Raw genomic sequence first — 72,089 nt, 5'->3', positions numbered from 1 at the left:
AAGACCAGAAATAGCACAGGGCCCAGAACACTACCTTGGGGAACTCCAGCCAGAACAGGCAAGGGAGATGAAAGAAATCCATTCAGGGCCACACGTTGACTACGACCAGAGAGGAAGTCCACAAGCCATGCGAGGAGATTTCCATGGATACCATAGGAGGGGAGTTTGGTGAGCAGAGCTGGGTGCCAGACCGTATCGAAGGCACGTGATATGTCAAGGGAGACAGCTCTGATTTCCTGTTTGGCATTGAGGACCTCCATCCATTGTTGAGACAGCAGATGCAACATGTCCAGAGTAGAATGACCTGGTCTGAATCCAAATTGATGATCGGAGATCAAGCCATTGGAGAAGAGGAAGGATTTGATATCTGAAGCAATGGTGGATTCCATGACTTTGCTGATAATTGGGAGCAGGCTGATTGGTCTGGAGATGCAAGGATCTGTTTTTGCATTTTGATTGATTGCTTTTTGCTGTTTGATTGCTTTTTGTGGAAAGCGGTAATGTTTGCTGATTTCCAAGATGCTGGCAGATGACCTTGAGCAAAAGAGGGGGTGAAAAGAACAGAGAGAGGGTGAGACAGAGCGGAGGAGCAGAATTTTAGGACCTGTGGGCTCATGCCGTCTGGTCCAGTTGCAGAATCATAGTCGAGGTTTGACAAAAACTTCTCCACCTTGTCAGGAGAGAAGGACACAGAGTCCAGGAGCAGTTGGGTTCGACTGGGTAAGGTGGGAACAGAGATGGGTTTGGGACACAAGATTTTGAAGCAAACACAGAGTTGAGGCATTCGGCTTTGTCACGTGTGGTGTCAACTGTGTAGCCATTTGAGGTATGGGAGGGGGTGGAAGGGCAACAAACACCAGAAACGGATTTGACCAGGCGCCACCAGGATTTGGAGGAAGGAGACAGGTTTGAGAGTTCATTCTTGAGTGTGGAGAGATAGTGCTTCCTGGCACTCCTGAAGGTAGACACAGAAAGTTACATGTTGAGTTACATGTCACATGTAATTACATTACATTACATTGCAGTTACATGCTACATGTTCAGTTGCATGTTGATTTGAAGCCAAGCCCAGTCCAGAGTTTTGTGTTGATTTGAAGCCAAGCCAGGTGCAGAGTTACGTGTTGATTTGAAGCCAAGCCAGGCCCAGAGTTACGTGTTGATTTTAAGCCAAGATCAAGCCACGCCCAGGGAGTGACATGTTGATTTGAAGCCAAGCCAGACCCAGGGAGTGACATGTTGATTTGAAGCCAGGCCAGGCACAGTGAGTGACATGTTGATTTGAAGCCAAGCCAGACCCAGGGAGTTACATGTTGATTTGAAACCAAGCCAGGCCCAGAGAGTTACATGTTGATTTGAAGCCGAGCCAAGCCCAGTGAGTTGCATGTTGATTTGAACCCAAGCCAGGCCCAGGGAGTTACATGTTGATACATGAGTTACATGTTGAAAAAACATCAGCAATGCAAACCTGATCAATTAACATCTGTTGCCATGGGGATGAAGGGATGACAGAATGAAACATAAATCGGAATGAAATTTTTTGCCTCATTCGTTCAATTGAAGGATATTTCTGAAAATTAAAACACTGAAATTAAAATTACTGTTTAAAAATAAAAGTGTTCATCTCGTAAATGTTAATTGTTTTAATTGCGAGTTATCTTATTTTAATGTTTCTAGTTATTTGTAATTAAACTGTACCGATCGAGTTATCCGTTGTCCTCTCTGTCTCTATGGTTACAATTGTTCTCAGTGTCATAATTGAACCCACAATTGCTGTTCCTTCCATTGTTCGTGAGAAGTGAAACATGAAGGTTGTGTCTTGTCTCATCGCGCTGTTTTTGCTCGTTCTCTTATCAATTACCATCTTTCACCCCATTTACCACCATGTACGGGGTGACATCTTCAAAGAGGTGAGTTTTAAAGGGACGGTTTCTTCATGTAATTTTCCCGATATTTATCCACCGAGTTCTCCGTCCAATGGTGAATATTAAATTGATGTGGTGTTGACATGACATAGACTTGATGGGACAAATGACCTTCTCCTGTGTAAAAGTTCCTCTCTTGTCCTTCATGTGTTCAAGTACCGAGAGGTTCCGTCGTTCGACTGGTTCTTTTTCCTTTTCCATTAAAACTAAACTCTCACCAAAATGTCCACTTTGTGCGATGGTCGTTGCGCGTTTCCGGGAGGTCTTCGGTGTCCGCATTTGGGACGTGTCGACGTCATGGCGTCATGCCAGAACGCATTCAAACTTGACGACCTAATCCCCCAAGCCCGATCTTGCACATCAGTCAATTGCACTTTGCTTGTTACTTCTTTAAGTGAGATCGTTAATTTACCCCATTGGTCACGTTAATTGCGTGTTCGTTACGCCCTGCTCTTAAATATCCTCCAACTTTAAACCTCCGCAGACTCGAATGGAAAGTTGTAATTGTGCGGTAATTTAGCAAAGTCGTTATCTCAAGCCCAATGTCCCTGCTCATCGCATTCATTCACCGTCGCCATTGCACGTCCATGCACAATCGCTTCACGTACTTAACAATGGCTCCCTGATTACCAGGTATCAATCATCCGGCTTCAACCGCGGCTTATCTTCAGGTGGATTTTCGCGGCTTATCCGCTTGCTCATCAGGTGGATTTTCACTTCTCCGATTTGATTTTCAATTCCTGCTTCGTGCAGGAATCCAAACTCGAGGCACGAATTTTCAATTTGGCCATGATTCCGGAGATAGTTCGCCTGTTATTCGGGAGATTCCAATGATTCTGAAAGCTTTGGTTCCAACAGCGTGAAGCCGAGCCAGGTGTGAGGCAGGAGCACCGGCCCAGAGGGGGGAACAGTATTCCATTGAGCTGCGGATGAAAGCCTTGTATGTGGTGAGGAGCTCAGGTGTGCCAAGGAAGGACTTCGCACGACGGAGGATGCCCAGTTGGCGACTGGCTTTGGAGGCCAGCTTGGAAATGTGGTTTTCCCAAGAAAGATCATGGCAGATAGTGAGACCCAAAAGCTTGAGCGACAGAACTTCTTGGAGAGGATTGTTGAGGAAGTGGCTGGGAGGGTTTTCCAGTCGGACTTTTCGGAGAGACATAGTAAGAGTGTGAGATTTGTCAGGATTGAAAGAAATGTTCCACTTGTTTGACCAGACTGTGATTTTGTCCAGGTCTGCAGAGAGTGAGGAGGCTGCAGACTGCCGATCTGAGGGATGAGGTATGGAGCGGCAGAGAGTGGAGTCATCAGCAAAGAGATAGAGAGGATTTTCCAGAGAGTCGGAGAGATCATTGATGAAGACCAGAAATAGCACAGGGCCCAGAACACTACCTTGGGGAACTCCAGCCAGAACAGGCAGGGGAGATGAAAGAAATCCATTCAGGGCCACACGTTGACTACGACCAGAGAGGAAGTCCACAAGCCATGCGAGGAGATTTCCATGGATACCATAGGAGGGGAGTTTGGTGAGCAGAGCTGGGTGCCAGACCGTATCGAAGGCACGTGATATGTCAAGGGAGACAGCTCTGATTTCCTGTTTGGCATTGAGGACCTCCCTCCATTGTTGAGACAGCAGATGCAACATGTCCAGAGTAGAATGACCTGGTCTGAATCCAAATTGATGATCGGAGATCAAGCCATTGGAGAAGAGGAAGGATTTGATATCTGAAGCAATGATGGATTCCATGACTTTGCTGATAATTGGGAGCAGGCTGATTGGTGTGGAGTTGCAAGGATCTGTTTTTGCACCTTTTTTGTGGAAAGCGGTAATGTTTGCTGATTTGCAAGATGCAGACAGATGACCTTGAGCAAAAGAGGGGGTGAAAAGAACAGAGAGAGGGTGAGACAGAGCGTAAGAGCAGAATTTTAGGACCTGTGGGCTGATGCCGTCTGGTCCAGTTGCAGAATCATAGTCGAGGTTTGACAAAAACTTCTCCACCTTGTCAGGAGAGAAGGCCACAGAGTCCAGGAGCAGTTGGGTTCGACTGGGAAGGTGGGAACAGAGATGGGTTTGGGACACAAGATTTTGAAGCAAACACAGAGTTGAGGCATTCAGCTTTGTCACGTGTGGTGTCAACTGTGTAGCCATTTGAGGTATGGGAGGGGATGGAAGGGCAACAAACACCAGAAACGGATTTGACCAGGCACCACCAGGATTTGGAGGAAGGAGACAGGTTTGAGAGTTCATTCTTGAGTGTGGAGAGATAGTGCTTCCTGGCACTCCTGAGGGTCGACACAGAAAGTTACATGTTGAGTTACATGTCACATGTAATTACATTACATTACATTGCAGTTACATGTTACATGTTCAGTTACATGTTGATTTGAAGCCAAGCCCAGCCCAGAGTTATGTGTTGATTTGAAGCCAAGCCAGGTGCAGAGTTACGTGTTGATTTGAAGCCAAGCCAGGCCCAGAGTTACGTGTTGATTTTAAGCCAGGATCAAGCCACGCCCAGAGAGTGACATGTTGATTTGAAGCCAAGCCAGGCCCAGATGATAGTGACATGTTGATTTGAAGCAAAAAACCCAGGGTGTTGCATGTTGATTTGAAGCCAAGCCACGCCCAGAGAGTGACATGTTGATTTGAAGCCAAGTCACGCCCAGAGAGTGACATGTTGATTTGAAGCCAAGCCAGACCCAGGGAGTTACATGTTGATTTGAAGCCAAGCCACGCCCAGAGAGTGACATGTTGATTTGAAGCCAAGCCAGGCCCAGGGAGTTACATGTTGATTTGAAGCCAAGCCACGCCCAGAGAGTGACATGTTGATTTGAAGCCAAGCCAGGCCCAGGGAGTTACAACTTGATTTGAAGCCAAGCCATGCCCAGAGAGTGACATGTTGATTTGAAGCCAAGCCAGACCCAGGGAGTTACATGTTGATTTGAAACCAAGCCAGGCCCAGGGAGTTACAACTTGATTTGAAGCCAAGCCATGCCCAGAGAGTGACATGTTGATTTGAAGCCAAGCCAGACCCAGGGAGTTACATATTGATTTGAAACCAAGCCAGGCCCAGTGAGTGACATGTTGATTTGAAGCCAAGCCAGGCCCAGGGAGTTACAACTTGATTTGAAGCCAAGCCATGCCCAGAGAGTGACATGTTGATTTGAAGCCAAGCCAGACCCAGGGAGTTACATATTGATTTGAAACCAAGCCAGGCCCAGAGAGTGACATGTTGATTTGAAGCCAAGTCACGCCCAGAGAGTGACATGTTGATTTGAAGCCAAGCCAGACCCAGGGAGTTACATGTTGATTTGAAGCCAAGCCACGCCCAGAGAGTGACATGTTGATTTGAAGCCAAGCCAGGCCCAGGGAGTTACATGTTGATTTGAAGCCAAGCCACGCCCAGAGAGTGACATGTTGATTTGAAGCCAAGCCAGGCCCAGGGAGTTACAACTTGATTTGAAGCCAAGCCATGCCCAGTGAGTGACATGTTGATTTGAAGCCGAGCCAGACCCAGGGAGTTACATGTTGATTTGAAGCCAAGCCAGACCCAGGGAGTTACATGTTGATTTGAAACCAAGCCAGGCCCAGTGAGTGACATGTTGATTTGAAGCCAAGCCACACCCAGGGAGTTACATGTTGATTTGAAACCAAGTCAGACCCAGGGAGTTACATGTTGATTTGAAGCCAAGCCAGACCCAGGGAGTTACATGTTGATTTGAAACCAAGCCAGGCCCAGTGAGTGACATGTTGATTTGAAGCCAAGCCACGCCCAGGGAGTTACATGTTGATTTGAAACCAAGTCAGACCCAGGGAGTTACATGTTGATTTGAAGCCAGGCCAGAACCAGTGAGTGACATGTTGATTTGAAGCCAGGCCAGGCCCAGGGAGTTACATGTTGATTTGAAACCAAGCCAGGCCCAGGGAGTTCCATGTTGATTTGAAGCCAGGCCAGAACCAGTGAGTGACATGTTGATTTGAGGCCAGGCCAGACCCAGGGAGTTACATGTTGATTTGAAACCAAGCCAGGCCCAGGGAGTTCCATGTTGATTTGAAGCCGAGCCAGGCCCAGTGAGTTGCATGTTGATTTGAAGCCAAGCCAGGCCCAGGGAGTTACATGTTGATACATGAGTTACATGTTGAAAAAACATCAGCAATGCAAACCTGATCAATTGACATCTGTTGCCATGGTGATGAAGGGATGACAGAATGAAACATAAATCGGAATGAAATTTTTTGCCTCATTCGTTCAATTGAAGGATATTTCTGAAAATTAAAACACTGAAATTAAAATTACTGTTTAAAAATAAAAGTGTTCATCTCGTAAATGTTAATTGTTTTAATTGCGAGTTATCTTATTTTAATGTTTCTAATTATTTGTAATTAAACTTCTGATTGAGTTATCCGTTGTCCTCTCTGTCTCTATGGTTACAATTGTTCTCAGCGTCATAATTGAACCCACAATTGCTGTTCCTTCCATTGTTCGTGAGAAGTGAAACATGAAGGTTGTGTCTTGTCTCATCGCGCTGTTTTTGCTCGTTCTCTTATCAATTACCATCTTTCACCCCATTTACCACCATGTACGGGGTGACATCTTCAAAGAGGTGAGTTTTAAAGGGACGGTTTCTTCATGTAATTTTCCCGATATTTATCCACCAAGTTCTCCGTCCAATGGTGAATATTAAATTGATGTGGTGTTGACATGACATAGACTTGATGGGACAAATGACCTTCTCCTGTGTAAAAGTTCCTCTCTTGTCCTTCATGTGTTCAAGTACCGAGAGGTTCCGTCGTTCGACTGGTTCTTTTTCCTTTTCCATTAAAACTAAACTCTCACCAAAATGTCCACTTTGTGCGATGGTCGTTGCGCGTTTCCGGGAGGTCTTCGGTGTCCGCATTTGGGACGTGTCGACGTCATGGCGTCATGCCAGAACGCATTCAAACTTGACGACCTAATCCCCCAAGCCCGATCTTGCACATCAGTCAATTGCACTTTGCTTGTTACTTCTTTAAGTGAGATCGTTAATTTACCCCATTGGTCACGTTAATTGCGTGTTCGTTACGCCCTGCTCTTAAATATCCTCCAACTTTAAACCTCCGCAGACTCGAATGGAAAGTTGTAATTGTGCGGTAATTTAGCAAAGTCGTTATCTCAAGCCCAATGTCCCTGCTCATCGCATTCATTCACCGTCGCCATTGCACGTCCATGCACAATCGCTTCACGTACTTAACAATGGCTCCCTGATTACCAGGTATCAATCATCCGGCTTCAACCGCGGCTTATCTTCAGGTGGATTTTCGCGGCTTATCCGCTTGCTCATCAGGTGGATTTTCACTTCTCCGATTTGATTTTCAATTCCTGCTTCGTGCAGGAATCCAAACTCGAGGCACGAATTTTCAATTTGGCCATGATTCCGGAGATAGTTCGCCTGTTATTCGGGAGATTCCAATGATTCTGAAAGCTTTGGTTCCAACAGCGTGAAGCCGAGCCAGGTGTGAGGCAGGAGCACCGGCCCAGAGGGGGGAACAGTATTCCATTGAGCTGCGGATGAAAGCCTTGTATGTGGTGAGGAGCTCAGGTGTGCCAAGGAAGGACTTCGCACGACGGAGGATGCCCAGTTGGCGACTGGCTTTGGAGGCCAGCTTGGAAATGTGGTTTTCCCAAGAAAGATCATGGCAGATAGTGAGACCCAAAAGCTTGAGCGACAGAACTTCTTGGAGAGGATTGTTGAGGAAGTGGCTGGGAGGGTTTTCCAGTCGGACTTTTCGGAGAGACATAGTAAGAGTGTGAGATTTGTCAGGATTGAAAGAAATGTTCCACTTGTTTGACCAGACTGTGATTTTGTCCAGGTCTGCAGAGAGTGAGGAGGCTGCAGACTGCCGATCTGAGGGATGAGGTATGGAGCGGCAGAGAGTGGAGTCATCAGCAAAGAGATAGAGAGGATTTTCCAGAGAGTCGGAGAGATCATTGATGAAGACCAGAAATAGCACAGGGCCCAGAACACTACCTTGGGGAACTCCAGCCAGAACAGGCAGGGGAGATGAAAGAAATCCATTCAGGGCCACACGTTGACTACGACCAGAGAGGAAGTCCACAAGCCATGCGAGGAGATTTCCATGGATACCATAGGAGGGGAGTTTGGTGAGCAGAGCTGGGTGCCAGACCGTATCGAAGGCACGTGATATGTCAAGGGAGACAGCTCTGATTTCCTGTTTGGCATTGAGGACCTCCCTCCATTGTTGAGACAGCAGATGCAACATGTCCAGAGTAGAATGACCTGGTCTGAATTCAAATTGATGATCGGAGATCAAGCCATTGGAGAAGAGGAAGGATTTGATATCTGAAGCAATGATGGATTCCATGACTTTGCTGATAATTGGGAGCAGGCTGATTGGTGTGGAGTTGCAAGGATCTGTTTTTGCACCTTTTTTTGTGGAAAGCGGTAATGTTTGCTGATTTGCAAGATGCAGACAGATGACCTTGAGCAAAAGAGGGGGTGAAAAGAACAGAGAGAGGGTGAGACAGAGCGTAAGAGCAGAATTTTAGGACCTGTGGGCTGATGCCGTCTGGTCCAGTTGCAGAATCATAGTCGAGGTTTGACAAAAACTTCTCCACCTTGTCAGGAGAGAAGGCCACAGAGTCCAGGAGCAGTTGGGTTCGACTGGGAAGGTGGGAACAGAGATGGGTTTGGGACACAAGATTTTGAAGCAAACACAGAGTTGAGGCATTCAGCTTTGTCACGTGTGGTGTCAACTGTGTAGCCATTTGAGGTATGGGAGGGGATGGAAGGGCAACAAACACCAGAAACGGATTTGACCAGGCACCACCAGGATTTGGAGGAAGGAGACAGGTTTGAGAGTTCATTCTTGAGTGTGGAGAGATAGTGCTTCCTGGCACTCCTGAGGGTCGACACAGAAAGTTACATGTTGAGTTACATGTCACATGTAATTACATTACATTACATTGCAGTTACATGTTACATGTTCAGTTACATGTTGATTTGAAGCCAAGCCCAGCCCAGAGTTATGTGTTGATTTAAAGCCAAGCCAGGTGCAGAGTTACGTGTTGATTTGAAGCCAAGCCAGGCCCAGAGTTACGTGTTGATTTTAAGCCAGGATCAAGCCACGCCCAGAGAGTGACATGTTGATTTGAAGCCAAGCCAGGCCCAGATGATAGTGACATGTTGATTTGAAGCAAAAAACCCAGGGTGTTGCATGTTGATTTGAAGCCACGCCACGCCCAGAGAGTGACATGTTGATTTGAAGCCAAGTCACGCCCAGAGAGTGACATGTTGATTTGAAGCCAAGCCAGACCCAGGGAGTTACATGTTGATTTGAAGCCAAGCCACGCCCAGAGAGTGACATGTTGATTTGAAGCCAAGCCAGGCCCAGGGAGTTACATGTTGATTTGAAGCCAAGCCACGCCCAGAGAGTGACATGTTGATTTGAAGCCAAGCCAGGCCCAGGGAGTTACAACTTGATTTGAAGCCAAGCCATGCCCAGAGAGTTACATGTTGATTTGAAGCCGAGCCAAGCCCAGTGAGTTGCATGTTGATTTGAACCCAAGCCAGGCCCAGGGAGTGACATGTTGATTTGAAGCCAGGCCAGGCACAGTGAGTGACATGTTGATTTGAAGCCAAGCCAGACCCAGGGAGTTACATGTTGATTTGAAACCAAGCCAGGCCCAGAGAGTTACATGTTGATTTGAAGCCGAGCCAAGCCCAGTGAGTTGCATGTTGATTTGAACCCAAGCCAGGCCCAGGGAGTTACATGTTGATACATGAGTTACATGTTGAAAAAACATCAGCAATGCAAACCTGATCAATTAACATCTGTTGCCATGGGGATGAAGGGATGACAGAATGAAACATAAATCGGAATGAAATTTTTTGCCTCATTCGTTCAATTGAAGGATATTTCTGAAAATTAAAACACTGAAATTAAAATTACTGTTTAAAAATAAAAGTGTTCATCTCGTAAATGTTAATTGTTTTAATTGCGAGTTATCTTATTTTAATGTTTCTAGTTATTTGTAATTAAACTGTACCGATCGAGTTATCCGTTGTCCTCTCTGTCTCTATGGTTACAATTGTTCTCAGTGTCATAATTGAACCCACAATTGCTGTTCCTTCCATTGTTCGTGAGAAGTGAAACATGAAGGTTGTGTCTTGTCTCATCGCGCTGTTTTTGCTCGTTCTCTTATCAATTACCATCTTTCACCCCATTTACCACCATGTACGGGGTGACATCTTCAAAGAGGTGAGTTTTAAAGGGACGGTTTCTTCATGTAATTTTCCCGATATTTATCCACCGAGTTCTCCGTCCAATGGTGAATATTAAATTGATGTGGTGTTGACATGACATAGACTTGATGGGACAAATGACCTTCTCCTGTGTAAAAGTTCCTCTCTTGTCCTTCATGTGTTCAAGTACCGAGAGGTTCCGTCGTTCGACTGGTTCTTTTTCCTTTTCCATTAAAACTAAACTCTCACCAAAATGTCCACTTTGTGCGATGGTCGTTGCGCGTTTCCGGGAGGTCTTCGGTGTCCGCATTTGGGACGTGTCGACGTCATGGCGTCATGCCAGAACGCATTCAAACTTGACGACCTAATCCCCCAAGCCCGATCTTGCACATCAGTCAATTGCACTTTGCTTGTTACTTCTTTAAGTGAGATCGTTAATTTACCCCATTGGTCACGTTAATTGCGTGTTCGTTACGCCCTGCTCTTAAATATCCTCCAACTTTAAACCTCCGCAGACTCGAATGGAAAGTTGTAATTGTGCGGTAATTTAGCAAAGTCGTTATCTCAAGCCCAATGTCCCTGCTCATCGCATTCATTCACCGTCGCCATTGCACGTCCATGCACAATCGCTTCACGTACTTAACAATGGCTCCCTGATTACCAGGTATCAATCATCCGGCTTCAACCGCGGCTTATCTTCAGGTGGATTTTCGCGGCTTATCCGCTTGCTCATCAGGTGGATTTTCACTTCTCCGATTTGATTTTCAATTCCTGCTTCGTGCAGGAATCCAAACTCGAGGCACGAATTTTCAATTTGGCCATGATTCCGGAGATAGTTCGCCTGTTATTCGGGAGATTCCAATGATTCTGAAAGCTTTGGTTCCAACAGCGTGAAGCCGAGCCAGGTGTGAGGCAGGAGCACCGGCCCAGAGGGGGGAACAGTATTCCATTGAGCTGCGGATGAAAGCCTTGTATGTGGTGAGGAGCTCAGGTGTGCCAAGGAAGGACTTCGCACGACGGAGGATGCCCAGTTGGCGACTGGCTTTGGAGGCCAGCTTGGAAATGTGGTTTTCCCAAGAAAGATCATGGCAGATAGTGAGACCCAAAAGCTTGAGCGACAGAACTTCTTGGAGAGGATTGTTGAGGAAGTGGCTGGGAGGGTTTTCCAGTCGGACTTTTCGGAGAGACATAGTAAGAGTGTGAGATTTGTCAGGATTGAAAGAAATGTTCCACTTGTTTGACCAGACTGTGATTTTGTCCAGGTCTGCAGAGAGTGAGGAGGCTGCAGACTGCCGATCTGAGGGATGAGGTATGGAGCGGCAGAGAGTGGAGTCATCAGCAAAGAGATAGAGAGGATTTTCCAGAGAGTCGGAGAGATCATTGATGAAGACCAGAAATAGCACAGGGCCCAGAACACTACCTTGGGGAACTCCAGCCAGAACAGGCAGGGGAGATGAAAGAAATCCATTCAGGGCCACACGTTGACTACGACCAGAGAGGAAGTCCACAAGCCATGCGAGGAGATTTCCATGGATACCATAGGAGGGGAGTTTGGTGAGCAGAGCTGGGTGCCAGACCGTATCGAAGGCACGTGATATGTCAAGGGAGACAGCTCTGATTTCCTGTTTGGCATTGAGGACCTCCCTCCATTGTTGAGACAGCAGATGCAACATGTCCAGAGTAGAATGACCTGGTCTGAATCCAAATTGATGATCGGAGATCAAGCCATTGGAGAAGAGGAAGGATTTGATATCTGAAGCAATGATGGATTCCATGACTTTGCTGATAATTGGGAGCAGGCTGATTGGTGTGGAGTTGCAAGGATCTGTTTTTGCACCTTTTTTGTGGAAAGCGGTAATGTTTGCTGATTTGCAAGATGCAGACAGATGACCTTGAGCAAAAGAGGGGGTGAAAAGAACAGAGAGAGGGTGAGACAGAGCGTAAGAGCAGAATTTTAGGACCTGTGGGCTGATGCCGTCTGGTCCAGTTGCAGAATCATAGTCGAGGTTTGACAAAAACTTCTCCACCTTGTCAGGAGAGAAGGCCACAGAGTCCAGGAGCAGTTGGGTTCGACTGGGAAGGTGGGAACAGAGATGGGTTTGGGACACAAGATTTTGAAGCAAACACAGAGTTGAGGCATTCAGCTTTGTCACGTGTGGTGTCAACTGTGTAGCCATTTGAGGTATGGGAGGGGATGGAAGGGCAACAAACACCAGAAACGGATTTGACCAGGCACCACCAGGATTTGGAGGAAGGAGACAGGTTTGAGAGTTCATTCTTGAGTGTGGAGAGATAGTGCTTCCTGGCACTCCTGAGGGTCGACACAGAAAGTTACATGTTGAGTTACATGTCACATGTAATTACATTACATTACATTGCAGTTACATGTTACATGTTCAGTTACATGTTGATTTGAAGCCAAGCCCAGCCCAGAGTTATGTGTTGATTTGAAGCCAAGCCAGGTGCAGAGTTACGTGTTGATTTGAAGCCAAGCCAGGCCCAGAGTTACGTGTTGATTTTAAGCCAGGATCAAGCCACGCCCAGAGAGTGACATGTTGATTTGAAGCCAAGCCAGGCCCAGATGATAGTGACATGTTGATTTGAAGCAAAAAACCCAGGGTGTTGCATGTTGATTTGAAGCCAAGCCACGCCCAGAGAGTGACATGTTGATTTGAAGCCAAGTCACGCCCAGAGAGTGACATGTTGATTTGAAGCCAAGCCAGACCCAGGGAGTTACATGTTGATTTGAAGCCAAGCCACGCCCAGAGAGTGACATGTTGATTTGAAGCCAAGCCAGGCCCAGGGAGTTACATGTTGATTTGAAGCCAAGCCACGCCCAGAGAGTGACATGTTGATTTGAAGCCAAGCCAGGCCCAGGGAGTTACAACTTGATTTGAAGCCAAGCCATGCCCAGAGAGTGACATGTTGATTTGAAGCCAAGCCAGACCCAGGGAGTTACATGTTGATTTGAAACCAAGCCAGGCCCAGGGAGTTACAACTTGATTTGAAGCCAAGCCATGCCCAGAGAGTGACATGTTGATTTGAAGCCAAGCCAGACCCAGGGAGTTACATATTGATTTGAAACCAAGCCAGGCCCAGTGAGTGACATGTTGATTTGAAGCCAAGCCAGGCCCAGGGAGTTACAACTTGATTTGAAGCCAAGCCATGCCCAGAGAGTGACATGTTGATTTGAAGCCAAGCCAGACCCAGGGAGTTACATATTGATTTGAAACCAAGCCAGGCCCAGAGAGTGACATGTTGATTTGAAGCCAAGTCACGCCCAGAGAGTGACATGTTGATTTGAAGCCAAGCCAGACCCAGGGAGTTACATGTTGATTTGAAGCCAAGCCACGCCCAGAGAGTGACATGTTGATTTGAAGCCAAGCCAGGCCCAGGGAGTTACATGTTGATTTGAAGCCAAGCCACGCCCAGAGAGTGACATGTTGATTTGAAGCCAAGCCAGGCCCAGGGAGTTACAACTTGATTTGAAGCCAAGCCATGCCCAGTGAGTGACATGTTGATTTGAAGCCGAGCCAGACCCAGGGAGTTACATGTTGATTTGAAGCCAAGCCAGACCCAGGGAGTTACATGTTGATTTGAAACCAAGCCAGGCCCAGTGAGTGACATGTTGATTTGAAGCCAAGCCACACCCAGGGAGTTACATGTTGATTTGAAACCAAGTCAGACCCAGGGAGTTACATGTTGATTTGAAGCCAAGCCAGACCCAGGGAGTTACATGTTGATTTGAAACCAAGCCAGGCCCAGTGAGTGACATGTTGATTTGAAGCCAAGCCACGCCCAGGGAGTTACATGTTGATTTGAAACCAAGTCAGACCCAGGGAGTTACATGTTGATTTGAAGCCAGGCCAGAACCAGTGAGTGACATGTTGATTTGAAGCCAGGCCAGGCCCAGGGAGTTACATGTTGATTTGAAACCAAGCCAGGCCCAGGGAGTTCCATGTTGATTTGAAGCCAGGCCAGAACCAGTGAGTGACATGTTGATTTGAGGCCAGGCCAGACCCAGGGAGTTACATGTTGATTTGAAACCAAGCCAGGCCCAGGGAGTTCCATGTTGATTTGAAGCCGAGCCAGGCCCAGTGAGTTGCATGTTGATTTGAAGCCAAGCCAGGCCCAGGGAGTTACATGTTGATACATGAGTTACATGTTGAAAAAACATCAGCAATGCAAACCTGATCAATTGACATCTGTTGCCATGGTGATGAAGGGATGACAGAATGAAACATAAATCGGAATGAAATTTTTTGCCTCATTCGTTCAATTGAAGGATATTTCTGAAAATTAAAACACTGAAATTAAAATTACTGTTTAAAAATAAAAGTGTTCATCTCGTAAATGTTAATTGTTTTAATTGCGAGTTATCTTATTTTAATGTTTCTAATTATTTGTAATTAAACTTCTGATTGAGTTATCCGTTGTCCTCTCTGTCTCTATGGTTACAATTGTTCTCAGCGTCATAATTGAACCCACAATTGCTGTTCCTTCCATTGTTCGTGAGAAGTGAAACATGAAGGTTGTGTCTTGTCTCATCGCGCTGTTTTTGCTCGTTCTCTTATCAATTACCATCTTTCACCCCATTTACCACCATGTACGGGGTGACATCTTCAAAGAGGTGAGTTTTAAAGGGACGGTTTCTTCATGTAATTTTCCCGATATTTATCCACCAAGTTCTCCGTCCAATGGTGAATATTAAATTGATGTGGTGTTGACATGACATAGACTTGATGGGACAAATGACCTTCTCCTGTGTAAAAGTTCCTCTCTTGTCCTTCATGTGTTCAAGTACCGAGAGGTTCCGTCGTTCGACTGGTTCTTTTTCCTTTTCCATTAAAACTAAACTCTCACCAAAATGTCCACTTTGTGCGATGGTCGTTGCGCGTTTCCGGGAGGTCTTCGGTGTCCGCATTTGGGACGTGTCGACGTCATGGCGTCATGCCAGAACGCATTCAAACTTGACGACCTAATCCCCCAAGCCCGATCTTGCACATCAGTCAATTGCACTTTGCTTGTTACTTCTTTAAGTGAGATCGTTAATTTACCCCATTGGTCACGTTAATTGCGTGTTCGTTACGCCCTGCTCTTAAATATCCTCCAACTTTAAACCTCCGCAGACTCGAATGGAAAGTTGTAATTGTGCGGTAATTTAGCAAAGTCGTTATCTCAAGCCCAATGTCCCTGCTCATCGCATTCATTCACCGTCGCCATTGCACGTCCATGCACAATCGCTTCACGTACTTAACAATGGCTCCCTGATTACCAGGTATCAATCATCCGGCTTCAACCGCGGCTTATCTTCAGGTGGATTTTCGCGGCTTATCCGCTTGCTCATCAGGTGGATTTTCACTTCTCCGATTTGATTTTCAATTCCTGCTTCGTGCAGGAATCCAAACTCGAGGCACGAATTTTCAATTTGGCCATGATTCCGGAGATAGTTCGCCTGTTATTCGGGAGATTCCAATGATTCTGAAAGCTTTGGTTCCAACAGCGTGAAGCCGAGCCAGGTGTGAGGCAGGAGCACCGGCCCAGAGGGGGGAACAGTATTCCATTGAGCTGCGGATGAAAGCCTTGTATGTGGTGAGGAGCTCAGGTGTGCCAAGGAAGGACTTCGCACGACGGAGGATGCCCAGTTGGCGACTGGCTTTGGAGGCCAGCTTGGAAATGTGGTTTTCCCAAGAAAGATCATGGCAGATAGTGAGACCCAAAAGCTTGAGCGACAGAACTTCTTGGAGAGGATTGTTGAGGAAGTGGCTGGGAGGGTTTTCCAGTCGGACTTTTCGGAGAGACATAGTAAGAGTGTGAGATTTGTCAGGATTGAAAGAAATGTTCCACTTGTTTGACCAGACTGTGATTTTGTCCAGGTCTGCAGAGAGTGAGGAGGCTGCAGACTGCCGATCTGAGGGATGAGGTATGGAGCGGCAGAGAGTGGAGTCATCAGCAAAGAGATAGAGAGGATTTTCCAGAGAGTCGGAGAGATCATTGATGAAGACCAGAAATAGCACAGGGCCCAGAACACTACCTTGGGGAACTCCAGCCAGAACAGGCAGGGGAGATGAAAGAAATCCATTCAGGGCCACACGTTGACTACGACCAGAGAGGAAGTCCACAAGCCATGCGAGGAGATTTCCATGGATACCATAGGAGGGGAGTTTGGTGAGCAGAGCTGGGTGCCAGACCGTATCGAAGGCACGTGATATGTCAAGGGAGACAGCTCTGATTTCCTGTTTGGCATTGAGGACCTCCCTCCATTGTTGAGACAGCAGATGCAACATGTCCAGAGTAGAATGACCTGGTCTGAATTCAAATTGATGATCGGAGATCAAGCCATTGGAGAAGAGGAAGGATTTGATATCTGAAGCAATGATGGATTCCATGACTTTGCTGATAATTGGGAGCAGGCTGATTGGTGTGGAGTTGCAAGGATCTGTTTTTGCACCTTTTTTTGTGGAAAGCGGTAATGTTTGCTGATTTGCAAGATGCAGACAGATGACCTTGAGCAAAAGAGGGGGTGAAAAGAACAGAGAGAGGGTGAGACAGAGCGTAAGAGCAGAATTTTAGGACCTGTGGGCTGATGCCGTCTGGTCCAGTTGCAGAATCATAGTCGAGGTTTGACAAAAACTTCTCCACCTTGTCAGGAGAGAAGGCCACAGAGTCCAGGAGCAGTTGGGTTCGACTGGGAAGGTGGGAACAGAGATGGGTTTGGGACACAAGATTTTGAAGCAAACACAGAGTTGAGGCATTCAGCTTTGTCACGTGTGGTGTCAACTGTGTAGCCATTTGAGGTATGGGAGGGGATGGAAGGGCAACAAACACCAGAAACGGATTTGACCAGGCACCACCAGGATTTGGAGGAAGGAGACAGGTTTGAGAGTTCATTCTTGAGTGTGGAGAGATAGTGCTTCCTGGCACTCCTGAGGGTCGACACAGAAAGTTACATGTTGAGTTACATGTCACATGTAATTACATTACATTACATTGCAGTTACATGTTACATGTTCAGTTACATGTTGATTTGAAGCCAAGCCCAGCCCAGAGTTATGTGTTGATTTAAAGCCAAGCCAGGTGCAGAGTTACGTGTTGATTTGAAGCCAAGCCAGGCCCAGAGTTACGTGTTGATTTTAAGCCAGGATCAAGCCACGCCCAGAGAGTGACATGTTGATTTGAAGCCAAGCCAGGCCCAGATGATAGTGACATGTTGATTTGAAGCAAAAAACCCAGGGTGTTGCATGTTGATTTGAAGCCACGCCACGCCCAGAGAGTGACATGTTGATTTGAAGCCAAGTCACGCCCAGAGAGTGACATGTTGATTTGAAGCCAAGCCAGACCCAGGGAGTTACATGTTGATTTGAAGCCAAGCCACGCCCAGAGAGTGACATGTTGATTTGAAGCCAAGCCAGGCCCAGGGAGTTACATGTTGATTTGAAGCCAAGCCACGCCCAGAGAGTGACATGTTGATTTGAAGCCAAGCCAGGCCCAGGGAGTTACAACTTGATTTGAAGCCAAGCCATGCCCAGAGAGTGACATGTTGATTTGAAGCCAAGCCAGACCCAGGGAGTTACATATTGATTTGAAACCAAGCCAGGCCCAGTGAGTGACATGTTGATTTGAAGCCGAGCCAGACCCAGGGAGTTACATGTTGATTTGAAGCCAAGCCAGACCCAGGGAGTTACATGTTGATTTGAAACCAAGCCAGGCCCAGTGAGTGACATGTTGATTTGAAGCCAAGCCACACCCAGGGAGTTACATGTTGATTTGAAACCAAGTCAGACCCAGGGAGTTACATGTTGATTTGAAGCCAAGCCAGACCCAGGGAGTTACATGTTGATTTGAAACCAAGCCAGGCCCAGTGAGTGACATGTTGATTTGAAGCCAAGCCACGCCCAGGGAGTTACATGTTGATTTGAAACCAAGTCAGACCCAGGGAGTTACATGTTGATTTGAAGCCAGGCCAGAACCAGTGAGTGACATGTTGATTTGAAGCCAGGCCAGGCCCAGGGAGTTACATGTTGATTTGAAACCAAGCCAGGCCCAGGGAGTTCCATGTTGATTTGAAGCCAGGCCAGAACCAGTGAGTGACATGTTGATTTGAGGCCAGGCCAGACCCAGGGAGTTACATGTTGATTTGAAACCAAGCCAGGCCCAGGGAGTTCCATGTTGATTTGAAGCCGAGCCAGGCCCAGTGAGTTGCATGTTGATTTGAAGCCAAGCCAGGCCCAGGGAGTTACATGTTGATACATGAGTTACATGTTGAAAAAACATCAGCAATGCAAACCTGATCAATTGACATCTGTTGCCATGGTGATGAAGGGATGACAGAATGAAACATAAATCGGAATGAAATTTTTTGCCTCATTCGTTCAATTGAAGGATATTTCTGAAAATTAAAACACTGAAATTAAAATTACTGTTTAAAAATAAAAGTGTTCATCTCGTAAATGTTAATTGTTTTAATTGCGAGTTATCTTATTTTAATGTTTCTAATTATTTGTAATTAAACTTCTGATTGAGTTATCCGTTGTCCTCTCTGTCTCTATGGTTACAATTGTTCTCAGCGTCATAATTGAACCCACAATCGCTGTTCCTTGCATTGTTCGTGAGAAGTGAAACATGAAGGTTGTGTCTCGTCTCATCGCGCTGTTTTTGCTCGTACTCTTATCAATTACCATCTTTCACCCCATTTACCACCATGTACGGGGTGACATCTTCAAAGAGGTGAGTTTTAAAGGGACAGTTTCTTCATGTAATTTTCCCAATATTTATCCACCGAGTTCTCCGTCCAATGTTGAATATTAAATTAATGTGGTGTTGACATGACATAGACTTGATGGGACAAATCACCTTCTCCTGTGTAAAAGTTCCTCTCTTGTCCTTCATGTGTTCAAGTACCGAGAGGTTCCGTCATTCGACTCGTTCTTTTTCCTTTTCCATTAAAACCAAACTCTCACAAAAATGTCCAATTTGTGCGATGGTCGTTGCGCGTTTCCGGGAGGTCTTCGGTGTCCGCATTTGGGACGTGTCGACGTCATGGCGTCATGCCACTATCGGATCGCGTGCTTGCATGGACGGCTGTTGTGCCGACGTTCGCCCGTTGTTTGCCGCGTTCGTGGCCTCGCGCGTACCATCGCCGACCACCCACGATCTCCAAAGCGCCGAGCAGAGACGACAGCGGCTGGAACCGTGGTCCTTCGGACGGCGCGAGCGTTTGAGAGTCGCGGTGCGAGAGGACCGGGGCCGGCGAGCGAGGCGCGTCGGGGAGACCCCCTTCCCGTCCACATGTCGGGGCCTAGCTGTTCGATGCCTGCACCATCTCCACGCCATGCTCCCGAGCGAGCAAAGCTAAGAACGCACCACAAACACACACACCCTCTTTCTTCATTTCGTTTTGTTTGTTTAATAAGTCTGTCGAGTGGGAGTACTCCATATAGGGGGTTTAGAGCATCATAGCATAGCGCGGCATTTCTTTGTTCTTGGAACCGTTAATAAATCATTGTATTTTCTGTATAATTATACTTGAACGCAGTTTTCCGTATGATTTATTTAATTTGCAGCAGCATTGGAGACGCCCTGAGAACAGGTTGGACTGCAGGGGTCTTGTCTTGCGCCGCCCCTCCACCCTGCACAATTGTGTTTCGCTTTCTATCTTCGAGTCCGCCATTGAGTTTTCGCCTCGAGAGCTAAAGGCCTTCGCGATCGGCTTCCGTGGCCGCCTGATTTTCATCAGAGGCGGCCGCACGACAAATGTTTGTCAGGCAGTTGGGATTCGAACCTCGCGGGCAATTTTTTTGTCCGGAGGTAGCGAGTCGACGCCGGCTGGGTGAAAAATCCCGCCCAGCATTTGGAACCGAAATTTGTTCATCGTGTCGAGGCGGAGAAATTTGCATCGTCGACACTAGGCACACGAAGCGCGATATCGCGTCTTCGGAAAATGTAAATTTTATTTGTGAGGTAAAAATAAATACGCGCGCGGGAAACGACCTTCCTCAAAGCGGATGTCGGAGGTCGGTGAAATGGAGGTGCGTAGCGAGGCTTCTGTCAGCTCAGAAGGTGAACTGGAGGTAGGGGAATTGGAGGTTAGTCTTGGAACCTCCCCCGTCCTGAGCACCAACCCATCCTCCTCCCCTCCCGGGGAGCCGGGAACAATTGGAGCGGCCGCGATACCCGACCAGATTTGGGATCGATTAATTTAGGGAGATTAAGGGAATGAGTGAAAAAATGTATTCCCAAAGGAATGAAATGAGGGAAATGAACGATAAATTTGAGGGAATGAATGCTCAGAATGAGCGATTAAATAACAAAAGGGATGGAATGAAATAGGGATTTTATGGGAGAGATGACCAATAAAATGGAGTCCCAGGGGAATGAATATAGGGAAGGAATGAAGGGAATGAGTGATCGATTGGAAGGACACAGTGAAGGAATGGAAAGAAAATTGATGGGTTGAAGGAGGAATTAAAGGAACAGATGGATAGGATGGAAAACAAATTTGATAAAATAGAGGAAATAACAACAACTGGGGGAACGAATTGATAACATTGAGGGGAAAATGCAAAATCAAATTACGGACAGGCTGGGTGAATTTGAGGGCAAAGTAGAAACTAAATTCGGTGAAATGGAAAAGTCCATGGGGATAGAGATCGAGCTAAAGAGGGAAGAATTAACATCGAAAATAGAAGAGGGCATGACCCAGGCTGTCCGAATGGGGGGGAAATTGGAGGATAGAATTGGGGCCACAAATACCAGAATTGATAAAGTAAATGGAGATCTGGAAGGCCATCGGGGCCGGGTGGATGCCAGAATGCGGCAACAGGTAGAGGAATGGGGACTCCTCAAACAACAAGGGGTCGAATTGGCCGAGGAGGTAAAAGGGTTGGAAGCCCGTGTAACGGAGCAGGAGTGGGTGTTTGTTGATAAAGGCCCGTGGGGGCCGCAATTGACTGATGACAGGCTGAGTGATTTGATGAAGGAGCGACTGGAGGCCTGGGACAATACCATCAAAGGAGAGGTTGCTCGGGTCAAACAGTCTGAGGGGAAGAGGTGAGTCGGTCCGTTAAGGATCTCCAGGACGAGATTAAGGTGACCCAAGGGACCTTCCCCACAAACCACATTTGGGCACCAGAGACTCCGAAACCGATTACCCAGTTGGGGGGTGTTTTGGCCTCGGGCTGGATTTGGACAGAGGGGAATCGGGGAGCAGAGTCTCTGGAAAGGCAATCCCCCTTGTGCATTTTGATGGGTCGGGGAGTTTGGAGGCTTTCCTGACACAATTTGAATGTGTGTCTCAGCTCAATGGTTGGGGAGAGCGGGAGCGCATGGGGAATCTGGTGGCAACACTGAGGGGGTCAGCCGCAGACGTGCTAATCGTAGTCCCAGAGGGAATATTGACCAGTAAGGGCAACTGTGATGCCTTGAACCACAGGTATGGGACAAGTGCGAGGTGCGACCTGGTCAGGGCACAGCTGCTGCATCGTAGGCAGAAACCAAACGAGACGTTGCAGGAGATGGCCCAGGATATTTACCAATCTGTGAGGATTGCATACCGGGACCTACCCGCACAAGCGTGGGATAAGCTGGCGATAGAGAAATTTATGGCGGCTCTTCCTGACCCCGAGGTCCGGATTCTGGTGGAGTTGCAGGACCCGGCCACGGTGCACCGAGCAGTGGAATGCGCGGCGAGACTGACTTTTTGAGGAGGTTGAACCGCGCATCAGAGAGGGCACCTGTGACTGTACGGCAGGCGGAGGTGCGGACCAGGAAGAGAAGCCGGAGGATATGGTCATAGGCCGAATGTTAAGGGGGATCAGCCGCCAGCTGTCAGGTTTGACAGGGGGTAAATTTGCAGGAGGTGAGTCACGGCAGTTTGGTCCAGGTTTGCCATCAGGACGGCCTGATTTTCATCAGGATGGTCCGGGAGTAAGGGGTGCTCCGCCTGGGTACCAGAGCGGTCCGTTCATGGGGACTTGTTTTAGATGTGGGAGAAGGGGGCACCGGCAGAGGGATTGTCGGCAACCACCTGGGCCACCTCCTCCTAACAGGCTTCACAGTCCAGAAAGGAGGGGGCCCCCAGTGGGTCCACAGGTGCCAGAAAGAGGACCATCACCTATGCCTGGGCCTGTCGCGATAGAGTGTGCGGGAAACTAGAATGAGCTGAGCATACGGGGCCATGCTTGGCTGGGATTGAGTTTCCTGGTGGAACACGACTGCCAACTAGACTTTGGGCATGGTCATATGTAGTTGGGCACTGAGAGGCTGCAGTTGGTGGGAATGGGGGATGACGAGGAGGTGCAGGGGACGTGGCTGGAGGTGCCACACACTGTGACCGTGCCTCCCAGGTCCGAGACAGTGGTGATGGCAGAGTTAGCAGCAGGTACTCAACCCATTGGCCAGCTGGGGCTTGTGGAGTCGTGGTCCTTGCAGGGGACCGAGGGATTGATGGTGGGTTGCACCCTCGTAGACACCCGTGGGCCTATGTTGGCAGGTAGGCTGCTCAACTTGTCCGACAGCCCTCGCACTGTAAGGGGCGGAGCCATCGTAGCCAAATGCAGTCATGTAGTAGAGGTCACCGGAGGAAGTGGATTCACATGCTTGCCAGTACAGCCGGAAAGAGGGGAAATTTTGGGGAAATGTGATTGGCCAGAGGGAGTGTGGGACATGTTGACACGCTCTGAAGAGGGCCCAACATCGGAGCAGGTAGAGATATTGCACAATTTGGTTGGTAAGAACTTAGATGTTTTTTTCTCTCTCTCCCGAGGATGTTGGATGCACGAGTCTCGTCAGGCACCAAATTAGCACTGGCGAGGCGAGGCCGGTTTAATTTGAAGGCCCAAGCCAGGCCCAGAGTTGCATGTTGATTTTAAGCCATGCCAGACCCAGAGAGTGAGATGTTGATTTGAAGCCAAGCCAGGCCCAGAGAGTGATATATTGATTTGAAGCCAAGCCAGGCCCAGGGAGTGACATGTTGATTTGAAGCCAAGCCAGGCCCAGAGAGTGACATGTTGCTTTGAAGCCAAGCCAGGCCCAGGGAGTTTCATGTTGAAAAAACATCAGTAATGCAAACCTGATCAATTAACATCTGTTGCCATGGAGATGAAGGGATGACAGAATGAAACATAAATAGGAATGAAATTTTTTGCCTCATTCATTCAATTGAAGGATATGTCTGAAAATTAAAATATTGAAATTAAAATTACTGTTTATAAATCAAAGTGTTCATCAAGTAAATTTTAAATGTTTTAATTGCGAGTTATCTTATTTTAACGTTTATAGTTATTTGTAATTAAACTGTTCGATCGAGTTATCCGTTGTCCTCTCTTTCTCTATGGTTACAATTGTTCTCAGTGTTATTTAATTGAACCCACAATCGCTGTTCCTTCCATTGTTCGTGAGAAGTGAAACATGGAGGTTGTATCTCGTCTCATCACGCTCTTTTTGCTTGTACTTTTATCAATTACCATCTTTCACCCCATTTACCACCATGTGCGGGGTGACATCTTCAAAGAGGTGAGTTTTAAACGGACAGTGTATTTATGTAATTCCCCCGATATTTATCCACCGAGTTCTCCGTCCAATGTTGAAGATTAAATCTACCGTCTTCTACCGACTCCTCTCTGGCCATGCCCCCCCAGCTCTCTCTGGGCTCTGTCCCGCAAATATTCCTACAGGTCGCACAAGATCTGCCTGCAACCCTCTTATGGTTAAACTGCCAAAATCAAAACTCTCTGCTCACCTTCACTCCATTCCTCTTTTCTCCCGCCTCTGGAACAAACTCCCTCACTCTCTTCAATCCCACTCCACCCTCCAGGTCTTTAAAACAGCTGTTCACCACCATCTCTTATCTTCCCACATCCAAAACCTTGATCTTTTCTACCCCCGCTAATTTCACCCCAATTCCACTTTTTTGAAATACTAACTTCTGTCCTGGAAGTCCTTGGTGTCCTTGTGTTTTATACTTCTCCCACCCCCCCCCCCTTCCCACGCCTCCCCCTCACCCCCCCCCCCCCAAGCCCTCTCCCTCCCACACATCTCCCTGCTCTCAAATGTTATGTTTGTGTGCTTCCCCTTCTCTCCCCATCTTGTCTCCCGCTCCCTCTTTTTATATATTTTGTTTGTCTGGTTGATTTGTTTGTGAAATAAATGTTAGCTCTTTCACGAGCTTCGATTCAGTAGACAAAAAAAACAAACGAACAAAAAAAAAACCACTTTGACGAGTATTGGTTAGTTTGGGTTGAAATCACTTCAACAAGTATTGGCTAGTTTGTGTTAAAATCACTTTGACGAGTATTGGTCAGTTTGGGTTGAAATCACTTTGACAAGTATTGGTTAGATTGGGTTGAAATCGCTTTGACGAGTGTTGGTTTCGTTTAGGTAGAAATCACTTTGATGAGTATTGGTTAGTTTGTGTTGAAATCACTTTGATGAGTAGTGTTTTGTTTGGTATGAAATCATTTTGAAGAGTATTAGTTAGTTTGGGTTGAAATCACTTTGATGAGTATTGGTCAGTTTGGGTTGAAATCACTTTAACAAGTATTGGTTAGTTTGGGTTGAAATCCAATCGTGATTCAAATCCAACTTTCAAATTCAAATTCAAATTCAACAACAAATCCAAAATCCAACCAAATCCAAATCCAACCTAACCCGCACGTGAAAAAGCTGAATGCCTCAACTCTGTGTTTGCCTCTAAATCTTGTGTCCCAAACCCATCCCTCTCTGTACCCACCATACCCAGTCGTATCCAGCTGCTCCTGGACTCTGTGTCCTTTCCTCCTGACAAGGTGGAAAAGTTTCTGTCAACCCTCGACTCGGATTCTGCAACTGGACCTGACGGCATCAGCCCACGGGTCCTAAAATCCTGTTCTTCCGCTCTTTCACTCCCTCTCTCTGTTCTCTTCACCCTCTCTTTTGCTCAAGGTCATCTTCCATCTGCTTGGAAATCTGCCAACATCACCGCTTTGCACAAAAAAGGTGCAAAAACAGATCCCAGCAACTACAGACCAATCAGCCTTCTCCCAATTATCAGCAAAGTCATGGAATCCATCATTGCTTCAGATATGAAATCTTTCCTCTTCTCCAATGGCTTGATCTCTGATCATCAATTTGGTTTCAGACCTGGACACTCTACTCTGGACATGCTGCTTCTGCTTTGTCAACAATGGATGGAGGTCCTCAATGCCAGACAGGAAATTAGAGCAGTCTCCCTTGACATATCACGTGCCTTCGATACGGTCTGGCACCCCGCTCTGCTCACCAAACTCTCCTCTTTTGGTATCCATGGAAATCTCCACACATGGCTGGCGGACTTCCTCTCTAGTCGTAGTCAACGTGTGGCCCTGAATGGGTTTCTCTCATCTCCTCTTCCTGTTCAGGCTGGAGTTCCACAAGGCAGTGTTCTAGGCCCTGTGCTTTTTCTGGTCTTCATCAATGATCTCTCTGACTCTCTTGAAAATCCTCTGTATCTCTTTGCTGATGACTCTACTCTCTGTCGCTCCATTCTTCATCCCTCAAATCGGCAGTCTGCTGCCTCCTCACTCTCTGCAGACCTGGACAAAATCAAAGACTGGGCAAACAAGTGGAACATGTCTTTCAATCCTGACAAATCTCACACTCTTACGATGTCTCTCCGAAAAGACCGACTGGACAACCCTCCCATCCACTTTCTGAATAATCCTCTCCAAGAAGTTCTGTCACCCAAGCTTTTGGGTCTCTCTGTCTGCCATGATGTTTCCTGGGAAAACCACATTTCAAATCTGGCCTCCAAAGCCAGTCGCCGACTGGGCATCCTCCGTCGTGCGAAGTCCTTCCTTGGCACACCTGAGCTCCTCACCACATACAAGGCTTTCATCCGCAGCTCAATGGAACACTGCTCTCCCCTCTGGGCTGGTGCTCCTGCCTCACCCCTAGCTCGTCTTCACGCTGTTGAAACCAAAGCATTCAGAATCATTGGAATCTCCCGCGATGAAGCTAACTCCAAGGGCCTCTCACTCACTCACCGCAGGCAGGTTGGTGGTCTTTCCGTCTTCTACCGACTCCTCTCTGGCCTTGCCCCCCCCCCCCCCCAGCTCTCTCTGGGCTCTGTCCCGCAAATATTCCTACAGGTCGCACAAGATCTGCCTGCAACCCTCTTATGGTCAAACTGCCAAAATCAAGACTCTCTGCTCACCTTCACTCCTTCATTCCTCTTTTCTCCCGCCTCTGGAACAAACTCCCTCACTCTCTTCAATCCCACTCCACCCTCCAGGTCTTTAAAACAGCTGTTCACCACCATCTCTTATCTTCCACCACCCAAAACCTTGATCTTTTCTACTCCCGCTTATTTCACCCCAAATCCACTTTTTTGAAATACCAACTTTTGTCCTGGAAGTCCTTGGTATCCTTGTGTTTTATACTTCTCCCTCCACCCCCCCCCCCCCCTTCCCATGCCTCCTCCCCCCAAGCCCTCTCCCTTCCACACATCTCCCTGCTCTCAAATGTTGTGTTTGTGCGCTTCACCTTCTCTCCCCATCTTGTTTTCCGCTCCCGCTTTTTGTGTGTTTTGTTTGTCTGGTTGATTTGTTTGTGAAGTAAATGTTAGCTCTTTCACGAGCCTCGATTCAGTATACAAAAAAAAAAAAATCAAAAAAAAAATCACTTTGACGAGTATTGGTTAGTTTGGGTTGAAATCACTTTAACAAGTATTGGTTAGTTTGGGTTGAAATCACTTTGACGAGTATTGGTTAGTTTAGGTAGAAATTACTTTGATGAGTATTGGTTAGTTTGTGTTGAAATCACTTTGATGAGTAGTGTTTTGGTTGGTATGAAATCACTGACGAGTATTGGTCAGTTTGGGTTGAAATCACTTGAACAAGTATTGGTTAGTTTGTGTTGAAATCACATTGCCGAGTGTTGGTTAAGTTGGGTTTATATCACATTGACTCGTGTTGGTTAGTTTGGGTTGAAATCACATTGACTAGTGTTGGTAATGGTACTTCATGTTCTAGTTCCTGGCCTGCAGCATCTATGGGACCTTCTATTCATCTTCTCAGAAAAAACAATCTCCATCAGTCTTCCAACCTTCTCGGTTTTATTCCCGCATGGCAACGTTAATTCCTTCACAAACACATTTTCCTGATAGTTAGGAGAAATCTGTTCTGGGTTGGGATGTTAGATGTTCCTATTGGAACCTGTGGTCAAGATGCTGCGATCCCAGATTCAAATCCCTGATGTGGGATTGTCAGCAAACCTTTCCTCTCTCACACCTGTCAGTAAAATCCGGTACATACCATCAGAGAAGGGACTATGAGTTTGCCTTTCCTGGTGTGGTTGAAACATCATGACTCCTCCTGTGTGGTTAATTCCTATAGAATGGAATTCCCCTCGTACATTCCTACGCAGATCACCACTGATCTCAAAACAAATGAATATGGACAAAATGCTCGCCTGAGTGTCCCCTCACCCTCAACATTGATCACTATTTCAGTACAATATCTTTGATTAATTCTCAAATCTTATTTTCATGTGCCCATAACACAGGAACCTGTTCCTCAGAAGAACCCTGGCTTTTTCAAGTCTTTCTGGAAGGAAATTTCCAACTTCCTTCTGACCTCCATTCTGAAGGTATGATCGCACACACATCACTCCAGAAACACGCGCACTTTAATCCCAGATGATATAAATGATACGAGCACAGACATGCACCTCCAACTAAGTGTGTCCACAGTTTTCATCAGATGAGGACAACCACATGTGTAACCATCACTTTGATGAGTATTGGTTAGTTTGGGTTGAAATCACTTCAACAAGTATTGGCTAGTTTGTGTTAAAATCACTTCAACAAGTTTTGGTTCGTTTGGGTTGAAATCACTTTCACAAGTATTGATTAGTTTGGGTTGAAATCACTTTGACGAGTGTTGGTTGGTTTAGGTAGAAATCACTTTGATGAGTATTGGTTAGTTTGTGTTGAAATCACTTTGATGAGTAGTGTTTTGTTTGGTATGAAATTATTTTGAAGAGTATTAGTTAGTTTGGGTTGAAATCACTTTGACGAGTATTTGTCAGTTTGGGTTGAAATCACTTTAACAAGTATTGGTTGGTTTGGGTTGAAATCACTTTGATGAGTATTGGTTAGTTTGGGTTGAAATCACTTTAACAAGTATTGGTTAGTTTGGGTTGAAATCACTTTGACGAGTATTGGTTAGTTTAGGTAGAAAGCACTTTGATGAGTATTGGTTAGTTTGTGTTGAAATCACTTTGATGAGTAGTGTTTTGTTTGGTATGAAATCATTTTGAAGAGTATTAGTTAGTTTGGGTTGAAATCACTTTGACGAGTATTGGTTAGTTTGTGTTGAAATCACATTGCCGAGTGTTGGTTAAGTTGGGTTTATATCACATTGACTCGTGTTGGTTAGTTTGGGTTGAAATCACATTGACTAGTGTTGGTAATGGTACTTTATGTTCTAGTTCCTGGCCTGCAGCATCTCTGGGACCTTCTATTCATCTTCTCAGAAAAAACAATCTCCATCAGTCTTCCAACCTTCTCGGTTTTATTCCCGCATTGCAACATTAATTCCTTCACAAACACATTTTCCTGATAGTTAGGAGAAATCTGTTCTGGGTTGGGATGTTAGATGTTCCAATTGGAACCTGTGGTCAAGATGCTGCGATCCCAGATTCAAATCCCTGATGTGGGATTGTCAGCAAACCTTTCCTCTCTCACACCTGTCAGTAAAATCCGGTACATACCATCAAAGAAGGGACTATGAGTTTGCCTTTCCTGGTGTGGTTGAAACATCATGACAGTCCTCATGTGTGGGTAATTCCTATAGAATGGAATTCCACTCATACATTCCTACGCAGATCACCACTGATCTCAAAACAAATAAATATGGACAAAATGCTCGCCTGAGTGTCCCCTCACCCTCAACATTGATCACTATTTCAGTACAATATCTTTTATTAATTCTCAAATCTTGTTTTCATGTGCCCATAACACAGGAACCTGTTCCTCATAAGAACCCTGGCTTTTTCAACTCTTTCTGGAAGGAAGTTTCCAACTTCCTTCCGACCTCCATTCTGAAGGTATGATCGCATACACATCACTCCAGAAACACGTGCACTTTAATCCCAGATGATATAAATGATACTAGCACAGACATGCACCTCCAACTAAGTGTGTCCACAATTTTCATCAGATGAGGACAACCACATGTGTAACCACGCACCCTCCAGAGCACATCTATGACTTTTGAGGAAATTAAATACTTTCCAGGCTCTCCTATCCAGTGAAAAGGAACCGGAGGCGTCCGTTTGATCCATTACTTCTTGACTGAACCACCAATGGCCACATGTGTCCTGTGCGGTGGTCATTGCATGGTTCCTCGAAATTTTCAATTTGTGGAAGTTGTGGCGTTATGATGTAACACACTCACACTTGGCACCGTATCTTAAGGTGGTTGAACGGATGGTTCGTCTCCTGCCGAAGAACCTTCGAGCAGCTCAATGTCGGACATCCCGTGTTTGGGTGCAGCCCACACACTCCTGTTTATTTGTTTTTGTTCTGGGGTTATTTATAGATTTAATGGTTGAAAAACATCAGGAATGAAATTCTGTTCAATGAACATCCATTGCCATGGCGATGAACCGTCAGAATGAATTATTTAATGGGAATGAAAATGTTGCCTTACTCGTTCAATTGAAGGATATAAATGAAAATTAAATATGAAAGCAGCCGTTTATAATTAAAAGTGTTCATCCAGGAAATGTTAATTCTTTTAATTGTGAATTATCTTGTTTTAAAGCAAAGTTTTTACCATTAGCATGAAACTGTTCCGATCTAGTTATCCGTTGTACTCTCTGTCTCCATGGTTACAATTGCTCTCGGTATATATAATTGAACGCACAATCGCTGTTCCTCCCATTGTTCGTGAGAAGCGAAACATGAAGGTTGTGTCGTGTCTCATCGTGCTCTTTTTGCTTGTACTATCTACAATTACTATCTTTCACCCCATTTACCACCATGGACGGGGTGACATCTTCAAAGAGGTGAGTTTTAAACGGACGATTTCTTCACGCGTTTCCTCAGACATTTATCGACCGAGTTCTCCGTTCAATGTTGTCGATTATATTGATGTGTTGATGTAACGGAGGCTTCATGGGACAAATTGCCGCATGCGTCAAAGTTCATATCGTGTCCTTCATGTGTTCTTCAAGTACCGAGAAGGTTCCGTCTTTCCGACTCGTTCGTTTCCCTTTTTCACAAAAACTAAACTCCAGAAAAATGTCCACTTTGTGTGGTGCTCTTTGCGTGTCTCTGGAAGATTTCCAGAGTCTGCATTTGCGACGTGTCCTCGTCATGGCATCATGCGGTAACGCATTCAAACTTGACGCCCTTTTCCTGAGGTTTGAACTGACGGTTCGTCTCCTGTGGTGGAACCTTCGACAAGTTCACAGTCTGACATCCCGCATTTAATTGTTGTCAGAACGTTGTGAGGTGAAGAACAGGTTTATATATTTCAGAAGACTAGCAACGGTACCCGCCCTATGGGCGGGGCCCCAATTGGGAGGCCCAAATGAAAAGGCTAAATATCAGAAATTGAAGGCTTTTTTTCTTTTAAACGATTTATATAAACATCCGTTAAATCTCGATCGGTGCAGCCGTTTGTGCGGCACCCGGGAAAATAAAGTAATGCGGGAGCAAGTATGAGCAGGATGTGGCAGTGTGGGAGTCCACGTTTCTGATCCTCCTTCATGCCGAAGGTGCCCACCACTTCTCCAAGCATTGCGCTCTTCAGATCCGCCATGAGAGATTTAAGCTTGAGCCTGAAGACGTGTGCAGTTAGTCCTCCCGATGCCATATGCACTCCCGATACGTGTTTCCTTCATTGTAAAAACTTCCAAATCAACAGTTAAAAGGATTTTGAGCTGATAGCTGTTATGGCCATGGCAAGATCGATGAAGACAGCGATCTGTTGGCGTATTCACCGCCCAAATAGCTCTGTTGAATTCTCTCATGTGGAGATTAAACTAATCATGTTCACAATCGCTATGTCGTATGTACTCCCGATACATGTTTCCTTCAGTTGAAATGTGTTGGAATTCTCTCAAGCAGGGATTCAACCCGTGTCCTTATCTATATATATAAAACACAGTTTGTGTGTGTGTGTGTGTGTGTGTGTGTGTGTGTGTGTGTGTGTGTGTGTGTGTGTGTGTGTGTGTGTGTGTGTGATGTTACCGATAGACTCCTAAACGGAGAGGCTTACGTGCTTGATATTTGGCATAGACATGGCCATTGCGCCTGGGACGAACATGGCCGAACTCAAAATATTTGACGATCCATATTTTTTATTCATATTTACCTCAGCGCACGGAATCAGAGCAGGTGGGTGCTGATTCGCTCAGAGCGATCACGTGATGACGCTATGACGCTATGAACGATATGACGCTATGACGCTATGAAAAAAAAAATCGCTATGAAGCTATGAAACGCTATGACGCTATGAAACGCTATGACGCTATGAACGCTATGACGCTATGACCAAAAAAATCGCTATGACGCTATGACGCTATGAACGATATGAATGCGATGACGCTATGACGCTATGAAAAAAAAAATCGCTATGACGCTATGAAACGCTATGAACGCTATGAACGCTATGACGCTATGACGCTATGAAAAAAAAAATCGCTCGCTTTACCAAGGGGCTCGCTCTCCCCCCGTTCCCCTCCCCTCCCCCGCCCGGCAATGCCGGGTACTTCTGCTAGTAAAATATAAAAGGTCTTTGTCCGAGGTCACCGAGTTCGATCGGTGCAGCCGTGCAGTGATCGGTGCAGCCGTTTGTGCGGCACCCGGGAAAACAACATCGTCACAATGAGAACAATGAACGTTATGCGAACGCAAATGTTATGCGTGAGTCCAAACCTGAGAATGCTGGAGACTAAAGCTGAAATTGGGAAAACTAAATAGCCTATTTGACTCACTGGGGTCCCAGGATTACCCACCCAAAATATCTTTGCGATCGGTTCAGCAGTTTTTACGGTACCTTCGAACAGACAGATGGACATTTGGTGAATGATAGTAAGATGAGTTGATCATTTATGAAGTAAATTTATCATAAAATGGGCCATGAAGGGTTAAATTTAGCGATCGGAGCTGACAGAAAATTCATGTTCATTAATGGAGATCTTGGTGATAATCTTTCGATTCAAGATCCGACTTGCCCTGAACTGGTCCCTGATCAGCACTTGTACCCGTTACTCATTCGGGTCAGATCTGCATTCTCAACCTGTTATAGCCAAACGATGGTAAAGGAGCAGAGGTGGGTAAGGCGGTGGTTGCCCGATGGTCCGAATTCAACCAAATCTTTGTTCAAAGGAATTGAAGTTCAATGAATCGAAGAGTCAAGGTGGCGAAACAACCAACGCGAAGTCAAGAAAAACTCACAAACCACAAGATAATGGGAAGCTGCACTGACGAGATGACGTCACAGATGACTCGTGAACACGATTCAGTGTTTACAACATTCACGGGAACGATAACTATTGTCATGCAAATGAGGGAGATGAAAATAACGCCGATAACGAACTGGGCGTTGGAGTCGTGTTATGAATTGAACTTTTTACTCGGAACCGAACGAATTTTTTTTTTTTTACAAACAACACAGGAATATCTCACCACTTTATAGGAGCTTCCAGGAAAGATCATGCAGATCAACGTTTTCATCATAAAGTTATTCCAAAAGAAAAAGCTGCAAGGCCTCCCAGGCCCATAGAGTGCATTATCTTACCATCATTCACCAAATGTCCGTCCGTCTGTCTGTTCGTCCGTTCGAAGGTACCGCAAAAACGGCTGAACCGATCGCAACGATATTTTCGGTGGGTAATCCTGGGATCTCCTGGAGGAAAATAGGCTGTATTGTTTCCCAATTTCAGCTTTGGCCTCCAGCATTTTCAGGTTTGGACTTCCGCATAACGTTATTTTCCCGGGTGCCGCACAAACGGCTGCACCGATCGCAACGATATTTTCGGTGGGTAATCCTGGGATATCCTGGAGGAAAATGGGCTGTATTGTTTTCCCAATTTCAGCTTTGGCCTCCAGCATTTTCAGGTTTGGACTCCCGCATAACGTTATTTTCCCGGGTGCCGCACAAACGGCTGCACCGATCGCAACGATATTTTCGGTGGGTAATCCTGGGATATCCTGGAGGAAAATGGGCTGTATTGTTTTCCCAAATTTCAGCTTTGGCCTCCAGCATTTTCAGGTTTGGACTTCCGCATAACGTTATTTTCCCGGGTGCCGCACAAACGGCTGCACCGATCGCAACCTGACGAATGAAAACACACAGTTAAAAATAATGACCTCGGACAAAGACCTTTTATAAGGACATGGGTTGAATCCCTGCTTGAGAGATGCCAACCCCCTCCCGCCATCACGGTCGTCTCTCCAACTCACAATCCCACGAGATATGCAGAAAGGACGACCCAAAACCAATTATCTTATTTTTGATTCGTATATAAATATCATTAAAAGTAAATAATGACGTCGGCCAAAGTTCAAACGATGTGGGTTTAATCTCTACATGAGAGAATTCCACACAGCTATTTGGGCGGTGTATAAGCTAACAAATCGCTGTCTCCATCGATCTTGCCAAGGCCGTAACACCTATCGTCTCAAAATCCTTTTAACTGTTGACTTGGTAGATTTACAATGAAGGAAACATTAACAATGTTGTTAAAAGTTTATTTTGTGATTAATTTGTGATTGGAGTTATGCTGTTTGGAATGAAAAAAGAGATATCTAGTTCAAGTGAATGACGAAATACCGTGACGGTTTCTACTTTCTAAACGTAAAGTTCGCGGATCGCTATATGCAGATTCGCCACGGACCCACGATCGATGTTTCTATACGTGAACATACCCATTTGTTTGCGAACGGGTACGTTTTTCATGGAAGTCCTTCACGAACTTGCTGTGCATGTCTGACATGCGATTGAAGGTGCTACAGGAATGTGGAATTTATTGGTTTCATGCTTTAGCATTCGCCGTTTCTGCATTGTCTGTTTGCTTCTGGCCTCCCACCCGTGCATAGCACGGGTACCTCACCAGTCCGGTTAATGTCATTTCATCCTAAGTTTATTTTACAGACAATATAAAACAACAATTATAATCGTTTGAAACACTAAAATTATCCAATGTGTTTGCAACAACATTATAAATTTCTGACAAAAAGAAAAGAAAAATAATGAAATTTTCTTAGGCCAGGGACAAACCAAAGTATTAATTTTCAGTGAAAATAAGATCGAATTCACTTAAAATGATTTTTGCATTTAGAGACAGATGAAGAAATTAAAAAGGAAGAAAGAAGGAAGGAAGGACCCAAGATAGTACATGTAGTAAGGAGTATGATTCTATAGGCCACCCCACCTCAAAATTAAAGTGGGTGGAATGTAAACACGCATCCCCAATCCTCCTCCCCTTCCCCCCCCCCCCCCCCCCTCTCACATCGGCCTTCCGACCATCAGGCGGGCACCAGGTAGGGAGTGGTGAGAGGAATTGAAAATTTTTGGTGGTGAAGGTGGCTAATGGGCATCAAAATGCAAACTCGGAAAAGCATCACCTCCCCAAACGCCCTTGATAGAATGGAGAGAAATAAATGTGTCCCGGGGTCAGGAGAGGATGTTTACCTCGATAGGAGAGGAGATGATGATAAGAGAAGGGATTATGAGTTTACCTTTCCTGGTATGGTTGGGTCATCCTGACAATTATTTAATTTCTAAGTGATTCTTCACCATTGGGAGAAAGGGCGAAAAACGATACATAGCAGGATATTTCAAAAAAGTTGTGGATGGATTTGGACGAAACTTGTTGGACAGGTTGTGTGTATGTCAAAGAAGAATCGATTCAATTTTGGAGAAGATCTGGGTCCGGATCAGGATCCAGATAGCAGAATTTTAAAAGTGATTCTTCACCATTGAGTGACATGGCCAACCAGGCCGAGGCATAACGCTTGTTCCTATAGAATGGAATTGCCCTCGTACCTTCCAACGCAGATCACCACTGATCTCAATACAAATAAATATGGACAAAATGCTCGCCTGAGTGTCCCCTCGCCCTCAACATTGATCACTATTTCAGTACAATATCTTTGATTAATTCTCAAATCTTGTTTTCATGTGCCCATAACACAGGAACCTGTTCCTCAGAAGAACCTCGGCTTCTTCAACTCTTTCTGGAAGGAACTTTCCAACTTCTTTCCGACCTCCATTCTGAAGGTATGATCGCATACACATCACTCCAGAAACATGCGCACTTTAATCCCAGATGATATAAATGATACTAGCACAGACATGCACCTCCAACTAAGTGTGTCTACACTTTTCATCAGATGAGGACAAGCACATGTGTAACCACGCACCCTCCAGAGCACATCTATGACTGTTGAGGAAACTAAGTACTTTCTAGGCTCTCCAGTGAAAAGGAACCGGATGTGTCCGTTTGATCCCTTACTTCTGGACTGCACCACCAATGGCCACATGTGTCCTGTGCGGTGGTCATTGCATGCTACCTCGAAATTTTCAATTTGTGGAAGTTGCGGCGTTATGATGCAACACACTCACTCTTGGCACCGTATCTTAAGGTGGTTGAACGGATGGTTCGTCTCCTGCCGAAGAACCTTCGAGCAGCTCAATGTCTGACATCCCACGTTTGGGTGTTCTGAGGACGTTATTAGGTTAACAACAGATTTATATATTTCAGAGGATGAGTTGTTCATTTATGAAGGAAATTTATCATAAAATGGTCCACGAAAGGTTAAATTTAGCGAACTGATCTGCCAGAAATTTATGGTTCATTCATGGAGATCTTGATGATGATCTTTCGATTCAAGACTCAATCCGCCCCTGAACAGCACCTGCACCATTTCGGGTCAGACCTGCATTCTTAACCTGTTCTAACCAAAGCATGGTAAAGGAGCAGAGGTTGGGAGTGGTGAGAGGGATGGAAAATATGCAGGTGGTGTGGAGAAGAAGATTCCTTGGCAACCACTTTGATGACTATTGGTTAGTTTGGGTTGAAATCACATTGACTCATGTTGGCATACGTATTTCATGTTCTAGTTCCTGGCCTGCAGCATCTCTGGGACCTTCTATTCATCTTCTCAGAAAAAAATCTCCATCAGCCTTCCACCCTTCTCGGTTTTATTCCCACATGGCATCATTAATTCCTTCACAAACACATTTTCCTGACAGTGAGAAGAAATCTGTTCTGGGTTGGGATGTTAGATGTTCCAATTGGAACCTGTGGTCAGGATGCTGCGATCCCAGGTTCAAATCCTTGATGTGGGATTGTCACGAAACCTTTCCTCTCTCACACATGTCAGTAAAATCTGGTACATACCATCAGAGAAGGGACTATGAGTTTGCCTTTCCTGGTGTGGTTGAAACATCATGACTCCTCCTGTGTGGTTAATTGTACCCCGTCGCACCGCGGAGCGAAAGTGGGACTATGGTTTTCCCCTCCGTCCGTCCGTCCGTGCGTACGTGAGTGCGTGCGTACGTGAGTGCGGGTATGGGTAAGCGAAGGACCGCATTCTAATTTGGTGTGTGGGTGCAACCCACGCCAAAATCCAAGATGGCCGCCTCCATGTATGTATCATGCCATGTATGTCTGAACCTTGTGAGCGGAATATCTTGAAAAATAAGCGAAGTACCAACTTCTAATCTGGTGTTTGGGTGTATCTAGGCACAAGGAAGAAGCCTATTGAAAATTGGGTCGCCACGTCAAAATCCAAGATGGCCGCCGCCATATAAATGTCTGAACCTTGTGAGCAAAATATCTTGAAAAATAAGTGAAGTACCAACTTCTAATCTGGTGTTTGGGTGTATCTAGGCACAAGGAAGAACCCTATTGAAAATTGGGTCGCCACATCAAAATCCAAGATAGCCGCCGCCATGTATGTCTTTTTTTTTTTTTTTTTTTTTTGTATACTGAATCGAGGCTCGTGAAAGAGCTAACATTTACTTCACAAACAAATCAACCAGACAAACAAAATATATAAAAAGAGGGAGCGGCAGACAAGATAGGGAGAGAAGGGGAAGCACACAAACACAACATTTGAGAGCAGGGAGATGTGTGGAAGGGAGAGGGCTTGGGGGGAGGAGGCGTGGGAAGGGGTGGGGGGGAGGGAGAAGTATAAAACACAAGGACACCAAGGACTTCCAGTACAGAATTTGGTATTTCAAAAAAGTGGAATTGGGGTGAAATTAGCGGGGGTAGAAAAGATCAAGGTTTTCGATGGGGGAAGATAAGAGATGGTGGTGAACAGCTGTTTTAAAGACCTGGAGGGTGGAGTGGGATTGAAGAGAGTGAGGGAGTTTGTTCCAGAGGCGGGAGAAAAGAAGAATGAAGGAGTGAAGGTGAGCAGAGAGTCTTGATTTTGGCAGTTTAACCATAAGAGCGTTGCAGGCAGATCTTGTGCGACCTGCAGGAATATTTGCGGGACAGAGCCCAGAGAGAGCTGGGGGGGCATGGCCAGAGAGGAGTCGGTAGAAGACGGAAAGACCACCAACCTGCCTGCGGTGAGTGAGTGAGAGGCCCTTGGAGTTAGCTTCATCGCGGGAGATTCCAATGATTCTGAATGCTTTGGTTTCAACAGCGTGAAGACGAGCTAGGTGTGAGGCAGGAGCACCAGCCCAGAGGGGAGAGCAGTATTCCATTGAGCTGCGGATGAAAGCCTTGTATGTGGTGAGGAGCTCAGGTGTGCAAAGGAAGGACTTCGCACGACGGAGGATGCCCAGTCGGCGACTGGCTTTGGAGGCCAGATTTGAAATGTGGTTTTCCCAGGAAAGATCATGGCAAATAGTGAGACCCAAAAGCTTGAGTGACAGAACTTCTTGGAGAGGATTATTCAGAAAGTGGATGGGAGGGTTGTCCAGTCGGTCTTTTCGGAGAGACATCGTAAGAGTGTGAGATTTGTCATGATTGAAAGACATGTTCCACTTGTTTGCCCAGTCTGTGATTTTGTCCAGGTCTGCAGAGAGTGAGGAGGCTGCAGACTGCCGATCTGAGGGATGAAGAATGGAGCGACAGAGAGTAGAGTCATCAGCAAAGAGATACAGAGGATTTTCAAGTGAGTCAGAGAGATCATTGATGAAGACCAGAAAAAGCACAGGGCCCAGAACACTGCCTTGTGGAACTCCAGCCTGAACAGGAAGAGGAGATGAGAGAAACCCATTCAGGGCCACACGTTGACTACAACTGGAGAGGAAGTCCGCCAGCCATGCGTGGAGATTTCCATGGATACCAAAAGAGGAGAGTTTGGTGAGCAGAGCGGGGTGCCAGACCGTATCGAAGGCACGTGATATGTCAAGGGAGACGGCTCTAATTTCCTGTTTGGCATTGAGGACCTCCATCCATTGTTGAGAAAGCAGAAGCAGCATGTCCAGAGTAGAGTGTCCAGGTCTGAAACCAAATTGATGATCAGAGATCAAGCCATTGGAGAAGAGGAAAGATTTCATATCTGAAGCAATGATGGATTCCATGACTTTGCTGATAATTGGGAGAAGGCTGATTGGTCTGTAGTTGCTGGGATCTGTTCTTGCACCTTTTTTGTGCAAAGCGGTGATGTTGGCAGATTTCCAAGCAGATGGAAGATGACCTTGAGCAAAAGAGAGGGTGAAGAGAACAGAGAGAGGGAGTGAAAGAGTGGAAGAACAGGATTTTAGGACCCGTGGGCTGATGCCGTCAGGTCCAGTTGCAGAATCCGAGTCGAGGGTTGACAGAAACTTTTCCACCTTGTCAGGAGGAAAGGACACAAGGTCTGAACCTTGTGAGCGGAATATCTTGAAAAATAGGCGAAGTACCAACTTTTAATCTGGTGTGTGGGTGTATCCAGGCATAAGGAAGAACCCTATTGAAAATTGGGTCGCCACATCAAAATCCAAGATGGCCGCCGCCATGTATGTCTGAACCTTGTGAGCGAATATGATAGCATGTTTTCTGCGTCTACCACTTTGTCAACTCGCATCACTTCCCCGACAGGGGACCGAGGCGTAACGCTTGTTCCTATAGAATGGAATTCCACTCGTCCATTCCCACACGGAACACCACTAATCTCAAAACAAATAAATATGGGCAAAATGCTCGCCTGAGTGTCCCCTCACCCTCAACATTGATCACTATTTCAGTACAATATCTTTGATTAATTAGCAAATCTTGTTTTCATGTGTCCATAACACAGGAACCTGTTCCTCAGAAGAACCTCGGCTTCTTCAACTCTTTCTGGAAGGAACTTTCCAACTTCCTTCCGACCTCCATTCTGAAGGTATGATCGCATGCACATCACTCCAGAAACACGCGCACTTTAATCCCAGATGATATGAATGATACTAGCACAGACATGCACCTCCAACTAAGTGTGTCTACACTTTTCATCAGATGAGGACAAACACATGTGTAACCACGCACCCTCCAGAGCACATCTATGACTTTTTAGGAAACTAAATACTTTCCAGGCTCTTTCCAGTGAAAAGGAACCGGAGGCGTCCGTTACTTCTTGACTGCACCACCAATGGCCACATGTGTCCTGTGCGTTGTTCATTGCATGCTTCCTCGAAATTTTCAATTTGTGGAAGTTGCGGCGTTATGATGTGACACACTCACACTTGGCACCGTATCTTACGGTGGTTGAACGGATGGTTCGTCTCCTGCCGAAGAACCTTCGAGCAGCTCAATGTCTGTCATCCCGCGTTTGGGTGTTGTGAGGACGTTATTAGGTCAACAACAGATTTATATATTTCAGAGGATGAGTTGTTCATTTATGAAGGAAATTTATAATAAAATGGTCCACGAAAGGTTAAATTTAGCGATCTGATCTGCCAGAAATGTATGGTTTATTCATATCACAGCGATTGTCACTAAACCTTTCCTCTCTCACACCTGTCAGTAAAATCCGGCACATACCATCAGAGAAGGGACTATGAATTTGCCTTTCCTCGTGTGGTTGCTACATTCTGACAGTCCTCAGGTGTGGGTGTTACCTATAGAATAGAATACCACTCGTCCATTCCAACTGTTACGGATTCGTCAATTCCGTTGTTGTGGTTCTCATCCACTGTAAACATTTTTGGTTCCATGTAATATTATTGTTATCGTTTAAGTGAATTGGAGATAACTGTTTTCAAAAGGTTAAAAAAATTAATGTTTTAAAAAGAAACCGGAAACCGGTTCGGGAACCGGACGAAGAAGAGGAGGAAGAAGAAGAGGAAAAATAGGCGGAGCAAGTGAGGTCGGAGAAGGAGCCGAGCTGCTTGGAGGTCTTGAGCAAACGCTGGCGAACGAGGGTCACAAGTGAACTTTGGGTTTCCTGGGAAAGGGATTCCTGCGACAGAGTTGTTATCGCTGTGACAGATAAACCTGCGTGACAGGTTTTGCGGTTGATTGTTTTGCGGACGTTGGCACCTGATCGTTGACAGGAGGTTGGCACCAGCAGAGCGGAGGTTGCGGGTGGGAGTGTGTCTGGAGAGGAGGTCAGTCAGGTAGGATGGGGCCAGGTGATGGAGGGCTTTGTAGGTCAAGAGGAGGATTTTGTACTGGATTCTCTGGGGGATGGGGAGCCAGTGAAGCTTGTAAAGGACGGGGGTGATGTGGTCATGGGTCCGGGAATGGGTGAGTAGACGGGCAGCGGAGTTCTGAATGTATTGGAGTTTATTGATGATTATTGAGGGTGAACCATAGAGGAGGCTGTTGCAGTAGTCCAGACGGGAGGTGATGAAGGCGTGGATGAGGGTTTCTGCAGCCGTGGAGGAGAGGGATGGACGGAGACGGGCGATGTTTTTCAGGTGAAAGAAGGCTGTCTTTGTGATTTGTTTAGTGTATTTGTCGAAGGAGAGGGTTTGGTCAAAAATGATGCCAAGATTCCGGATGTGAGGGGAGGTGGATACTGGGAAACCGTCAATGTTGAGGGCGAAGTTATGGGTGGATTTGGTGAGCGTTTTTGGGCCAATGATGATTATTTCAGATTTATCATAGTTAAGTTTGAGGAAGTTGATTTGAAGCCAGGATTTTATTTCAGTGATGCAGTTTGTCAGGATAGAGTGGGTGGCGGTGGAGATTGACTTGGTGGAGATGAAAAGCTGGATGTCATCGGCAAAGCAGTGGAATTGGAGACCACGACGGCGGATTAAGTGACCAAGGGGGGACAGGTACAGGATGAAGAGGAGGGGGCCGAGAACTGAACCTTGGGGGACACCTTGGGGGAGCGGAGCAGTGGGGGATTTGCAGTTATTGATGGAGATGAACTGGCGTCTGTCAGAGAGGTAAGATTTGATCCAAGAGAGGGCAGTGCCGGTAATGTTAAAGTTAGTTTCAAGTCGGGTGAGGAGGATGGTGTGATTGATGGTGTCAAAGGCGGCGCTTAGGTCGAGGAGGATGAGAATGTTGAGGTTGCCGGCGTCAGAGGAGAGGAGAAGGTCGTTGGTGATTTTGAGGAGAGCAGTTTCAGTACTGTGGTTGGAGCGGAATCCGGATTGGAATGTTTCATACAGGTTATCGGCAGAGAGGTGATGTTTGAGTTGAGTGGCTACAGCGTGTTCCAAAACTTTTGACAGAAAGGGTAGGTTGGAGATGGGTCTGAAGTTATTAAGGGTGTCAGGGTTGAGTCCAGGTTTTTTCAGAATGGGGGTAACAGCAGCAATTTTGAGGGATGGTGGGACGATGCATGTAGGCAGGGAGGAGTTTATTGTTGCAGTGATAAGTGGAGAGAGAGCAGGAAGGGAGGCCTTGACAAAGCTGGAGGGGATGGGGGTCAAGAGTGCAGGTGGCAGTTTTCATTCCTATGAGGAGTTCAGAGAGGTCAGTAGGGGAGACTGGGGAGAACTGAGACAGGGGTTGGCAGGATAAGGGGGGGCAGGTAGTTTGAGGGGGAGCAGGTGCGGTGGTGGTTAAGCTGTTGTAGATGTTGTCAATTTTGTTTTGGAAGAATGAAAGGAAGGAGATGCAGTTGTCTACTGTGAATGACTGGGTGGTGGTGTCCAGGGGGCTAAGGAGTTTGTTTATTGTAGAGAAGAGTGCTTTTGGGTTTCCGGAGCCAGAGTGGATAATTTAAGAGTAGTAGGTGGAGCGGGCGCGGGAGAGGGCATCTTTGTCGTGCTGCAGGTGGTCCTTGTAGGCTTGGGAGTGAATTGTGAGACCTGTTTTATTGCGGAGTCTTTCAAGTTGGCGAGCACGAGTTTTCATCAGGCGGAGTTCAGGGGTAAACCAGGGAGCAGAATGGGTGAAAGAAACTGTTTTGGTTTTTATTGCCGCAAGCTGGTCGAGGCAGAAGGAGAGAGTGTGGTTGTCATAGTCAGTGAGGTCAGAAGGGGTGTGGAGGTCAACGAAGGGAGAAGTGGACATTTTTTCAGAGAGGGTGGATGAGAATGAGGTAGGTGAAAGAGAGTTTAGCTTACGGAAGTTGATAATGCGACAATGCCTTGGTGCTGGGGTGGGGATGTTGATGGTCATAGTGATGGCTAAGTGGTCAGAGAGGGTGAGGTCGGAGCTAGAGAGATGGTGCAAAATTAGTCCAGTAGAGCAGACAAGGTCCAGAATGTGACCACGGTTATAGATAGGAAAGTTGACATGTTGAGTGAGGTTAAAGCAGGTGAGTAAATCAGTGAAGTCAGTGGTTATTGTGGAGTCAGTGGAGTCCATGTGGATATTGAAATCACCGAGGAGGAGGATTGAGGGGGAGAAGGAACAGAGCTGGGTCAGAAAGTAAGAGAAGTCAGACAGGAATGATGGGTGTGGTTTGGGAGGGCGGTAGACGACTGCCATGACTGACAATGTGTGACCAGAGAGTTTAAAAGCCAGGTGTTAAAATGATGGAGCAGATGAGATGGAGATGAGGCTGGTCTTGATGTCCTGTCGGTGAATTACGGCAATTCCACCACCTCGGCCCTCCGAGCGTGGTTTATTGATGTATGAATATCCAATGGGTGTAGTGAGGTTGAGTGAGAAGTAGTCCAGAGGTTGTTGCCAGGTTTTAGTGAGACAGAGAAAGTCCAGTTTATTGTCCAGAATGTAGTCGTTCAGGATGTGGCTTTTGTTGTTGAGGGACCGGGTATTCAACAGAGTGAGCTTCATGTTGCTTTGTACGGTGGGGATGAACTCGGGTGATTTTGCCAGGGTTTGCAGACAGGAGGCGCGATCGTGTGCGTTGCTGTGATGACGTAGTCGATGAGTGGGAGTGCGCTGAGCTGACCAGAGTACAGGACTGGAGTGACCTGTTTGTAAGTAAACAAACTTGCGACCGGAGCCTCTATGAATGTATCTGGGTCGTCGCAGGAGTCTGTGGTATTTGATTGCAGGGGGTGGTGGAGTGGGGTGGAGTGAGTGTTGAGCAGTTATATTGTACGAAACTGATGGTACCATCATAGGAATGATATATTGGTTGTACAATTGATTAATATTGTTATTGTACTGTTATTCTTGTGTGACCTTAATGCAATACTTGTTTATTGGTAACAATTGGTGTGGTTTCACCATTGATCTTTGACACACAGAATAACACATCTTTCTGCCGTGACTCCTCTCGGGGCTCGGAGGTACACCGTGACCGGGGTTTGGGGAGGAGCACGCAACACTACGCAGAACACCACGAATCTCAAAAAAAATGAATATGGACAAAATGCTCGCCTGAGTGTCCCCTCACCCTCAACATTGATCACTATTTCAGGACAATATCTTTGATGAATTCTCAAATGTTGTTTTCATGTGCCCATAACACAGGAACCTGTTCCTCAGAATAACCCTGGCTTTTTCAACTCTTTCTGGAAGGGATTTTCCAGCATCCTTCCGACCTCCACTCGGAAGGTATGATCGCACACACCACTCCAGAAACACACATACTTTATTCCCAGAGCATAGAATTACCACAAGGATAGACACGCACTTCCACCTTAACATGTACAAACTTAATTAACAGGCCAGTACAACCACATACGCAACAACATAGCAACTCGGAAAACCACATGTGTAACCGCACACCGTCCAGAACATATCCCTGACTGTTGAGGGATAACTGATCACTTGTGGCCACTTTGGTGAAATGTCTTTCATTAATTCATTTTATTGTTTTCTTGTGTCCATCGCACAGAACGTTGTCCTTGTGAAGCCACAAGAACTTTTCAGGTCGACGTGTAACAAGATCTATAATATCCTTCCGACCTCCTTTCTGAAGGTATGATCGCATGCACGTCACTCCAGAAACATACAAGCTTTAATTCCAGAGGATATAAATGATACAAGGACAGACATGCACGTCCAACTACGTGTTTCTACACTTTCCAACAGACGAGGACACCCGAATTTTCCAACTTGTTCTGGAAGGGATTTTCCAGCATCCTTCCGGCCTCCACTCTGAAGGTGTCATCGTGCACACACCACTCCAGAAACACACACACTTTATTCCCAGAGCATATAATTACCGCAAGGATAGACACGCACCTCCACCTCAACATGTACAAACTTAATTAACAGTCCAGGACAACCACATACGCAACAACATAGCAACTCGGAAAATCACATGTGTAACCGCACACCGTCCAGAACATATCCCCGACTGTTGAGGGACAACTGATCACCTGTGGCCACTTTGCTGAAATGTCTTTCATTAATTCTCATTTATTGTTTTCTTGTGTCTATCACACAGAACATTGACTTTCTGAACCCACAAGAACTTTTCACGTCGACGTGGAACAAAATCTATAATATCCTTCAGACCTTTCTGAAGGTATGATCGCATACACGTCACTCCAGAAACACACACTTTAATCCCAGAGGATATAAATGATAACAGGACAGACATGCATGTCCAACTATGTGTGTCTACACTTTCCAACAGACGAGGACAACCTGAACCACATATGTAACCAGACACCCACCCGAACAAATGTTTGACTGCAAGGGAACTAAACACTTTCCAGGCTCTCTAAACACCAAACACTTATTAGTTAGTTTGTTTTTAAATCACTTTGATGACTATTGGTTAATTTATGTTGAAATCACTTTGACGAGTATTGGTTAGTTTGTGTTGAAATCACTTTGACGAGTATTGGTTAGTTTATGTTGAAATCACTTTAACGAGTATTGGTTAGTTTGTGTTGAAATCACTTTGACGAGTATTGGTTAGTTTATGTTGAAATCACTTTGATGAGTATTGGTTAGTTTGTGTTCAAATCACTTTGACGAGTATTGGTTAGTTTGGGTTGAAAACACTTTGACGAGTACTGGTTAGTTTATGTTGAAATCACTTTTAGAGTATTGGTTAGTTTGTGTTGAAAACACTTTGACGAGTATAAGTTAGTTTGGGTTGAAGTCACTTTGACGAGTATAAGTTAGTTTGGGTTGAAGTCAATTTGATTCGTATAAGTTAGTTTGGGTTGAAGTCACTTTGACGAGTATAAGTTTGTTTGGGTTGAAGTCACTGACGAGTATTGGTTAGTTTGTGTTGAAAACACTTTGACTAGTATAAGTTAGTTTGGGTTGAAGTCACTTTGACGAGTATAAGTTAGTTTGGTTTGAAGTCACTTTGACGAGTATAAGTTAGTTTGGGTTGAAGTCACTTTGACGAGTATAAGTTAGTTTGGGTTGAAGTCACTTTGACGAGTATAAGTTTATTTGTGTTGAAAACGCTTTGACGAGTATAAGTTAGTTTGGGTTGAAGTCACTTTGACGAGTATAAGTTAGTTTGGGTTGAAGTCAATTTGATTCGTATAAGTTAGTTTGGGTTGAAGTCACTTTGACGAGTACAAGTTAGTTTGGGTTGAAACCCCTTTGATGAGTATAAGTTAGTTTGGGTTGAAACCAATTTGACGAGTATAAGTTCGTTTGGGTTGAAGTCACTTTGACGAGTATAAGTTTGTTTGGGTTGAAGTCACTGACGAGTATTGGTTAGTTTGTGTTGAAAACACTTTGACTAGTATAAGTTAGTTTGGGTTGAAGTCACTTTGACGAGTATAAGTTAGTTTGGTTTGAAGTCACTTTGACGAGTATAAGTTAGTTTGGGTTGAAGTCAATTTGATTCGTATAAGTTAGTTTGGGTTGAAGTCACTTTGACGAGTATAAGTTAGTTTGGGTTGAAACCCCTTTGACGAGTATTGGTTGGTTTGGGTTGAAGTCACTTTGACGAGTATAAGTTAGTTTGGGTTGAAATTACTTTGATGAGTGTTGGATCGTTTGGGTTGAAATCCTTCAAGCAACTCACGTGCCGAAATCCCACGTGTGTGTTTTGTGAGATTTTTTGAGGTCTCGAACAGGTTTACTTGTTTCAGTGGATGACTTTTTCATTTATGAAGTAAATTTATCATAAAATGTTCCACCAGAATTTAAATTTAATGATCCGATCTGCCTGAAATTTATCGAGATCAACACTTTGATGTGTGTGATCAGTGGAACTGCCACTTTATAACTTTTGGCAGTGATGACCGGGTAACCAAGACGTCCCACTTTCATCAGACACGTGACCCACGACGCACACAAGCACAACAGCAGGAGAGAACAGGGACGTTGGTAGATCTGTGGAAGGGAGAGAGCTGGGGGAGGGGGTAGGGGAGTGGTACACAGTATAAAGTACAAGTTAGTATAAAGTACAAGTTGGTGTCCTTGTGTTTTATACTTCGCCCACCCCCCACCCCCCCCCCCCCTTCCCACGCCTCCTCCCCCCAAGCCCTCTCCCTCCCACACATCTCCCTGCTCTCAAATGTTGTGTTTGTGTGCTTCCCCTTCTCTCCCCATCTTGTCTTCCGCTCCCTCTTTTTATATATTTTGTTTGTCTGGTTGATTTGTCTGTGAAGTAAATGTTAGCTCTTTCACGAGCCACGATTCAGTATACAACAACAACAACAAAAAAAAAAGCAAAGGCACACCACTAGGAATTTCAGGAAATAATTTGGAGATTGAAAGAGACGAATTTGTGCTGTTTTAACGGGGGTAGAAAAGATCAAGGTTTTGGATGGGGGAAGATAAGAGATGGTGGTGAACAGCTGTTTTAAAGACCTGGAGGGAGGAGTGGGATTGAAGGGAGTGAGGGAGTTTGTTCCAGAGGTGGGAGAAAAGAGGAATGAAAGAGTCAAGGTGAGCAGAGAGTCTTGATTTTGGCAGTTTTACCATAAGAGGGTTGCTGGCAGATCTTGTGTGTCCTGGAGGAATATTTGGGGAGCAGAGCACAGACAGAGCAAGGGGAGCTAGGCCGGAGAGGAGTCGGTAGAAGACAGCCGATCAACCTGCCTGCGGTGAGCGAGTCAAAAACCTTCAGAATAAGCTTCATCGCGGCAGATTCCAATGATTCTGAATGCTTTGGTTTCAACCGTGGAAGCTGAGCGAAGTGTGAAGAAGAAGCACCAGCCCAGAGGGGAGAGCATTATTCCATTAAGCTGTGGATGAAAGCCTTGTATGTGGTGAGGAGGTCAGAAGTGCCCAGAAAGGAATTCGCATGACGGAGGATGCCCAGTCGGCGACTGGCTTTGGAGGCCAGCTTGGAAATGTGGTTTTCCCAGGAAAGATCATGGCGAATAGTGAGACCCAAAAGCTTGAGTGACAGAACTTCTTTGAGGGATTGTTGAGAATATAGCTGGGAGGATTGTCCAGATGGTCTTTTCAGAGAGACAGTGAGATTCCAGTGAGAAAAAATTACAAATTTCTGATGTAACTACTGCTGGGAAAGCAATGGCAAACCACCCAGTATAACATTTGCAAAACTAGAACGGCACTCAGTAGAGACCACACCTCCGCCAGGTGAACGGTTTACGCTTTGTATCCCACTGATAGGTCGTATCTGGATGCAGGCCTGAACCAAAATCGAATCAGTTTGTTCTTGTCACCGAACCAATTTATGCACCAAGTTTCATCCAAATCCGTCCTTAACTTTTTGAGACATCCTGCTATTTATTGTTTTTGGCCCTATTTCCGAATGGTGAAGAATCACTTAAAACATTATTCTCGGCGGATCTGAAGCCGGATCTTCCCCAAAATTTAATCATTTCGTCCGTGTCACATACACTACTTTTCTGCCAAATTTTGTCCGAATCCGTCCACACTTTTTGAGATATCTTGTTCACAGACAGACAGGAAGGGGTGAAAACATAACTTCCATGCACCTTTGGTGGCAGAGGTAAAAATTGCTTACTTTTTCTATGTATGTATAAGTATGTTCGTATTTGTGTCCATGTGCACATTTATGTCCATAAGTATTGTGTATTAGGGGGAATGGGATCCATAACTGGAATGCATGAAGGATTTTATTATGCTTTGTCAAAATGTGTTGTGGAAGGAAGAAACATTTTTTCTGAATTAAGTTTTCTTCAAAAAAATATTTTGTAGATCGAACCCTCCATGTGGAGCTCCCCAAAGTCTGCACCAACACATTGGACGACTCCAGCCACTGAGATCGCTACTCCAGCCACTGAGATCGCTGGAAATGAAACCACATCTCTGGATGACATGGATGTTCACGGTAAGTTGATTTTAATACTGAAAGGAAAATATGTTGAGAGAACAAGAAAATAGCAGTGATTTGTACGTTGGGCAGACTGTTTCGTTGCATTAGCTTTTGGAATAGTTTCTTCATTGCAGATATAACCACAGGTTGAGAAGAACTTCTTCTATAACTATCAGATTTGATATTTTAAATGATATTCGGACTCGTTACAGTTTCACACTGAAATGTTGGAATCATTATTATTTTCCACTCTCACAAGTGGCAACAGCTTTCGCCATGTTAAACCTCAGAGAAATTTGGAGAGAGAAACGACTGATCTGCATTTGTTTTGCTTAATTTGATTTCAAAGTTATCCAAGTAAAATTTTCTCTTTCCTTTGACCCACGTTTTTCTCATTGCAAACCCAAATCCTTCAGAAAGCATGGACGATGAGAAAGAAGAGATGGTGGAAGTGACCTTCGAAGGCATCCTTCGTGCTATATTAGTCATTTTGGCTCTTCGCTGGAATATATTTTGTTTAAGAAAGTGGATTAAGAAATTGCAAAAGCTTTACACCAAGAAGGTACTCCACAAAGAGAAGAAGATGAGCATGGGTGTGTGTGTGCAAGCTAGCTTGAAAGCCAAGGTCGAACCTCAACGTCAAGTCCTTGAGCGAGGTGATGCAGCATGTGCGGGCGATGGCCTACAGGGTGCAATGATCTGACATACACAAACACACACACACACACACACACATACACAAGCACACATATACATACACACACACACACACACACACACACACACACACACACACACACATATACATACACACATACAAACACATACAAATATATACACACACACACACACATATACATACACACATACAAACATACAAATATATACATACACATATACATATACATATATATATACACACACACACACACACATACAAATATATGCATACACACACATACACACACACATATACACAAGCACACACATATACACAAGCATACACATACACACACACACACACACACACACACATATACACACATACAAAAACATATACATACACACACATATATACACAAACACACACACATATACATACACACACACATATACACAAACACACACACATATACATACACACACATATACATGTACACACACACACACATACAAATATATACATACACACACATATACATGTACACACACACACACACACACACACATACAAATATATACATACACACATATACATATACATATATATATACACACACAAACACGCACATAACTCATCCATTTGTCGTAGATAAACGGGAACTTTCATTCAATATTCTTCCTGTTTTTTTCTTTTTTGCACCCGACTCTGAAACAACATTCATTTCAGTGCACAACTCATCAACATCCACTCCTGGGTCGTGCTCAGAGTTCGAGCAGTTTGCTGCATGTTAACTCATCATCGTCATCTCCATCTTCTGAAAAACTGTGTTTGTGAAATGAAAATTTGAAACGGTACATGATGTTTTTTTAGTACCGTGAGGTTAAGCACATTTAATGAACGGAAATCGCATTCCTTTAATAAACATTGGAAACGGCACCTGGTGTCGTGTTGTTTTTATTATTTAAGCATATTTTATGAAACTGTAATCATGTGCATTCGGGTTGAAAACATTTTTATGTTGAAAAAGTTTACCCTGTGAATCAGGAACCACAGGGAACCTATCCCTCTTTTCCGCATTGATACAACGCCCCGACATTCGCGATGTCAACGTTCGTGGGATTTTCTGTGAATCGCAATCCACCGGAAACCTATCTCCCCTTTTCCCAATAAAACAATGTTCCCACATTTGTGATTTCGACATTCGCGCCATTTACCAGGAACGTATCCCCCACGATTGTCGGGGCCCGACTGTATATAAACTAGAAGGGCACGAGGAAGAGCACAAACCTCCATCAGGCTGAACAGTTTTCATTTTGTATTCCACTGATAGGCCGGATCTGATCTGGACAATACTCATTCGTAATTATACTGGACAATACTGGACAATCCCAGGTAATTCCACACATTCGTATTACTCCGTGCCCCCCCCCCCTCGCCCCTCCCCCGTCCCCTTGTCATTGCCATATGTGGGCTGGTGCTTCAGCTTGTCACCTTTCTCTTTTTGACAATATCCAGCGACATGCGGCCATTCTGGTGGGACAGGAGTTGGCAACATCTCTGGAACCTCTCTCAGTCCGCCGCTCTGTTCTTTCCTTCAGCCTTTTCAACAGATATTACCACGGAATGTGCTCTGAGGGTCTATCACAGGTTGTTCCACTGGTCATTCTTTCAGTCGTCCGACACGTTTGGCAGTTTCTTCCTGTCCATATACCGTGTCTGTCCCAAGGACTAAGACTATGATGGATTCTTCTCGTTTTTTTCCCCCCACTCGCCATCACTGGAGCAGTTTACCTGCATCTTGCTTTCCCCTCGATCACAATCTACCTCAATTCAAGAGGAATGTCAATCGATTCCTCCTTTGTAGCTAATATCCACACTATACTTTGTTGGAACCCCCTAACTTCAGTGGCCTTCAAGGCTTTGGGGTGAGCGGTATCTCATGAAAATGTATTACCCTTTAGAATTACCCTTTAGAAGCCATTAAAATTATCCTTTAGAACCCTTCACAATTACCCTTTCAAACCCATTAGAGTTATCCTTTAGAACCCTTCAGAATTATCCTTTATATCTCATTAGAGTTATCCTTTAGAACCCATTAAAATAGTCTTTTAGAACCCATTAAAATTACCCTTTGGAACCCATTAAAATAACCCGGAACCCTTTAGAAAGTGGTTTAAGGAGACGGGTTTTGCAGACAGTTTTAAGGAGGTTGTGCGTGTGTGTGTGTGTGTGTGTATACCTATAATAATAAAAGGCAGTGTCCATCCTTTCGTCCGTCTGTCTCCTCCATAACTCCAAAACGACGAAACCTAGTGGCCCCAAACTTTGCATGCATGCATCCACCTGGACCTCCAACTGATTGCAATGATGAAAACTGGGTGTTTGCGTGTGTTATAACACCCTTTTTGAAGATGATTAACGAGGTGCTCGTAAGAAAAAAACCCGATGTGGTGGTTTACCAATATGTCGGCCGGCCATCCTGGCACCTTGCTGGCCACTGCACCTAGCTGGGTTCTTAAGCCGCCATTTTGTTTTGGCCCCCTCAAATGTGCCTTGGAAACACGATCGATTATCATTGCGTAATTGAAGCATCTTACTATCATTCACCAAATGTCCGTCTGTCCGTCCGTCCGTTCGCAGGTACCGCAAAAAACAGCTGAACCGATCGCAACGATATTTTGGGTGGGTAATCATGGGACGCCATGAAGTAAAATAGGCTATATTGTTTTTCCAATTTCACTTTTGGTCGACAGCATTTTCAGGTTTGGACTCCCCGCATAACGTTATTTTCATGGGTACCTCACAAATGGCTGCACCGATGGCAACCTAACGAATGAAAACACACAGTTAAAAATAATTACCTCGGACAAAGACCTTTCATTAGGACATGGGTTGAATCCCTGCTTGAGAGATTGCCGACCCCCCCCCACCCTCCCCACCATCACGGTCGTCTCCAACTCACAATCCCACGAGATATGCGGAAAGGACGACTTAAAAAACCAATTATCTTCTTTTTGATTCGTATATAAACATCATTAAAAGTCAATAATGACCTCGGCCAAAGTTCAAACGACATGGGTTTAATCTCTCCATGAGATAATTCCACACAGCTGTTTGGGCGGTGTATAAGCTAATAGATCACTGTCTCCATCAATCTTGCCAAGGCCGTAACAACTATCGGCTCAAAATCCTTTTAACTGTTGACTTGGTAGTTTTTACAATGAAGGAAACATTAATAATGTTGTTAAAAGTTTATTTTGTGATTAATTCGTGGGACCGTGGTGATTGGCGTTATGTTGTTTGGAATGAAAAAAGAGATATCGAGTTCAAGTGAATGACGAAATGCCGTGATGGTTTCGACTTTCTAAACGTGAAATTCGCGGATCGCCATATGCAGATTCACCATGGTCCCACGATCGATGTTTCTATACGTGAATGTACCCGTTTGTTTGCGTACGATAACGTTTTTCATGGAAGTCCTTCCCGAACTTGCTGTCCATGTTTGACGTGTGACTGAAGGTGCTACAGGAATATGGAATTTATTGGTTTCATGCTTTAGCATTCGTCGTTTCTGCATTGTCTGTTTGCTTCTGGCCTCTCACCCATGCGTAGCACGGGTACCTCACTAGTCCTTTAAAATCAGAAAATAAAAAGAAATGGCATTTTGGAAAATGAATTTTGGAGAATGAAATGGAAAATAAAAATAAATAAAGAAAAAGAAATAACTGCAGTCAAGCGCTTCCTCCAGCCATGAATGAGCTTCCTACACATCTCTACTGGAAGTTTGGCCCACTCTTTCGCAAACAATTCCAGTTCTCCCAGATTTGAATGGTGCCTTCTCCCAACAGCTGTTTTCAGATCTCCCCACAGGTGTTCAATGGGATTTAGATCTGGACTCATTGCTGGCCACTTCAGAACATTCCAGCGTTTTGTCTTGAACCATTCCTGGGTGCTTTTGAAGTGTGTTTGGGGTCATTGTCCTGCTGCAAGCCCAATGACCTTCGACGGAGACTCAGCTTTCTGACACTGAGTTGAACATTGTGCTACAAAATGTCTTGGTAATCTCCTGATTTAATGATGCCATGCACACATTCAATGCACCCAGTGCCAGAGGCAGCACAGCAACCCCAAAACATCACTGATCCTCCTCCATGTTTGACTGTAGGGAAGGTGTTCTTTTCTTTGAAGGCTTCATTTTGTTTTCTGTAAACAGAGATGATGTGCTTTGCCAAAAAGCTCTAATTTGGTCTCATCGGTTCACAGGACATTCTCCCAGAAGTAATTTGGCTTGTTCAGGTGTGTTTTGGCAAACTCCAGTCGGGCTTTCTTTTGTCTCTCTCGCAGCAGTGGGGTCCTATCAAAGAACCCTCTTTCATCGACTTGTTGATGGATGCTGTGAGTTGAAACTGTCGTACCTTGTGTCTGAAGGTCAGCTTGAATCTGTTTGGCATTTGATCAAAATGCTTTCTCCACCATTTGAACAATTTTTCGCTGCAATTTTCGATCAAGTTTTCTCTCACGGCCACGTCCAGGGAAGTTGGTTACAGTGCCATGGGCCTTACACTTCCTGATAACATTGCGTATGGTGTACACAGGAAGATCCAGGTATCTGGAGATGGACTTGTAGCTTTGAGATTATCCATGCTTGGCTACAATCTTGTGTCTGACCTCCTCAAACAATTATCTGGTTTTCTTTCTTTTCTCCATATTGTTGAAATGAAGATCAAATAGCTATATGTTGAAAAAGCCAAAACTTTACATGGGGTGTACTTACTTTTTCACGTGACTGTGTGTGTATATATATATATATATATATATATATATATATATATATATATATATAATATATATTGTTACGGAACCCAACGTCGGCCTCTGTTCCCGTTATCGAGGGGGGATTAATCCCCTCGTCTATGACTGACCGACGTGGTCCCTGACGCTGCACAGGTTCCTCCGGAGAGACAGGTGCGCAACCCCGTTTGCGACCGTGGACAGATGTTAATTGCCGAGCGGTTTAGCAACTGCGGCACGAACTATTAACAAGAACTAGACCCGATTCGTAACGTTGGCCAAATCGTGCCACAGGTATTCAATGAGGGAAAAGACAAGGACGAAACGGATGTAAAGGAAAGAAGAACAAAGGTAGGAAATACAAATATAATTTATTACTAGCTATTATTTACACAATAAAAAGAACCAAGGAGGAGGAAGGATAATAAAATAAATACAGAAGGATGGAAGAACCAGAAGACACAGTGCAAATATTTAGCTTACCGATAAACAGTCTTACTTAACCCAAGACAATACACACAAAATAGACGACAATCAAACTCACACGAATGGGGAATGGAAGCAGGAACGAATGGCTGGAAGGAGAGGAAGGTTCAGCTGGACGCTGGCTGGAGCTTTATCCCGCATGGGACGTCGGGCTGGACCTCGACGGCCACCGATGCCACTGCAATCTGGTTCCCGCGTAGCAGCGGGCCGAAGCTGCGTGGTCTCAAAGCTGCGTGGTGGATTCAAAGCTGCGTGGTGGATTCAAAGCTGCGTGGTGGATTCAAAGCTGCGTGGTGGACTCAAAGCTCATCTCCCATCTGCCGCATCTCTCTCGTGGGGGCGTTGTGTGACGGGTTCTCTCTCTGCAGAACTGCTCGTGGGGCTCCTCTACTCATCTCTCGTGGGGGCGTCGGGGCCGCGGGTTATATAGGCCACATCCTCGAACCTTCGCGAACCTCCCCGAGCGTTCTCTCTCCGCCCTCTCAAGCCAAACCCCTTGTACTTGGTTGGTTGTTCGGGGCTGGCTCACTCCTCCCCCTCTATGACGAGGTGGAGACACGCCTTTCTTCTCCGAGATTACCTCGGGTGATGGCGGCAAATGTAGTTGGCAATGCGAATAGCAATGACGCAGTTGGAAATGGAGGTTTTGGGAATGGGAATGAAAGGGAATCTATCTTATTTCAATTTCATGCAATGCAGTGTTAACTAGTGGGAACAGAGCCTTCAACTACATAGACTAAGGAGATAACTGTTTAGAAGGATATATGATTTGCTACATGCATGTTCATGGCTTAACTAGGAGGACGACCTTTGACCTTTACACACAACACGGAGGGTGATATTTACAACAATTCCCATGACACAACAATAAAAAAAAACACAGCAATTCTCAAATCCACAACAATATATATATATATATATATTGTTGGGATTGTGCCATAAAGGCAAACTCCCTATAGTCAATTTGCATGACAACATGTAGCCTGCAGTAGTCAGTTATGTCTTATTGAATGTAAAGATTAGCCCTTTCCCATTGAGTCGTAAAAAAGACCAAATATGCGTTGAGTTAGGCAGGATGTCGAACCTTAGTTGGTTAAGGGAAGCCATAACACCAGATGTGCAGAAAGGCATGGCCAAAAGCACGGCCCACGTGACCAATGGCGAGCCGGGAACCCGTCGCCATGATGCGACAAGCCTCAGCCAATGGGAGGCTCTGGAACATTTTGAAGGGCGTGACCAGTTCTGATAATAGCCCCCGCGCAGGCATTATCATCCTCTTGCTTTATGGGACTTGACGGAGGACACACCTGAGCTCTTGCCCCTTTCGCCACACCCACGACGAGACCTCGCTTGCTTTTTCATATCTCCCACGACACGTGTTTGGCCTTTGTTCGACGCCCAACAACCATCACATCTGCGCCGATCTTTTGCGCCATCTGGCTGACCCGCAAGCGTTGGCATTTTCTACACGACTCATCTGCGCTGAAGTTCATCTACCTGTGCGAAGTTCATCCGTGCCAACTTCGAGGCGGCGGTTCGTCCCGGCGGACCTGACTTCATCGAACTACGAGCCGCACACACCAGACCACGTGCTCACCAGCGAGGAATCCCAGCACGTACATCCTTACGCCTTTTAACCAGAGTGCTATTCCATGAGTGTGTGTCAGAGTGTGAAGGTGCCAGTGAGGTTTCTTAGGATAGGTAAGAATGGTTAAGGTAAATCTTCATCTCTGTTTCTCTGTGCCTTCCAAATAAAAGGCTGTACATTTTGTTCTTACTTCCAACCTGTTCGGTACGTATTTTCTCCATTGGCCTAGCATCATCCGGGACCGAATTTGGCTAGACTCAGGTCCATAAATCTCGTGGGGTAACGCCGCTTTCCACACCGTGCAAAACCGCTCGGCACGCAATTGAATAAGGTGTGGTCTAGTGGTTAGGATTGGACGCTCTCACCGCAGCAGCCCCTCGTACCTCCGGCCCCCGCAACAATATATATATATATATATATATATATATATATATATATATATATATATATATATATATATATATATGTCAAGTAGTAGATTTGTTATTGCCTAAAGTTCAGTTATAGACGTTGGGTGCTAATGTGTTATGATTTATATGATGTTTAAAAATGCTATTTTCATGAAGTTAATAAAGGGTTTTTGCTTCGTTTTAGTTTTGGATGAGGAGAGGCTCGCTGAGGTCATGCTGAACAAATTGTATACGTGTGCTTTTTTCGAGGCTGGTCGTAAAACCACGCCCACATGCGCTTGTTTTTGCGTAATGCTAGTAGAATGACATGAACCTATCGTTAACCATATATATATTTTGTTTTAATCTCAGCAACGCATGACTCTGTATAAACATGCTTTGGATTACTCATGTACACAAACCCATAAAATATATGGGTTTGTTTGGCTAAGCATACACTCTCCTCTTTGTGAGTTACATTCCTGTTTTCTCGGAGCCCAGAGAAACAAATTGGTCCAAATGATAAGAAAGGGCTGACTCCCCCGAATGATAACGGTGGGAGGGACTCTCGCCAGTCGCTTCGTTCTCTCGGAGATTTTCTGATAATCGTATTCGTATATAAGTGAATGAGAATCAATGCGTTTTCAGGAAGGCTTGACGTGGCATGAGACTGGCTCTTGCTATAGATGTCTTGGCCTCCTCCGGATCTGTATAAGTTGGTTATTAATAAAGCTGCGCCATTCCAGGCTATTGTGGACTTCTTTTGCAAACGAAGAGCTGATTCTTCACAGATGGTACCAGGAGTGGGGTGTCAACAGACGCGGAGGACGGGAAACGGAGCCCGAGGGACAGGAGGAAGGCTGACCTGAGGCCGGCGCCGGCACGTTGATTTGATTAAAGGTGGGAGTTGTTTTATATCAGAGGGCTATTATTCCAAATTCGTACCTTCCTCCTTCGAGCGGGTTCAGTCTCCTTGTCTTCCGCGCTGTCTGCACTCGAACAGAAATTGTAAGTAAAGGCTCATTTAGGCCTCAGAATGACGTAGCTTTGTTAAAGCCAGGATAAACAAGTAAGGATACAAGTAAGGACTTAACAGTAAGCTTAAAGTTACAGTTAGCACCAGGAGGGGAAAATGAGGTCGGACAGCCATATAGGTTGAAACCAGGTGGCCAAGATTTTTCCAGGAAGGAACAGCCCAGAGACAAGATGGGGTATGCCATTGCATGCCAGGGAAGGAGGGCTGTGGTTAACTTAGACGGCCAAAGGGACATGGCCAGGAAGGGTGAAATGCGTAGGTACCAGGTAGGTTTGACAAGAAGGTAGTGACAACTACGAGGTCAAGCCAGGAAGCTCTAGACTAAGTTCTAGACAAGAGGTCCAGATAAAGCAGGCCAGGATCTGGTGGACAAGAGAAAATAAATAAGCTCACAGGAAATGGGCCAGGTGGCCACAGGGTGAGAAGGACAGGTTAGGTTTTGAAATATTGAAAATTGAAGCAGGAGCTGCATTGTAGGAATTTGAAGCTTCAGAGCCAAAGGAAGCAAGTTCAGGAAGCAAAGTTCAGGACAAAACAATTAAGGAGGTAGTTAAACAAGTAAATCAGCGAGTGATGCCGCTGGACCAGATACCAGACCAAGACCCCCCACCCCCCCAAGACCTGAGCTCAGTCCCAGGGCTCTAGGCAACACCCCAACACCCCGCCCTGCCTTCCCTTTTTTTTCACCTCAACCCACCCCCCGTCCAACCCGTCCCAAAAATCCTTTTCCTTGAATGAGAGACGTAACATGAATGAGCAAAGATTGTTTGGGAGTGGCTGGAGAAAGGCATGATTTGAGTCGATCTGAGTTTCGCGCGAAGTCTGGGAGACTTCTATGAGTATATGAATGAGGAATGAATGTATATTGGGATGTTAATTGACGTGTGTGTCTGGCCAATGTGTTTGTCTGTGTGTCATGTGCAAAGCAGAGGGTTTCGGTGTGAAACTTTGTAAGCGATCTGCTCGACTTGGGGGAAATTCAGGCCGGGAATGTCCATTTTAACGTCTATCCGAGAGAACAGGCGAGGTCCTGAACTGAGTCCGGATTTTCATCTGTTTGGGAGTTGTTTGGGAAGCGAATTGATATAAATCGGGTCAGGAAAGCACCCGGAGTGCCCTTGTCGATCTACTGTTGATATGAAGCGGTTTCTTGGAGATGGTTGCAGAATTCGAATCAATATGTGTGTTTTACTTGAATTGAAGAGTTCATTCAATGGCAGATATTGTGTATTGTATGTGTGGGATGTATCGCTGAGGCAGCTCACCTTTGGAATTGGTGTCATATAGTGCATTTTGGATCAGAGAGGTCAAGCGTCGGAGATCCTGTTTTTTTGCGATGTAAACCCCGCCGCGAACGCGAATAGAGCGGCGTGCAGGGAGTGTTGGGATTCGTGTGGAGGCACGAGGGTGCGCGCCAAGACGGGGGGGGGGGGGGCGGCGTGGCGTCGTCGCGTTGAGATGGTTGTGCCAGGTCGATCGGCGATCTCTGAATTTAAATCGGATTTTTGTCATGTGTGTTGTGAAATTAAACGTCTATCCGAGAATCCTGGCAATGTTCGTTTAACTAAAGTGTGGTACAAACCTGTGTTTCCGCCGTGCGGCTCCGTGGAAGTTTGGGTAGAGGGATATTGGGTGTTCAGACAGGAGCCGAGCGAGCCGCGAGTCACGGGTGTGCTGTATGAGATTTGCTCAGAGTGCTGGCGATAACTCGCCCACTCTCAGAGGAGGATGTGTGCCCAAATGCATTGTGGGTCATTTCGACTTTGCTGGATGTCGGACGTTCATGTCAGACGAGCCATGTCGGAATAGTGGCCGGCTGCGACATATATGCCAGGCAATGTCACAGGACGAATACGTTACTTATAAGATGGATTTTTATTTAAGATGGATTTATAGGATGGATAGATGGATGGATTTATTTAAGATGGCTAAAATAAACGATTTCAAGACAGAGTAATTAATTTCCGGAGCCAAGTTCCAACAGGAAGTCTTGTTCGTACAGTAAGGTACAGTGCGGAGTGGCGGCTGGAAGATGCATCGATGCATTTGTGTTGATCGATGCGGACACAGATTTAGTATGCTGGTAAGGTCAAGTTATTAAAATAGGAAATTCAATAATTTGAGCAGAAATGTCACGTTTCAACAGAACGCTGATCCGAGGAAGGAGGACGGTTGAGGTTTCAACTGTCGGTATGTGGTGTGGCTTGTGCCAAGGTGTGGGCGCGAGGAGGTGTGTTGATGAAGCGTTGTGCGAACGAGGAGGGATGTGCGAAAGGTGCACCAGGTAGAGAGGTGCTGCATTGTGAAGCACGCCTCGTACGGAAGTTCCTGGACGGATTGTGACGGTTGTTGGATTCGTAGGAGCTAGCATTTTGCGATGTAGAGCCTCAATAAGGGTCATTTGTCTGTCTGGATGTGGTTCTTGCAGGGAATGACGCCGGACTTGTATTATTTGCGGAAAAATAAAGCGCTGGTTACCCCAATTCGATGTTTGACCTTTTAAAGTTTAGTTGACCTTTGTTCGAGATATGCAAGGGAAAGGTCAGAGGTAATTCACTAACCTTGGAAGAACGACAGGCGGAGTCAGTCTACAGGGTGTTGCATTGGCATTTCGATGCTGTGGATTATATCGTGCCTGCCCGGAAAGGTGATGTCCTGTGCTGGGGCTGGCGACATGCCTCTGTTATTTGTCTGTCTGTCGGTCTGATTGTAAGTCTTTGGTACTGGGAGGGCTAATTGAGTGCTCAGGCGTCATTGTTCCATGGAGGCAGGTCCGGGGGTTTTGGTCCAGCCTGCAAGGAGTCCAGGGGCTTGTTTTAGGGCTGGGTCGCCAAAAATGGGATGCTGTGCCCATCTGGATGTAAAATTATCCATCAAGGACGGGGAATAATGTGCAGTGTGATTGGGTAAGAGGTAAAGGCCATAAAACACCAACCCCATGAGGAACGAAATAAATGGAGAGATGTTGGGATCACATGATGGTTGGGATTGAAGAACAACCTACTGGGATTTCAAACCTGTGTTTGGGTCTGGGGCAACTGGGTGATGGGCAATAGTGTATGAGTGAGTAATTATGATCTGTTTAAGTGTAAGAGGCGGTGGAGAAGAAAGGGGTGATGAAAAGTTATTTGTTTAGTGTGAAGTAGGTTGGTTGCTTATTTGTCACAGTAAGATGAGAGTTGTGTTTTTAAGCTTGGTCTTTGAATGAATTGTTGCTTGGAATGTGTTGATTGGAAAAGTGATTTCTGATCGCTGATCCGATCTGGTTTTGAATTGTTGATTTAATTTTGAATTGATTGGAGGTAATAAGGATTTGTGTTGATTTCCTGATTTGAGTTGATCTGGAAACAAAGACAGATGGGATTAATGTGTATATCAGGAACATTTTGGAAAAGAAATATGGATATATGACATTACTAAAATATAACCAAGCAATTGAGAGTTCTTGGGTTAATGGGATATAAATAAATGCATCTACAAGTTGATGGTTTATAAAAAATTTAGTTCTGGATGATACTTAAACGATGAACAATGTTGGCAATATACAAAGAATGTGACTTGTTTTTTGGGGGGCAAAAGTTATGAGTGGTTGTGGGCAAACGAAGATTAATTTAGATTTATCATAGTTAAGTTCGAGGAAGTTGATTTGAAGCCAGAATTTTATTTGGATGCCAGAAAGGAGAAAGGAGATGCTGAAAGCCAGAAAGGAGATGCTGTTGTCTACTCTGAATGACAGGTGGCGGTATCCAGGGCGCTGAGGAGTTTGTTCACGTTGTAAAGTTTGTTTATTTAGTTTGTTTATTGTAGAGAAGAGTGCTTTTGGGATTCCGGAGCCAGAGTGGATAATTTGAGGGTAGTAGGTGGAGTAGAGGACATCTTTGCAGTGCTGTAGGTGGTCCTTGTAGGCTTGGGGGTGAACTAATTTGGGTTTAATAGGCACAAGCTGGTCTAAACAGGGTGAGGAGGATGGTGTGATTGATGATGTCAAAGGAGGCGTCGAGGTGAGGAGGATGAAAATGTTGAGGTTGCCGGCATCAGAGGAGAGAAAAGGTCGCTGGTGATTTTGAGGAGAGCAGTTTCAGTACTGTGGCTGGAGCAGAATCCGGATTGGGATGTTTCATACAGGTTATTGGCAGAGTGGTGATGTTTGAGTTGAGTGGCCACAGCACGTTCCAAAACTTTTGACAGAAAGGGTAGATTGGAGATGGGTCTGAAGTTATTTAGGGTGTCAGGGTTTAGTCCAGGGTTTTTCCAGAATGGGGGTGAAGTTTCACGAGTTTTTGGGGAAATCGGTATGTGAAGCTGGATTAAGTTGGAACTGCTTGATGAGCCATGGAGATGGATTGGGTTTTGTTGTTGGTTGTCTGGGAGTTCGGTTGTTGCATTGCCAAAGGTTTCTGTGTGGTGGACACACTCGTTGGCTGTTGTCTTGTGTGACGTGGGTGGAGATGTATGTGGCTGTGTGTGGCTGCCTGGAGGGAAAGACGGCTACAGTGGTTGATATTGGTTGTGGGTTGTCCGGGGTGCTTCGATTTGCATAGGGGGTGAAGATTGGGATATTACATTATTTTGAGTAAGTATTGGCATGAGTAATTACAGAAGTAATTATGAGTTATTATGAGTAATTAGTGGTATGAGTATTAGTTATGAGTTCCAGGTGTTGAGCTAGTTATGCTAGTTATCCAGCTAGTTATGAGTAAGTGATTATTTTAGTAAAATTACATGTTTCGCTGTGTTGTTGATCTGGGGACAAGCTAGTTTGATGGGTACCCTGGGGTCTTCGGCGTGTCTATGTGTTTGGCTGTCTGTCACACCGGACTCTTGAATGGGTTTTCATGAGACGAATTTCAGACATAACAGTGAGAATCTATTTTGAGCGAATCACAGTGGGTGAGGAAAACATTGTGTGTGACCAGACACCAGAACTGACCAGAATTGAAATTGGAAGTAGACCAGGTTATTTCTATTATTTGTTTATTCGTGAAAATAAATAAATAATAGGGGGAGGTTAATGGAGGTTAATGGTGGTTTGTTTGTGTTAATGGAGGTTAATGGTGGTTTGTTTGTGTTAATTCTAGTTGAAACTCTCGCTGAAGTAATTTTCGTTTATTTTTATTTTTTGATTCGATTTGAGAGTTGAGATGATTGATTTTTTATTAATTTTATAATTTTATTTTTATTGATGTTGGAAACAGGTAATGGGATGCTGAGAGAAGGATTGAATTTAATTTGAATTGGACTGGATTAAATGGGATTGAATTTAAAAATTGAATATTGGATAAAATTGGATCCACTTGAAAAAAGTGGATTAGGAAATTGGAGAAAAGGTGTTCTATGAAACTATGAATTGAATGAATTGAATCTATGAATTGGAGACCTGTAGACCAGGCGCTCCCAGGAGACTTGTGGACCAGGTGTTCCACCAGAGGAAAAAGACCAGGTGTTCGTGGAGCACTTCACCTGCAAGAACGCCTTGGAACCAAGGTGGAAGGGACCAGTCCAGGTGTTGCTGACTACACCAACGGCAGTCTTTTGCGAGGGCAAGACCTCGTGGATCCACGCCACGCACTGTAAGTTGGCCATACAAACACCAGACACTACACCACAGCAACCACAGTAAGGATGGGCCTAATCATAGGTACAATACTATCGATAGCGACAGCAGCTAGGGGAAACTCCGATTCCAATAGATGCGAAAACGAAACCCGACACCTCACCGTAACATGGGGACAAAGAGTATCACTACCATGTTTCGAACAGAAAGCCCTGCACACAAATTGGGTAAGCGTAAAATGGCTAGCACTGTCGGCAGGGCCTGGACGCGTTGGCATTGTACTACAAAAGGTACGAGAGTTCCGGGAAAACGGGCGAGCTAGCATTGAGACCTTGGCCCAACCAGGATACAAATGGGGAACCCCTGATTTTAAGCTACAAACACGCACGCGCCTAGAGAAAGGCATGACTATGCAGGTCCGGTGCAGCGTCTGGACCCCTGGCGCGGCCGGTGGCGAAAAGAACTACATACCATGCATCGAATACATACTCACGCCACAACCCCAGAATAAGGCCCCAAAGAAGGGTGAAAACACATATTGGAAAGTGGCCAGGGAAGTGGCAACAATTCAAAATAGGACACACTGCTGGTCGTGCATGCGCTTTCCCCAAGCAGGCACCACAGGAATACACATGATAGTGCTACCTCTGTCCCTCAATGACCTCTGCTCACAACCTATCGATTCCCCATGTTTAGTCACCACGCTGGAAAGAGAAGGGGTTGACAACGGCAAGAGTTGCAATCGACAATTTAATTATCGCCCGTCAATGATTGCCCATGTGGCCGAGAGGCCTGCCCCCGTCTGGGTCAAACCACAGAAAGGGAAGGTCTGCCTCCAGGGTTCCGGCCACTTGCGTATGGGAGAATCAGAATGCGCCTACACTCTCCCCGGGAAGCTGGGACAAGGGAGCTCGGGGATTACATTACGAATAGTACTGCAAGATAAACACAACCACAACATAACGGCTATAACATTCTCTAGGGGGGTTAGTAGGATTAATGGGGTGGTAAAGGGACTCCAGTGCTTATCCACCCACCTGGTCCCACCCCATGGGACAATGTTTATATGCGGCGACAAGGCTTACCCCTATTTACCAAATAATTGGGGGGGCACATGTTATCTGGGTTCAGTTCTTCCTGACGTTGAGATACTGGATGAGCTAGACCCAAAGTCCTTGGACAGGCGTTATAAGAGGTCAGTCATGAACGAAGATGGAACCACTAAACTACACGGGAGTCTATGGGAAAAGGTGTTTGGTTTCTTCTTCCCAGGAGCGGGCACAGTCATGGATAGTTTCCGGATAGACAAATTGGCTTTGGCCCTAGAAAAGGTGGCAAACGACACCGCTACGGCTCATGACATACTATTGGACACGGTAATTCACATGCGTACAATGGTGATGCAGAAGTGAGACTAAGGGAAACTAGCCACGCCCTGACGATCGATCGGATCGCGCGCGAAAATTCTTATACATTTAGCTGGCTCACTGACTGGTTCCAGGGATGGACGGGCACCATAGTGAAGTGGTTATTGACCGCACTGGCTGTGATAATCGGGGTAGTAATTTGGGGGGCACTAATGAAATCTCTAGTCCTCCTCTGTATGAGAAAGTATTTTACAGGATGGAAAGTGAAGAAGCCGCCGACAACAACTATGGCTCTGACCACAGAGGCCGTCGACCTGAACGGGTCCTTCAACAAGGCAGTTGCGACCGGCGCTCCAGAAAATTGCATTGAATTTTGTGGCAACTGTGATACTTGTGTGGATCCCATGTGGGAACTGGCTGCTGCCTGTAACGGTGTATGTAATGACTGTGATACTTGTGCGGATCCCATGTGGGAACTGGCTGCTGCCTGTAACGGTGTATGTGATGACTGTGATACTTGTGCTATAAACCCCTTGCGTGTACTGGCTAACGCTGCTTATGTATTACAAGCTGACAGCTGCACGCCCCCTTCCGACCCAACTATGGATCTGATTGCGACACTGGGTCTGGCGGTCGAGGGACCCGACGTGGATATCCTAGACCCGCAAGCCGACCAGGCGCCCAAGGGAGACTTTGACATAAAGGAAGTTCCTCTCTTTGCTTCATATGTATTAAGTTCAAATGCTTCAAGTGAATCGGATTTTTACGCTCTGTACCCTGACCAGGAAATTGAGACACAAGATACTGACAATACTATGTATTCCCCAGAACAGCAGCACGTGAGGGACCTCATGGGCATGATCGTTGATTAACTTCGAAGATCTGCAAGGACTGGGTCTGCAAAGGGTGGGGGGAGCAAGTTCCGCAGGGGAGGTGATGGGCCCTCTGGCGGAGCAGAACCTCATCTGGACCAGACCTCTTCGTTGTGGATCCGAAACGTTAATGGACTTTCATGTTCTGAGCCCTCAGGCTCCGAGCACGCACCACACGACACGTTCGCCAAATGCACGGGCGAGGCGCTTTGGGCGCACGATATGCCCTTGGGAGATACCCGCATTACAATTATTTTTTCAATACCCGCATTACACAATTATTTTTCAATAAAGCCCGATGTGGCACGTTGTCTCTTAAGATACTTTGTCTCGACGAGACAAGAGGAAGGAATGTCAAGTAGTAGATTTGTTATTGCCTAAAGTTCAGTTATAGACGTTGGGTGCTAATGTGTTATGATTTATATGATGTTTAAAAATGCTATTTTCATGAAGTTAATAAAGGGTTTTTGCTTCGTTTTAGTTTTGGATGAGGAGAGGCTCGCTGAGGTCATGCTGAACAAATTGTATACGTGTGCTTTTTTCGAGGCTGGTCGTAAAACCACGCCCACATGCGCTTGTTTTTGCGTAATGCTAGTAGAATGACATGAACCTATCGTTAACCATATATATATTTTGTTTTAATCTCAGCAACGCATGACTCTGTATAAACATGCTTTGGATTACTCATGTACACAAACCCATAAAATATATGGGTTTGTTTGGCTAAGCATACACTCTCCTCTTTGTGAGTTACATTCCTGTTTTCTCGGAGCCCAGAGAAACAAATTGGTCCAAATGATAAGAAAGGGCTGACTCCCCCGAATGATAACGGTGGGAGGGACTCTCGCCAGTCGCTTCGTTCTCTCGGAGATTTTCTGATAATCGTATTCGTATATAAGTGAATGAGAATCAATGCGTTTTCAGGAAGGCTTGACGTGGCATGAGACTGGCTCTTGCTATAGATGTCTTGGCCTCCTCCGGATCTGTATAAGTTGGTTATTAATAAAGCTGCGCCATTCCAGGCTATTGTGGACTTCTTTTGCAAACGAAGAGCTGATTCTTCACATATATATAGTCACGTCTGCAGCTCCCATTAACACAAAAACCTCAGCGCCGAGACCATAGTTTCAGGAAATGTACCATACGATCTTTTATTGCACTGTGTTCAATTAATTGATTCTGACTTTACTGTTCTCATTGGATCATTCAATTGGGCTAAAATAATGGTGGCAAACGCACACAAAAACATATGGCTGAAACACCTTTTCTTACCTTTTAAAGGATTTATTTATAAAGTAAACACGGAAGAGGGCAACACGATGCTATAGACAGAAACAAATGAACCAAGCAACGCAAATGTACACAAAGAGGTAAATGGCAATATTCAAACTTATGTACAATGATTGGAAAAAAGGAATTCCTAACCCACTCGGCTCCACAGATCACACTCATGCAACAAAACAATTGTAGGCAAGACTTCCCATTTTCTGATGGACACCAGACTCAAAAGAGATCGCTTTGGGAAACAGGTGCGAGATAATAGCTCCCAAGAGCCAAAACGAGCATGATGAAGATGGTGTTTGGTGTGCAATGCCAGCGATGATTCGTCTCCTAAACCAGGCATTGTGGACCCCTTTGTTCTTTTTGCGATCGCCTCCTGGTCTGCTTTGCGTCTTCTCCCTCCATGCTCCACAAACACAGGGTGATCCCAACTTGGGTCAATCCCAAGTTAAAATTCCGTCATCAGGTTAAAATCAGACGGATCGTGATGGCCAGACAGATGTGTGTCTCTCTCATGAGATGCTTTTGCCCATTAGCCAAGCCTACCACATGAGGTGTTCCCGCCCACAAATTAAGGTCTAAACTGTCTGTAAATTACATACACTGCCTCCTCAGCATCACATGCGACAAACGACTTAACCTGATAGGTCCCTGTCATTGAGGGTGATAGCAGTAGTGAATTTGAAAAGCAAAATTTGATGATTGGCAGTGATTGGAAAAAATTTTATTGGCTGAAATTTGAGAGCAATATTGGTAGTGAGAGATGCCCGATGTGGTGGGATGGCAAATCCACCATCCCTTCCACAACGGGGGCAAAGGAGCTATAGGTTTATGGGGTTTATGGCAGTGAAAACTAGCCCGGGAGGGTTAGGATAGAGTGTGTAGGGATCTAGAGATTGACCATAGGTAACGGTAAGGTTAAGTAGCGACATTGGACAGGTAGTGGGGACATAGAGAGGGTAGTTTGATTATAATGACGAGGGAGCGCAATAATATAAGGGGCGACGGGGAAGCGCGAGTGTTAGCAGGAAACCAGGTAGGTCAGATGATGCCGTGTGTGTGTGTAAAAGTGTACTCAGAAGTGTATTGTGAAAAGGTAATTGTGAGTTGTATTGAGCGTGGAAGTGTATGAAGCAGCATAGGAGGAATAATTGATTGTGCATTGTATTGAATGAATGGTCCTGGAGGAAGGAGGGTGCAGGAGGCACCGGGTGAGATTGCACAGGTGTGCAACTGGACAGGTATATGGAGCAGTGTATGAGTGAGTAATGGTGATTGTGTGTTGGGTTGACCAAATGGTCCTGGGAGGAAGGAGGGTGCAGGTGGCACCAGGTGTGAGGGCACAGGTGTGCAAGTGAACAGGTGTATGGAGAATGGTTGTATGGAATAACTGGGATGGAATATATGGAGTATGGAATGGATGGTGTGGAGTGAGTATGGTGAAAACAGTGGAGTGGAGTGGATGGTGCGAAGGCAGTGGATGGGGAGGATGGACCCCACCACGAATAACCGGGGAGGGTAGTTTAAGAGTTAGATAGAGGGAGTAGGTAAATTGTGGTTGGATATTGGCATCTGTGGTGCGTGGTGGAAGAATGGTGTTTGGATGGGTGCATTAGTGACGTGGAAATGGCTGGGCATGTGGCCTGTTAGTATGTGTAGTTGAATGGGCACTCCAGCACTGTGAGGATGTCGGCCAGGTGAGGCCACAGATGGACTCTGGGAGCCGGTAGAGTTGTGGATGGGGCCCGAGGATCCAGAGGACGGACCCGGGTAGCCCAGTGCCAGAGAGGACACCTAGTGGGGAGAGCGCCAGAGGGCCTTCCCCAGTTAGATAGGTTAGGGAAAGGAGCAGGTAAGCTCGGAGGCAACTACAGTGGTGGAGGTGTGCAGGTGGGTAGACCTGCTGGGAGAGCCACACGACCCAGTCTTGAAATTGTGCAAAGGCACAGGGAGTCGAATCGGGGGAGTGAGACCCCAAATTGATGAAGCACCACAGTTTGGTCAATGGGAATTGGTTCTTAAAACCGCATAGAGTGTAAGATGGCCAATGGTTTGGCAGGGAAAGACCCCGGGTCGTGTAAAGGGTATTAAAGTCATTTAGAGGATAGTTAGGATTAAGAATCTCCTCGCACCATCTGCATCCACTCACCTGAGGTGACCAAGCTCCACACCATGCCATGGTTTGTTGTGATTATTTTTGTTGTGCAAATGTTTGGATTGTGAGATGCATCATGCCGTGGGTGTGACATTGTGTGATGTTCCATCTCTCCCTCCTTATGAGGATTGATGATGAATTTGGATGATGGCAAATTTTGGTTAGAGGGATTGTGGTGACGAATTTGGTATAGGGGAAATTTGGGGAAGACATGACGTTAGTAACGAATTTGTAATGTGTAGATTTTTGTAAATATGGGGTAAGGGCAAGGGTAGAGTAGGTAACAGGGGGGGTGACGTACGGTAGGGACGAGCTTTTCTCCGCTCAGTCCCCAGACGCACCTCACCTTGCATTGCCATGTTTGATGTGTACCCTTGTGACCTTACCCCTCACTCACCTGTCTTCTGTTCCCCTGTCTCCCACCCGAGGACTGTGCTTTCTGGACACCGAGGGGAGCGTGCGGGAGTCCGCCATGGTGTGCCAGAACTCCCGCAACCAGCATGCATTGCATTGATGCACCACTTATGGACCGCCATTCTGCGGCCAAGCACCACTTTATGGACCCCACGTTTTGGGGCCTGGCACCTCTGCTGGAACCGGCCACGATGGCCCAGGGTCTTGCTTGCGGACCTCGGCAAGGTGGCACCTATGCCAAACAGGTGGACCACCCTTCGTTGGCCCCTGTGGCCCTAAATAAAAATGGACACGTTTTGTGCACTTCATTTTTTATTTCCAAATAGGCCGCATGAAGAAAAGAATTGAAAGACGACATCAGGAAGAACATCGGCCCAGCAGCGAAGAGGAAGACCACCTGTGTTGTTTTTATTACGAACTGTGATGACTGTTGCACCAAATGGTGCTTTTGGCGAATGGTGCTTTTGGGTATTTATTGGTGCGTCGATGCAATGCGTGCTGTCTCCTCCCCTCCCAACAGGAATTTCTTTTTGTCTCCCCAAAAGAAAAATCACAGGTCCTGGGTTGCGTTTTGTAAATAGTCAAATAATGTGCGTCTGGGGTAAAAAGTCAAATAATGTGCTCCCCCATCGTTCATGTTTTAGTTTGAAAATAATTCCGCAATTCGGTTAGCTGTGGGTGTGAAACTGTTAGGCAGGGTGCAACGCAATTAGCGGGACATATTTATTTGTGTTTTAAAATTGTCGCACTCAGGGTCAGGTTAATTGTAGAGGGAGTTACACCTACGTGTCACACTAAAGTTAAAATTATAGGCCCGGGACGTGCCTAAGAGGATGAGGGTGCAGTGTTGAGGATTTTGGAACTGTGTGTAATTTGATGTAAATTTTCCCTTTTTGTATGCTGTAAATCTTCTTGAAAATATCACCCTCCAATTGTAAAGATCAAAGGTCGTCCTTAGTTAAGCCATCGCACACACGTAGCCAATCATAAGATTCCCTCAGTAGTTATGTCCTTAGTAAATGTCAGTATAAGGCTCTGTGGTCCACTAATTCATTGCGTTGCATCAATTAAATAAGATAGATCCCCTTTCATATCTCAAAGCTTCCATTGCCAACTGCATTGGGCGGTTGTCTGCATTTGCCGTCATTGCCACGTACTCTCTTTCGGAGAAGAAAGGCGTATCCCACCTCGATAAGGGGAACAGAGGCCGACGTTGGGTTCCGTAACAATATATATATATATATATATATATATATATATATATATATATATATATATATATATATATATATATATATATATGCTGGCCCACCTTAGCTGACCGTATCGAGGTTGAAGGGCCGAAACGGGATAATGCTGAGGACCTCGACTGAGGACCCGGTCAGTGCGGCATACTTGTGACCAGGTGTGTTTTGAACTTATATATATATATATTATATACATTAGGGTGGCCCTTAAACGGGGTGAAAATTTTAAAATGTTAATTTGAATGTTCTCGTGGCCTAAATGTGATCCATTTGGTATAGAAACACTGCAGTCAAAATTTTATACAAGTCTGTTTATATTTAGATGTAGTCCAGGCACCTTCAAGAATCAAGATTTTATATATAGAGAGCACACCACAAAATATACTACTGTACAAATACACTTCTTAAAGTTATTTTCATTTCTCATTCTATTTAACATTCCTGATGTTATTATATTTCCTGATGTTATTGTATTAGCTTCTAGTCAAGGAAGGTTCTCACCAACATGTCATATCATTGCTGCCTGATTTTAGCCAATGTTGCTTTCCGACAGTCGGGATAAGTACAGACACGACCTGAAGTAAGAATTGGAGTTGCTCCTCAGGCTTGGTAAGGAGCCGGTTGTAACTTTTCATGAGGGCCACACCTCGTTCAGCGTGGTCATTTACGACCTTCAACTCCCTGATCTGTTCCACAGCAGCTCTGTAGCCTTCATGGTCACCCCATGTGCTTGGATCCACAGTTAAAAAGTCTGACGAGATTTTCAACTTTTCGAAGAATGTTTTTGTGTGTGGTGACACAAATTCTTCAATTCCCTTCTCGCTTAAGGCTTTCATGTCAGGCCGTGGCATCTTTGATGGTTCTTCATCTAATGGACGCTCGCCTTTCAGTGCTTCCACTATCAGTTGTTTAGCAGCGATAGGCACTTGTTTGTCGAAGAAGGCCTGCGTTCTTCGACCACGTGTTTCTCCCCCATTTCCCCAGATAGATTGTCAAATTTCAACTCGTTATTTTATCGTCCATGCGTTATTGTTTTGATTATAGTTACTTTTGGTTTGAATTTCCTGTAACTTGTAATTATTTAATCGTGTTCTGCTCCTCGTGTGCGGCCTTGTAGTTGTACCCCCGTCGGTGTTTGTTATCTTAATCGTGTTTTGCTTGGCTCTTAGTTTTTTTCCCTTCTACCCCGAACATAATACTCTGTCTAACGTTCTAAATCCCCTCCCCCCCCCCCCCACCCCCAAAAACCAAACAAACAAAAAAAAAAACCAAAAACATTTATTTTCCTTTCTCCACGTGTACTGTTGACTCATCCTGTATTTTCTGTCCAGGTGTGCTGTTCGCCCCGCCCCCATTAACTCCTTGCCATCCACCGTTTGCCCTTCACGTGACTCGTGGTGGTCCCTCTCGGCTCTCCCCCCGTTGGTATTTTTGTGCACATAAGATTGTTCACGGTTCTGTTTAAATATTATTTAAATATGTATAACCTTTCCCCTTCAGTGTTTTACTCAGTGGTATTTTACAACACGCTGTTTTTCTTCCTATTTAAAAGGCTTTTCTCAATTTCCTCTCCAACTCATTCCACCTCAAAAAAAGGAAATTCAATATCTTATACGTCTCCCTCACTACATGG

At 45.4% G+C, this 72,089-nt stretch overlaps 1 protein-coding gene across 1 annotated transcript; it reads left to right on the top strand.

The window, feature by feature from the left end:
* The first annotated feature begins 20,970 nt into the window (after window positions 1–20,970).
* Window positions 20,971–50,208, top strand: LOC137422571 (uncharacterized). Its single transcript, XM_078772632.1, has 9 exons — window positions 20,971–21,209; window positions 21,592–21,820; window positions 27,678–27,761; window positions 35,327–35,410; window positions 43,905–43,988; window positions 44,272–44,355; window positions 44,827–44,907; window positions 48,495–48,627; window positions 49,029–50,208. Exons 1-9 carry the CDS (start codon window positions 20,971–20,973, stop codon window positions 49,313–49,315), a joined length of 1,305 nt encoding a protein of 434 aa, XP_078628758.1. The 3' UTR covers window positions 49,316–50,208.
* Window positions 50,209–72,089: the final 21,881 nt, after the last annotated feature.

This window comes from Myxine glutinosa, chromosome 2, assembly GCF_964187855.1.
Source record: "Myxine glutinosa chromosome 2, kmMyxGlut1.1, whole genome shotgun sequence".
NCBI lineage: Eukaryota > Metazoa > Chordata > Myxini > Myxiniformes > Myxinidae > Myxine > Myxine glutinosa.
Note: the sequence above shows the minus strand (reverse complement) of the source record. Positions and strands in the feature narration are given on the sequence as shown.

Coding starts and splice junctions, on each gene's coding strand:
- LOC137422571 (XM_078772632.1), top strand. CDS start 20,971: ATGCGGCAACAGGTAGAGGAATGGGGACTCCTCAAACAACAAGGGGTC. Junction 21,821..27,677: donor AGTTGCAGGACCCGGCCACG/GTGCACCGAGCA, acceptor CCCATAACACAG/GAACCTGTTCCTCAGAAGAA. Junction 27,762..35,326: donor TTCTGACCTCCATTCTGAAG/GTATGATCGCAC, acceptor CCCATAACACAG/GAACCTGTTCCTCAGAAGAA.